Consider the following 72,089-nt stretch of genomic DNA (forward strand, 5'->3'; position numbering starts at 1 on the left):
ACAAGTAACCTGGCACTAAGCAAGAAGCATTTCTTTCTTTTTATGTTGGATTCAGCGTAGTTGGGGCCATATGCATCTCTTGTAATTTAGCTGAATAAAAACAGTATATCCTGGCTTCTTCATGTTCTCATGAACTAAGTTGACTCATCTCTCAACTAAATAACATTTATGCTTTCCACTTTGTCTAATGCTTAGAAACCTCCAGCCAAAATTCTTTTCTAGTAGATCTCTAGCAAATAAAGAAGACTAATATTCACTTCAATTGGAGAGAAGCAGGCTTTGAGTGGAGGGGCAGTGCTCATGCTTAAAAGACAAGAATGGTTATTCTCTCCTTCTCTCCTTTTATCTATCTCTCTTCCAGGAGGAAGCATCGGCCAACCCCTCTCTTTCACGCCTATCTCTGGATAAGAAGGAAAAGTAAACAACGGAAGAGCAGAGGGGAGTGGGTAGGATGGGAAGGCACTCCACATTTACATTTTCACTGCACAATAAACGTTTTAATAAGGTGGACTTCTTGTGAAGTAGATAACAGAATTTTACTTTTGAGGCTTTGAGAATTAATGATTTCCAGGACATCACATACTTTCTAGTAGCAAACAGCCTGAAATCTGAGTAAACCCAGGATCATTCGATCAATGTTAACATCACGCCCTTACACTGGGGAAAATGACAGAGGCCAGCCACCACCCAGGCCCCAAGGAAGATGTCCAAGAATGTGGTGGCTGCCCTTCCAAAGTCAACACCCAGGCCTGCCCTGTTGGGAGTGTATCTCAGGCACCCCAGTTTCCTCCTTCTGCTTCCCTCCAGACTAGACTTCCTCAATTGCCTGCCTCAATCCCTTCAGGGTCTAGAAATGGGGTTCGGAGAGGAGCTCAGGGACTCCCTTGGAGGCGGGGACGGGAGAGGAGGGATGGGTACCTTGCCAGGGTACCCTGTTATCTTCCCTCTTGACGTTCATTTGTTTTGCTTTGTTGCTGGATGGAAGAGAGGAGGGAGAGTCATTTGGGGTGCAGCAGTCAGTCCCCTTTACCGCGTGTCAACTCCCCCACCCCCGGGATGCCGGAAGAGCAAAGTGAAGCTGCTCAGCCATGACCGTGCCCTGGTCTGTCCTTCCTTTCTTTCTAGTCCCACCAGAAAAGTAGAATGAAATTATATCTCCTCAAAAAAAAATTGGGAACATCTTTTTCATCATAGAATGTCAGAGCCAGAAATCACCTCGGGGCCCTGGGGCCAGCAGTTTCAGGCTGTTACACAGTGCCCTCGGGCTCCGTGATGGGGAAGCTAAATAGACTTCTCTGCCCTCTTAAGATTTTGTTGATAAAACTACTACTATTTTTTAAAAGCGTTTACTCCCATCACCTTCTTTTGCAGGCGGCAAAGCGAAGGCCAGGTAAATAAATGGCTTGCCCAGGCACCTCAATGTGCGTTAGAAGCAGGGACAGCACCGAGACCCTTTAACCAACCCTCCTGAGCACTTCTAGGCCTTTCCCTGCTCTAGTCCTGCACGTTATGTAATAGATTAGTCAAGAGGAAGTGGGGAGGGCGGCACTGGCACAAAGGAAGCTGAGGGCATTGGATTCCGCCCTTCCAATGAGTAAGCCACGTTAGAGGCTTTGCCACCTCTGTCATTGCTTCTGCTGGGAGCACGGACTCTGTGCAGCTCCACGTGGGCCATGCTGAGCCACGCCAGCAGCACGGACTCAACCGCAGGCCTGCAGAAGGTGGACGCATGTGCCGACAACATCTTCCGCCAGGCCCGTCAAGAGCCTCAACTCCAAGACGACGCACATATCCCTTAAGATGTTAACGAGTTTATTACTTTAAAAATGTGAGTGGGGAGGATACTCTGCTAAGGCCACACCTGTGCTGTCACTGCAGAGAGCCATTCCCCTGCCTTCCTGACCCTAAGTCGCTCAGATATGACACAAAGCTTTTATCTGTCGTAATCGGCCTAACACTTTTTTATTTTGTTTTGTGGTTCTGCTTAGAACTACGGAATGGAAGGAAGTTTCTTAAAAGATGGGATTAGATTCTGGGAAGTGTATTTCCCAAAGGGGGACCTCTAAATAAGATTATGAACGTAAAGCTTAGACAGGACATTAGTTTCCAAGACGATTCTGGAAAATACCACATTGGAAGCAACTGGCAAATACACAGAGCAGAATGTCATGTTCTTAGTGGGTTCCCAGATGCCCCAGGAAGAAAGAAAATTAGACCCAGGCTATGCAGGCTGCGGGACAAAAAGTATAAATGACCTAGAGGCAGCGTAGGCTGGCCGAGCATAGAAATGGAAAAAAAGTGACAAGCTCGCAGACGACAACCAGGATGAAAGGTAACTACGCACTGAGAGGTCATGAAATGACCTCTCTTCCGATGCCGAACCCAGGCGACCCTGTTGGCACTGTGTGACAGCAAGGCCCAGGGACCCGGGCTGCGGGTTTGGGGAGCAGACAGTACTCCAAGGCAGAGCGGAGCAGGGCCAGGGTGGCCCGGCGTGGACGAGCTGACCGCGGCCTGGCAGAGGGTTTTGCCCCGGAGCAGAGCCTCCGAATGGCCACGTTCAAGCTCGCCATGGCCTGGCCGGAGCGTGGGGTCAGGGAAAGAGCAGTGGCGGCCAGGTCGGGAGTGGCCGGGCGAAGGCTGTCGCCAGAGGCAGGACGGGATGAAGACTGAGGCTTTGGCTTGGGCCCCGTGTTCTCTAAGTGGTCCGAACCACCGGTGGGAACCATGTCTGAAGTTCTGTCACGAGGAAGCTTGTTATTCCCCTGGCCTGGTTGGAGAGGGGAAAGTGGCCCCGAGTTGAAGGCGGCGGGCATCCTTGGCGGGGCAGCGCGCCCGATGGCCTTTTCACCTGCTTCCTTTCAAACTAGAACTAGATAAACGGACAGAGACTTTCCAGTGGAATGGCCAAGAAGCACGGGGCGGTCTGCTTCACGGCTGCGAGACCAGGCGCATGCAAGGGGGAGGCCCAAACCAGAAAACGGGCGAAAACCAATCAGTTTAAAGCTGTCTCTTTAGCTCTGTTTCCTTGCTCCTTGAGAATAATGTTTCACAAAGGCAGTGAGTGGTAAGTGCTGAGCGGTCCACAGAGTGTCTGTTTGCAGAGGACAAAGCGGGCGGAGTGACCAAAGGCAGAGTGACTGGACGCTGGCCTTCCAGGATGGGTAGGAGGAGTCAGACGAAGTAGAAACCGGAGAGAAAGGGGGCTCGCTGGGCAGTGGGGGATGTCAGGTACCCAGGAAGCAGAAAGCGTGAGGACACTGTGATGCCTGTTTGTAACAGATGAGAAAACTCAGAGAGACCAAACGACTTGTCTAAAAACACACAGGTCATACAGCACTATTCTGGGAATTAGGAAAGCTTTAATGCGATGCGATCCCAAAGCCTGCGTTACTGTCCCGCAGAGCCCAAGTCCACCAGGACGAGAGACTTAGTGTAAACGGGTAACTAGGGTATAATGAGTATTTGGGAATTGAAAGCTGTTTCTTTACTTTTCATTTAGTTGTACTTTTCATGACATGTCGAAAAGGAAGTGACCTTGCTTTCTAGAAAATATTTATTTCCTGAACTGACATCACCGCATTAAGTCACATGGGGGAACAGTGGTGACATAATGCGGTACAAAGCATACACTGGCCATTTTCTGAGGGTGACATGATGCCGAGAGAGGGAGAGAGAGAGAGAGAGAGGAAACAGAAGTCTAGCAACAGAGAACAGGCAAACTGCTTAGCTCCCAAATGTTCTGAATTAAGCTCATAATCCTTTTCTGTCTAGAAACACTCCAGATTTTCAGAAGCGAAAGCTTCAGTCAAAAGCAGTTTAATCTATTCGGTCTTTGTAATGAATGTGTTTTTTTTTTCCCACTGTTTCACGTCAAGGCAATTAGCCCACGAAGGACTGCCGTGGACCCTGGCGAGAGCAGGCTCTCGCTCACTCTCGGTTGCCTTCGGTCCTGGTGGCATACAGCGGTAAATCAGCAAACCAAGCCAGCAAATGGTATTCTGTCCGAAGAGATGAATCTTCTCATTTCGTGCTATTACTGCAATGTTCCTGGCTCCTGCCAGCCAAGGCTGACCGGTGACAAACAAGTTATTAATGAACTAACTGCTCAATGATCCAGGAGCTAAGGGGCATGATTGGCTCAATCCCCTGCTTCTGAAGGTCAAAGTCAATAAATAAATAAAAAGGAAAGATACTAGGTAGTTGGCAAGGATACAAGATCTTTGGTTGGCTGAGGTTTTGTGAGGAAAGAAGTAAATAGGAGCCCAAGCAGTGGCTGAAGAACGAATAATTGGCCATTTGACTCTTCCGGTATCTTTGGTGGGGGGGCAGGGCAAAGCCAGGTACAGCTTCTCAAAGAACCCCTAAAGCCCTCTGCTAGTTCCCATCAGAGCCCTCATCACATCATACTGTAACTATCATTGTATGGTGACTGACCTCTGTATCGAGACCTGCTGTTCTCAAAAGCCTGAATGTTCTGAGCCCGTGACATTTTATCCTTATTTGTCACCCCGCTTCCTTGCACGGAGCCGGTGCCCGCTGAACGCTGAGTGGGCGAGTGGGCAGGCGGGTAGGGGATGGAGAAAAGTCATCACTCTCACGATGGTTAAGCCGCTCGAACCTGGTGGCGGGTGGGAATTAACGCTGCAAAGAGTTTATGTCCGTGAGACGGAATGTGATTTGATCGCCGCGTGAGTAAGCTGGTGAAAAGGCGCTTCCCAGTTTTCAGAGACAACTTCTTTTCATTAGTTTCAGGTATATGGCCCAATAGTTGGCAATTATATAATTTATGAACTGATCCCCCGGTTACTCTAGGACCCGCCTGGCATGACACGCAGCCCTTATAATGTTAGTGACTCTATTCCCCAGGCTGTGTGTGCTGGGCAGGTGGGGAGGAAGCGCAGATATGATGAACGCAGGAAAGTGAGTCGTACTCGTTCCCGATACATGAGTGAGGTTCTCAGAGATGTGATTTTGTTAGGAAGGAGCAAATTAAACAATATATTTGGGTACCATTAATAAATGTCCCTGCAGGAAAACGTCTGAAATATTTACACTGTTTGTAATAACAATCAAAAGGGCCAAGTTTTGATCTACCCTCTCCCATAAAGTTATTTCTAGAATTTCCCTTTGAATGACATGAACAAATCAGGTTTTTGTCCCCCCCGAAATCAAAATATATTTTAGGCGCCATGTAAAGAATGACCAAGTCCCTTAGTTGTATGTTGACAGTAGATTAGGTATCGACTATTTTGTTCACTAAGCAAACATGTCACTGTCACTCAGCCCCTGAGTAAATCCAGTTCCTAGAGCTAACAACCACATCTATAATGGGTGAGATTTTAAACTTTCTAGCACAAAATGATTTCTATGAGCAATGTAGAAGGCAGATTTGAGTTCCCGGTCCCTGTAAAACAATGCCACCTGAGATTTTAGTTCTACTACAATCTAATATTAACACTCAGAATGAACTATACTCATGAGAGTACCATTTAAAGTCACACTGAGTGGTTCTGAGTGGTCTCCACTAAATCTTTAAACATGAGTCTCAATAATAAAAAAAAAAAAAGTCAATTCCAGAGGTTGTGTCTCTGCTGGGTCTCCTGTGTGGTCTTCCAAATATTATTTAATAATGATAAAATACTCCTCAACACCAGAAAAATAGATGGTATTACTTAAATCTGTGTTCCCATCAACTGCAATAAAAAGTATCCCCAGTACTAGACTTATGAGGGGGGACCACTTTGTATGTTATGTAAATGTCTAACCAGTATGCTGTATACCTGAAACTAATGTAATATTGGATGTCAGTTGTAATGAGATTTTCTTCTAATTAAAAAAAACCTCCAATGATTTTATATTTTCACAGAACTTGTCATGTAGTCTCTCAGCTATGTCTTCCAAGTGATAAGCAGTATTATGTCTGGTTAGACTTCCGTTTCCAAATGGTCCTTCCTGATTAGTACACATTGTTTCTGCTCATCCGACTCACACACTTTTATAAAACTGTCATCGGCGAACGCTCCCGATTCCAGGAAAGCTTTTCTTACTTAATATATAGCTGCCTTTCACAAAAGCAGCTACATTATAAGAATTTTTTTAATTCTTAAGATAGGCAAACCAAAAGATTGCAACTACAGTTGACAGCTAGAGCTTTCTCTGGCTGACAACTTAGAAAATCATTATTCCAAGTGTCATTTTAATTCCTTTTATAAAAGCAATGGAAGTGACCCACTTTTCTTTTTCAATTCTTAAGATGGGGTAAAAAAAAAAAAAAAGGAAGACACTCTTGCTGCAGCGGAGGCTGTTACTACCCTGTCCTTAAGGCATAAATTAAGTCCTGATGACAAGCTATGTCCTTTCATATCTGACTAAGTTACACCAGGGACCATGTGATGGGCTACTTTTGTGCCTTCTTCAAAATGTGCTCACCCTCTTCTTTCTCAGTTTTTCAGTGGCTTCTCATCACTTTCTCGTTATAAGGCGAGCTTCCTAGCGTGACATGTTGTCCAGCCTCCCAACCGCATCACCTCTGATGTCCGATCTCGTCTCATCCTTCACTCTCGATACCCGTCCAATGTGCATCTCCCTGAACTGCCGTCATTCTATTGATTCCATGGCTTTGCATATACTGTGACTTCCACTTTGCAAGCTCTTCTTTCCTTCCCCCATGTCCATTATCAGGGGTGAGGCGGTGATTAAGGAAAAAAAAATATGAACATACGTACATTTTGCATACAACTGATTCTTGCTGTGGTTTTGTGGAAATGAGCCTAACTGGAAGCTTTGGAAATTCTTACCAGTGCATTGCTACAAATTACCAGCAAAGCAAAGGATTCCAACTGCGGTTAACAGCTAGAGCTTTCTCTGGCTGACAACTTAGAACACCATTTATTCCAAGTGTCATTTTAATTCCTTTTATAAAAGCAATGGAACTGACCCGCTTTTCTTTTTTAATTCTTAAGATGGAGTTAAAAAAAAAAAAAAGGAGGACACGTCTTGCTGCAGTGGACGCTGGTGCTACCCTGTGTAGAACCCCGTCACTGAGTGGGCGCACCCACCCTCCAGCAGCACTGAGCGTCGCCACTCAGAGCACGTGGCTGCCCCTTCTCCAGGGAACCGCCTCTGAGAGAAGCTACCTTCCCTCGTCCCTTCCTCCACTTCTTCAACAAATGGCCTGCGTGTAAATCCGTCTCAGGGTCCACTCCTAGGGATCCTGACCTAAGACACTTATCACCTTAGCCGATCCATCCGGCTCCCACTACGAGGACCGCTCGGGTCCCAGGACTCCGCTGTGGTCTGAAGCACGTGGGATTCCTGGTCCAGCCTGACACTTCTGCATCTGGATCCCGCTCAAGGACACCCGCTGACTTGCATCCTCCATTAGAAATTCATTCCGCTGTGGACTTGCTGTGGACATATCTCAGATCCAGATATGGCAACTCGATTCAAATATATACAGCTATCCCCATCTTCATCAAAAACAGATCTTCCCTCAGGCTCTTAGCAGAAACAACCCACTAAAACATCCAATTCTCCTTTTTGCATCAGATAAGAAAAACAGAGAGAGCAAGTCAGAGGAAAATGTTCCCATGAAAGTAAGGTCAAAATAAGCAGAAGTTCCTATAACCATTAGTAAAAGAAAAGCTGATTCTAAACATTTCTACTTTATCTGAAACACCGGCAATCCCATTTGTAGCCTACGATAAAAACTAGAATTAATAATTCTAGTTAATAATTAATAATTCTAGAATTAATAATTCATCGTTGCCATGCATTATTCTTGCTTACTGAGAGTTAGCCAGGACCGCCACATCGTGCAAAATAGTGCAAGAACTTCTTGGATTAAAATTGCAAAGCAGTGGGCTCCAATGGCGTTGAAATATACTAGGATGTTTCCAAATATGAGAAACGGGAGCAAGCTGCCATAAAGTTTTCACAGTGTTTTAGACAAGTTTATATGGTTTTTAGACAAGATTAATTTAATTTCACATGTGAACGTTCAGGACACTCCAAAATAAAACTAGCGATAACAGGAAACGACGGCACTTTAAAAGTTGTAAATTTCCATCTTGGGAACTAGATTCTGGAAAAAAAAAAAATCACCACCAAATTGCAAAAACGAAGACCCTTGTAGATGTGAAAGACCAACCGAGAGCAGGTGAGATAAGCCGAGAAAGACAAGACAGCGTCTAAGAGGCGGGCCGGATCCTATCCCGGTTGACGGCTTGCTGGTGCCTGCTATTTACTGAGTTCGTCCTCTCCCGAGAAACATCTAGACCTAAATTGAGAACTCTTGGATGCTAATGGACATTCAGAAATCTGAGTTTGGCTCGAATACTGTCGGAATTCCATATATAACCGACTTGGAGATTGTTCAACACGACTTGTCTGAAGCGACGTATATGAGGCGGGCATGTAGGACAGCAGAGAAAGAAACCGTGCTAGAATTTTACAAAATCTCTAATCCTGCCATTTCTCTCACATTTTGCAAATTCTCTAATTTACACCTAACAGAAATCCCATGAATGGAAGCCTGGCGTATGGAGCAGAAAACGGAAGCCAGAACGTCAGTGACCGCGTTGACCATGTCACGGGCCCAGACTAACAATTCGATAAGGAAGTTACGGAATGGGACCACACTGGAAGTCTCGGCCCGACTTCCCCATTCTATCTCTCTGCCCATCGGAGTGAAGAGAATGCCTTTTGCAGGGGATTCAGCTGGGGAACTTTGGCACTACAGTCAGAGAGCCCTTCGACGTAGGTCCAGAAAGCGTCACACCTAGAGATAGGGACAGAGCTGCCAGGGTCAGGTAAACCGAGTTCAGCCATCAGGTCTCCAAATTACTAGCTGTGGAAACTTAGGCCCAAGTTTCCTGAATACGGCTGAGACTCAGTCTCCGGGGATAACTGTGGCGCTTTCTTCAGAGGCAGGTGGGTTAAGATGGAAATAACGCATACGAACTTAAGCCAGCGTCTAACAAACAGTAAATGTGAGTTAACGGTAGGAAAGAGTGAACGTGTCTCTCTCTTCAGCTCTCCAGCGTCATGCTCACTCATCCCCGCTCTGCTCTTGTTTTTCATCTACCTTCATTTTGATTCCTGTTTCCGAAGGTGATAGTTTCTCATTGCTTATGTTTTATTTATTATCGCCCATTATTACCTACAAGGTGACCAGATATTCCTCTTAACACGCAACAGATCCTTACTCTGTGATCCCTACAGACACCCGAACACGCACACGCACACACACCTCCTACTGGTTCTGTTTCTCTAGAGAACTCTACATTCTCAGAACTTAGGTTGATGTATTTTAAATTCTGTTCCTTTTAAGTGAGAATCTCTGGGAAAGAAATTGATCATTTTTTTTCTTCCAAGTTCCCAGCCTTCTATCTGAAAAGAGAATAAAGCACAAAAGGAGGAGATACCGTCTTCCTAACTTGTGTGCATGTGTGTGTGTATCTGTGTCTATGTGTGTATGTGTGCATGTGTGTAGGGGAGCAGCTATAATAGGATTTGTTTTCTAGGGACTAAAGAGAGAAAATAATGAGAACTGTCAAAGCAGAGCCCTGTTATTTCATGATACTCACATATTATCAAGATGCTGCTTTATTTTTTTCAAGAGCCTAGCGGAAAGAAGTGTGACAATGACTCATGATGGATGCTCCCAGGAGAAACGGGCTCTAGCTGAGCGGGGGCGAAGCCTTTTCTTTAGGAAGTGTTCCTCTGGTTATAGGAAATTTAAAAAAAAAAAAAAAAGTTGACATTTCCCTCTAGTGGCAGAAAGGATGTAATATCCACCGAGGAAAATGACGTGAGATTAGAATGAGATTAGAACCTTGGACAAAGAGAAGAGGCCTTCTTGCTTGCTTCTTTTTCAATGTGATCACTGATTGCCAGCCACGAGCTATGCACTGCTATAGATAAGGAACGCCCTGAATCAGAGAATTTGTAACCACGCTGGGAAAGGCGTGGCACCGAATGGGTCCAGGACAACTTTGTGAAGGTGACACGATAATAGGTGATCCTCCGTTTTCCATTACTTCGTCTTTGCCAAGCATGCAATGATAACATAACCTTCTTTCCCTTAAATGCTACCTCTAAAAATATTCTGGTCCTTTCTCTCCTGCTCCTATCCCCTTCCCCTCCATTAAACTTTACCTTTCCACGTTCCACGCCCTCACAGTGCTCTTTCCTTAGGGTTCTTGCTTCTCCGTGGTGATCCACCCCCTTGTACTATCATCAGCTTTGCTTTATTTCAAAAATTCCCTGTTTTTCTGTCTACTCCTCTCCACACCCACTAAATTTTAAACTCCTGCCAGGCATGATCTAAATTTTATTCATCCTTAAATCACGAGTGTCTAGCTCAGGGTCTGGAAGTCACTAAATCTTTGCTGAAATAAAGCATGCATGTGTTAGTGAATAAATACATGGCTAAATTTGAAACTAACTTAATAAATTAACAAGCCCATTGATTAAATATAGTATCTGTATTTGACAGCTGATATTATTAGGGGAATTGTGGGAGGAAATATTCAAACTCAAAAGTAAAGCTCAGATAAAAAGAACAGTAGAAATAACTGAGAGCTTGTTCCTTCTGTGGAGTATTCCAGAATTTAGTCCAGTTAAAACCACATTTGGAGGTGAGCCGGTGGATGGATAGACTCGCTGCTATGCTACTTGGCGTATGGCACTCTCCGCGCATTAAACAGCATCTGGAGAAGTTTGTTGTTAATCGTGATTCTCTCACAGTGGAAAGCATGAAGGAAGACACCTAGGAACTTGAGGAATCTTAAATTCAGCATGATAATGGCATTCAAAGCTTGAAACCAGTGACTGCTCCCCTTTCAAAAACTAACTTTCTTTAGCTTCTTTTTCCTACTGAGAAAAAAAAAAAAATGATCATTTTTTAAATAGCCAAAGGGATATGGACTTTATGCCCCAAGGAACACAAAAAAGAGACATAATTAAATTACTTATCTTTAAATGAGAAAAGGAGGTTTCAGGCATGGCTATCTCACTCAGGAAAAAGTAGTAAAAGAAAAGGTTTGCCTATAAAAAGTTAATGTAGAAGAGACACATTTTTCACATGTCAGATGAGTACACGTGACTTAAATATAGGACATATTTATATTTCAAGTGCAAACTCTCCCAGACCACAGATCACTGCACATGAGGGGCACTGGTACAGCCTCGAAAATGAGCTGAGAACTTATGCTCCTGAGAAGGATATAGTAGGTCAAGGCAGGACGAAACCAACATGGTAACAATTAGGAAACGTTGAGACATTACGAGAAATCATTTAAAAAGCATCAGAGAGATGCGGAAGCAAAGAGGGAAAGCGAAGAGTTATTAAAACTCCGGCTGCCTTTTTGCATAAAGCAACAGGCTGGGCCTAAAATTTATACAAAGATGCAAAGAACCCAGACATATATCTCTACATTTATGGTCGGTTGATTTTCAACAAGTTGCCATGACGATTGAGTGAGGAGAGAATAGTCTTTCCAACAAATGGTGCTGGGGGAGGGGACGGCTAGATATTCGCATGCAAACGAATAAAGTTGGGCCTCTGACTCACACTGTATGTGACAAATTAAGTCAAAGTGGGTCATAAACTCACATCTCAGAGCTCAAACAATAAAACTCTTAGAAGAAAAATAGGAGTAATTCATCATGACTTTAAGTTAGGAAGTACTTTCTTAGATAGGACATCAAAATTACAAGTGACAAAGAAAACAAAGAGAAAAGACACTGGACTACATCAAAAGTGAAAGCCTTTGTGCTGCAAATATTACCATCAAGAAACTGATAAACTGCAATCTACAGAATGAAAGAACGTATTTGCAAATAATACGTAGAAATCTGTATCCAAGAAATATAAAGAACCCTTGTAACTCATCAGTACAGACAAAGAGCCCAATTTAAAAACAGACAAAGGACTTGAATAGACATTTCTCTAAAGAAGATATGCAAATGGCCAACAAGCTCAACATCACTTGCAATTAGAGGAATACAAATCAAAATCACAATTAGCTGCTACTTCACACCAACTAGATCTCTGTAATAAAAAAGACAAACGATGACAAGTGTTGGCAAAGATGAGGGGAAACAGGAATTCTCACGCATTGCTGGTGGAATGTAAGAAGGTGTAGCCACTCCGGAAAACGCTTTCGGTTTCTCAAAAGTTTAAACATGGAGTAACCACATAACACTGAAATGCCACTTCTAGTATACACCCAAGAGAAATGAAAATATACCCACGCAAAAATGTGCACAGATATTCATAGCAGCATTATTCATAATAGCCAAAAAAGAGATACAACCCAAATGTCCATCAACTGGTGAATAAACAAAATGTGGCATAGTCATACGATGGAATATTACTTGGCCATAAAAATGAATGAAGTACTGATACACATTGCAATGTGAATGATCGCTGGAATCACTATGCGGAGTGAAAGAAGTCAGTCCCATAAGGTCCCACGGTGTACAATCCTATTTACCTGACATTTCCACAGCAGGCAAAAAAACCACAGAGACAGAAAGTAGATGAGTGGTTTCCAGGATTGGGGAGAGGAGGGCATGGGTTTTTTTTTAGGGGGTGATAAAAATGTTTTGGAATTAGAATGCTGATAATCATATAACTTTGTGAATCTACTAAACACTATTTCATTGATTTTTATGGTATATAAATCTCAAGATAAAAATCAAGAGTAGTCTAAATCGTCTAGTTTTTCGATGACAGAACAACACAACTGCTATATTGCGGAGACGTGCTGGACACACACCCATGTGACGTGAAGGTCCGTGGCGTGGTGACCCGTGGGCGTCAGAACGCCCGCGCTCTCCAGCCACCTTAACGCTGTTCCCCCGTTGACCTCAGCGTGCTTGTCCCTCTCTTTTCTTCCTAGCCATGCCTTTGTCCTCCTCTGTCTACACTGGTCATTCTCAGTGTAAATCTTAGCTCTTCGTTTTCATATTCTAGACATCACGATTTTCGACACGTTCAATGACTCGGTCATTGTGAATGCGGTCCAAGGCCATGCTTTTCAAAGTATATCAAAATCACTGAGGAAGAGCGTCTTCTAGAAACACTGATTTCAGAACTGCGTACTCGAGCAGAAATCCGTCCTGATAAAGCATCCCAGGAGACTCTTGGGCACACTCAGCTCTGAGAACTCTGCCTCTAGAGACTGGGCAAGGCTTGGCCTGGGTCCTCTGCTTGTTTGCTCAGTGATGATGATGACGGACAGAGTGCCCATTCCTGGACCTCTGAATCTGCCACTGACTCTGTCTCCTTTGTCGCCATGCTTTCCTCCCGCTACTACTGCCCACCTGGATGCTCCTGTCCCTGGGGAAGTGCACGAAGCAGGTGTGCCATGTGGGAGGCCTGGCTCTTTCTTCACACAGGGCAAGGTCTCTGTGTCAAACTCACCCATTAAGGTACAGACTCACTCAAGGACCCTGAGGCCCGCCTTTCCTTCTGCATCTGGAAGAGCAGAACCAGAGCACTCTGACTGGGGGTCAAAGAACACGTCATGTGTGGAGTCATTGCCAACATAAATGGGCCAAATCAGAGGGAACAAAATTCTCAGCTGTGTCCCTCAGAGGCGGACAGGAAATCCTTCTGATGCTTATCTGGCTAAGGTGCCTGAGCACGGCTGTGACTCACTCTCCATTTCCTGCTGAACTCCTAGCAGGCACCCTAACCATAGCCTGAGCCCGCGAGGGCCACAAGGTCTTTAGAATTCCCCTCCATCCCCTTCCCTTCAGGCAGCCTGAGATCTGACGAGGACAGGCTGACAAAATAATAAAAAGGTTCCAAATAGTGGCTGGAAAAAGTGACGACACAGGGGAAACAAGAATCGAACGCAGAGGCCAAGCCTACTGTCTCTATTCTAATAAGGTAAGAATTGACCTGAAAACAAGTCCTCTGAAGGCAACCGGCACTTTTTTTTTTTTAACAACCTACATCAAGACCAAAAATTAATTAATTACTTATAAAGTCATTCTTAGCTGCTATCGTTTTATACCATAATAAGGATGTCTTTGAACATTTAAGGGTGCAAAGTTTTAAAAGAAAAGTGACACCTCCCTCTCTTAATACCTAAAAATATCTTACTTCCTAGAGCCACTGACTAAGTCACTTCCAGTCCAGCTGTCTACTTGCACCTGAGTTTCTCTTCCTGGTTGTTTTTTCCTGTTCTTAGGCTGAGGATGATGAACACCAACAGCAGCCCCAAGAAGTGCACCTTCGCCCCTTCCACTCGGCACTGAGCTCCATTCTGGGAACTGAAAACTTGACCCTAGGGGAAAGCAGAGGCTGGGGCACTGGCTGCACAGCGACCTGGAAAGCACTCAAATATCCTGACGGTCGGGCTACATCTCTGACCATTTAAATCAGAATCTCTGGGCATGGGACCCAAGACTCAGTCTTTAAAAAAATTCCTCAAGTGTTTCCAATGAAAAGCCAAGGTCGAGAGCTATTAGACCACAGAGAAATACACAGGCATCATTTGGAACTCAACGTCACACGCAGTTTGATTCCATGCAATCGTCCTAAAAGCTCCAAGATCCCAGCCCCACCACGGGCTCCCAGCACGTGGAGGAGTCGCCCTTCCCTATATGCCATTCTTTAGGCTGTCATTGCTCATTTTTCCCCATTTAAGATGACTTCAAAGTTCAAATTAACTGGGTTTTATCTTTATATGCCTATTTTTTTTGTTGTCGTAGGTCATTATTACGCTGTTTTGACAGCAAGGTGGATAAGAACTTTCTAATCACAATCTATAACTTTGAGGAAAACGAATAGATAGCCGGCTATCTTAGCTGGTATGTAAGTAGCCAATGATTTTCTATTCATAACTTTTTAAACTGTGGCACTTTAACGCATAATTTGATGAATTAATTTTTTTCTGGCATGATTTGTAACAAAGTTTCTTAAGATGCATCATGGTTGAGTTGCCTAGTTAGAGTCTAGACAGTTATTATGATGCAATAGAAAAAATTGGCAAATAAATAAGGGAAAATCAACAGAAGCATTGATTAGAATAATAGAACAGTTTATAGCAGGCTTCTTTTAAATTTTCATTTTCCAAATTGTATCTTTTGGAAGACTCAAATCACACTAAAATATCAAAGTACTGTAAGTCCGCTTTATTTTATACATCTAAAGAGGAAAGAGTTGCATTTATTTCTCTTAAATCGTTTTCTTAACTATTTCCCCGAAGCCAGACAATTTGTGTCAGTAGCAAAAAAGGGCAAATCAACCATTGCTGGACACATGGTTTTGTCCAATCGATATCTGATTTGAAGACGCCAACTTCTTAATGAACTAAAAATGTGAAATGCATATAACCCAGTCTCTGGACAAAATCATTCCCTTGAAGTTTCTAAGAAAACTCCTATTTCCATTACAGATATTTGCTCTTGTCTTCAGACACTGAGTATGTGGCTAGATCAGTTCTCAGGGTGCAGTTAAATGAACAGGAAGAAGTCAGTTCCTGCTCTAAAGGCATCTAAAAAAACTAAAGCCTAAATGATAACATCTGTGCCAGGTATAGAGAATGGTACCTTCCCGATAAATCATTAACACATTTACAGAACATGCACTGTTCAGACAGGTCTACGAGGCGTGTTTAGGACAAGACAGAGACAAGGCCACACTGCTAACACGAAAACGACGGAAGAGCCACGCATGTGTGTCTGCTACATTACCCATGACAACTCTCCACCCAGTTAACCCTCCTGCCTCCTAGATACAAACGAATAAAGTCATCGGTCATGAAAAAAAACAACAACAAAATCTCCACTTCCTGACAGCCTCCAATCCTTGCCTGCTTCCAGCTTCTTTACATCTTCCTCAGAACCTCCGACACAGGTCCCCCCACTACAGGATGCTCCTCTTGCTCCTTCCTCTGGCCCTGAGATGGCCTCAGCTCCCAGGGGTGTGTTCTTCTGGGGGGAATGGGGGAAAAGGGCAGCAAGTTCAATAACTGGAACTTTGACTCAGCTCTGTTCCCGACACTCTTTCATCAGTGGGCCTCACAGACCGTGGGATTAATGACCCGGCTCTCCCAGGAGGGGATGTGCCCTCCATGATAGAATGAACCTCATAAATATATCCCAGAGGAGACAAAACGATGACAGCTTGAAAGCAGAGAAGTCTGCCTTCCTTCCACAGTTGCAGTGATGGAGGCTATTGTCACTTTAATTCTTCGGGGTGCTTTGCACCAAAGCGCTTCTCAGGCTAAGCAATTTTTTTCCTTGCTATGGGAAAGAAAAAATTCTGCATTGAGGAAGGCTGGGAGGTTCCAACTTCCATTCCATGTTCGCTTCCTGGAGTTTCGTGCATCTTTAGAAAACTCACGGAAAGCAGGTGGTGGGCACTGCAGCGCGCTGTCCAGATGACCCTTTAAGGAAGGGTGTGTGGCTCTAGCTGTTGGGATGCTGTTGGCACCACCTGTCAGCCGTCAGCCCCTCTGGGACTGCCTGAGCCGCAGTGAGTTGTGCCCTTTCCCGAGTGGCCCCCCATCCAATGACTGATCAATGAGAGTTTAAAGTCCTGGCCATCTGGTCCAATTCAGGACAACTGTGAAGGGGCACTTTGCATCCGAGCTGCCCACGAAGTTGTCTGAGGTTGTCACGGGTCAGCGTCATGGCTCAACTTCTTCTGCCATGTTCTGCTTTCTTTCCCTTCCTTCCTCGGGTGTCGAGCCTTGGGGCTTCCCGAAGTAACCTCTCTGCACGCTAAACTCTCAGAGTCTGCTTCTGTGGAGCCCGCCTGAAGACAGAGACAGGTGGGGGCTGTGGGGGAGCGCTTAGCTGGGCCATGGAAGAACAGCACGCTGTGAACGGTCAAGACCATACGTAAGGAGAATGTGTGGCTGTGGTCTGTTAAAGCTGGCTGTGCATTGTCGAGAACGTTCGGATGAGTCTGCGGCTTTGCCAGGCACCATCCATGCCTCCTACACTGCGAGGACGGTACAGGGCAGCTGCACAGGCTGGAAGGGGGCTCAACGGGGCCCCCCACGGTTCACTCAGCTGCCGAGAATCTTTCCGTGTTCTCTTCCTATAAAGCTCAGCAGACCGTTTATTCGCTCTGGGGGTGTCTGTGTGAGCAGGATCATTTCTAACTCAGAGAAGTTCAAGGCCGGAAATAAAGACTTCAAGTTGTCATCGGTGGCAAGCTAGGGGCTCCGTTTGCTCCTTTAAGTGTCCTGTCACTTAGATACACTTCCTTGGCTCCTGGCCTCCCTCTGGAGTGTCCTCAGCAGGATTAATTTGGTATAGGCCTCAACAAGTCACATTGGCTCTGCCCAATTTGGAACCGAGGGTGAAGACAATATATAGGGACCACAACAACAGAAATAGGTAAACTTTACCTCTCTGAAAAAGGCACATATTATTTCCCTAAATCTTTTCTTCATTAAGGTAAAATAGACATATAACATTATATTAGTTCAGGTGTACGATATAATGATTTGATATCTGAATACACTGCTAAATGATCACCACAATAAGTCTAGTTACCATGTGTCACCATAAAAGTCACAATTTGTGTGTGCGTGCGTGTGTGTGTGTGTGTGTGTGTGAGAGAGAGAGATAACTTTGAAGGTCGACTCTCCTGGCAACTTTCGAATGGGTGCTGCAATGCTGTTGACTGTAGTCACCATGCTGTACGTTCCATCTCCAAATCCAATAAGTTCCAAATCAATAACTTATTGATTTCCTAACTGGAAGTTGGTACCTCGTGACCCCTTTACCCCTTCTGCCCATTCTCGACCCCTCTCTTCTCTGGCGACCACCGTTCTGTTCTCCGTATCTCTGAGTTATGTTTTGTTTCGTTTGTTTTGTTTTTGAGATGCCACAGGTAAATGAGATCATGTGGCATTTGTCTTTTTCTGTCTGACTTCTTTCACAGCCTCATAGCCTCGAGGTCCCTCCATGTTGTCGCAAATGGCGAGATTTTAGCCTTTTAGGGCTGAGTAATATTTCATTGTGTATAACTGCGTCTTCTTTCCATCAGTTCATCCGTCAATGGACACTTAGGTTGTTTCCATACCTTGGCCATTGTAAATAATGCTGCAGTGAACATAGGGTACATCTGTCTTTTCATATTTGTGCTTTGGTTTTCTTCAGAGGCAATGCTGGGATAGAACACAGACTGCCTCTGGGGTAAATAACTATAGCCCCAAAGGCAGCCTTGGCAGCAGGGGGCTTGAGGGACCATAACCTTGAGTCTCCTTCTGCTGTGTTTCCCACCAAGCTTCCTGTCCCCTCTGTGTCCGTGGATTTTCTTCCAGTTGGACAGCTCCTCGTTGGGAATGCACACAGCCTACTTGGAACTCCTCTCACAGGGCAGTGACTCTCTCGAGGCTTCCAAATACGACTGTGTACTCGGGAGCCAAATGTAAAGAGCACAGTTCATGGAAAGAACAAGGAGTCTGGCTTCAGTTACAGACACTTAATTCATCGATAAACGTTTATTTGTTCTGCGAGGACAGCACTATGGTAAATCATGTTAACAACTGGCCTAACATGTTGATTAGGGCATTTTACTTTTAGTTTTACGTGTCTATGTCCAGCAACTGCCTGCTAACCTGTCTCCCGGCTCCCCCTTGCTGTTTTCCAATCTACTTGCTACACAGAAGCCAAAAGAGTCTTTTAAAAATAATCCCATTGTATTCCTTTCTTCCCGAAAACTCTCAATGACTTCAAATGCACTTGGAGTAAAATCTAAAATCTACTTTCTTTCTAAAGCCTACGAGAATCTTCACGATCTGGCCCCCACATACGTCCCTGTCTCCTCCTCCCCTGTCTTCCCCGTCCGTGCTCCCCAGCCTATTGTCACCACAGTCTGGCTGGTCCTCAACGACTCAGCCTCCTTCTCAACACAGCACTCGCTGCTCTCATGCCCTGTTTTCACCTGGCTGGCATCGCTTTCAGTCATTCAGGTCTGAAGCCAAACATGACCTTCTGCAGGAAGCATCAGCACCTTCTCTACATTAGCTATTCTTACCTAGTCCGTATAACACTTCTTGTATGCTGCACCTGTGATTAGCTAAACAGATTTATCTATCTACCCACCGTCTCTCTAGTCATTCACTTGTCTGCATGGTGGCTGCGGTACTTCGCTTTTTCTCTGTCTCTTCTCACTTAGAATCTAAGTTGCACAAAAACAGGAGAATTTTCTGTCTTGTTCATGCCTACATTCCCAGATTTAATACGATAGTAAAGGTTTTCTTGATATATAAGTGAACGAATGCATATGCCATACAGAATATTTTGAAGAAGTCGTATATAAGGTTCTTTAAAAAAAAAAACAAAAAACAACTAATCGATCATTTATGACACTATAGAAAAGTAAAATTGAGTCATTACATGGCATCATGTTACAACATCTGAATTAGGGAGAAGTAAGCGTGAAGTCTAGACACACTTTCAATACAGAATACTGGCATGCGAAGCGGCATCATGAGCTTATTTGGTCATGCTCTTCTCTCAAGGAATAAATGCTCTCCAACTTTCCGGCAGAAAAAAAAAAAAACGGCTTTTCTCTTTGAGCAAAGCATCAGCTTCTTCCTTTTGCCCACAGGGAATCTCTGGGATCTGGAATGTGGTAGGAGAGCACAATTCAAACTCAGACTGCCTCCCAAAACGTCATCCCGGGAGCCCATTCTGCAAACCGCATTCATGTCCTCTAATAAACAGACAAATGTGACCCATCGAGCAGGCAAATTTACTTGGCTCACAAGGCGTGGCGGGGGGGGAGGGGGTGTGCCTCTCTTTCAAGTAAAGGAGAAAAACAAGAGGATTTCCAAGTGCCATTTTCATTTGAAAACTCTGTGCCAGAGTTAAGTAATTTGAGGGTAAAAAAATTTTCAGAATTCGAGGGAGAGAACCGTGTAAGTCACCCAGCCCAAATCTGTCCCCAGGGTGAAATTCCCACCTCTTGTCACATCCACAATCACTTCTCTTCTATCGTTTCATATCCGTTAGCTCATAAGACAACTCTTTCCGCAACTGTTAAATCTGAACGAGCGAATTCTTTCCAATGGTGTGTTTAAACCTGCCTCCCTGAAACTCCACTGTCCTCTGCCCCGTAGACCAACGAGTGTGTTCCCTTCTCCAGCTGACAACCCTTCACCCACGGAATCACACCGTTTCTTCCTTTTTCTCTTTCGGGGCCAAGCTTTCTCGCTCTCCTTCCCTGTGTCCTTCGCCACTTGTTTCCAAGTCCCCGATCATCCTGGTTATTTTCCTTTGCACGTGCTCGTTCGACAAGGCCCTTCTTAATGTGGACACTCCGGAGGTAGAAAGACGGCTCCATTGCCTCACGGTGCATCTCTTTATGTTGGTTCAGTGCCCAGACTAAGATGGAGGTAGCATTCTGACAGCTGTCAGAGCTGACTCACGTTTAGAGGTTATGGATTAAGACTCTCTCATATCAGTGACGCCCTAAACCCTCTGCCAGATGTCACACGAGGGTATACCATGACAAGGGGGAAATTATGACGCTCAGTTTAGGACCTCCTAGGCTTTTAATGAGCTACCAATAAAGGCAAGAGTTCTCTCTCACTTGATGCATTTTCCAGGCGGGATGAAAGTTCCTTTAAAACCTTAACTTCATTCTGGTTTTTTAGATTTTGTTTGATGGTTCTGTATCAGCAAGCCCTCTCCCAATGTTCTGGGTCTCAGACAGAGGCTTCCAGGAGCAAATAGCAGCAATCTGAGAGCATTTCTCAAGCCTCTTGTTTCTTTCCAGGGATGATCTCAGAGGCTAACTCATAAGCCTCCCCGCTTTGGGGGCTAATGATCATGCTTCTCCTTTTTTTTCCTTCTAGACAATATTCACTCTTTAATGCAGAGTGAAATATAACGCTGCAAACGCCAGGACTGTAGTTCCAGATGGTCGAACGTATTTTCTGCCAAGACCTCGGGAATTCCCTCCGTCTCTTGTTCTAACAAGTACTGACTTTCTGACCTCCGGGGCATGCACTAAGTTTTGTGTTTTTCAACAGTCATCTCAAAGCATTAGATGATCTAATCTATCTACGTCCTTCCAGCCTTACCTTAAACCTGCTTTTGGCAAGGAGGATGGAAAATCATGTGGAAATAAGCCTGAAACATTCCTGACTCGGGAATGTACTGTGACTATCATACTTTATGATCTAAGGCATTTGTAACCCAGATCACTTCTGCACGTCTCTAGCTACTGTCCATCCACAGAGGGTGCGATCAGTAAGCATGTGTCGGGTGAATGGAGCGGCTGGCATGGCAGGCCTTCTCCCAGATGCACCTAGATACACAGGTCCTCAACCTCTATCACTGACCAAATGGACCAACTCCCCGCTTTGCCCACCAGATTCCTGGAGGGGCCAGGCAGAGAGCTATTATGATAAAAGCTGAGGAATTAATGAACAAACAAACAAACAAACAAATGCATGTCGTCTATACACAAGCTGGGCCCCAACATATCAAAGTATTTTTCTTTAGTTTCTAGTAAAATGCCTTTGGGAAAATCTAGTCTGTGCCAGTCATACCAAAGAAAAAATCAAAATCGATTTTGGCTCCGGAAGTACTTGGATCAGTGTCTTGGGGGAACATTGTACCTTGGAGTACAGGACGAGGTAGTGGCTACAGAATACAGGACACAATCTCAAGGGGCAGACAAAATGGGGGCTGTCAAGGCAGCTCTGCTGAAACCACTACCCCACCTCCGAGGAGGATCTCCTCCTGGAATTCTTCTTTGCTGAAACATTTGGGGTTCTATGCCTTGGCTGCTCCCTCTGAAGATAGCAAGGCATCGATCTGACAAGGTGCGAATGAAACGAACAGGAACCACAGCACAAGTGGAGGGGGCGACTTCACCCCGGCGCACAGGAAATGCACCCATTTCAAAAGGACGGGAGGCAGAGCCCATGGCTGCAGGTGCGGGGAGCTGGGGAGTTCGGTGGGGAAGGATGAGGTGGTTCATCTCTGATTGTTCTTAGTTCTTCAGCGAGCTTTCAAGCAAAGTAATCAGCTGAGAGGGAGGGAGAGTAGGACTGTTGGAGGTTTGGGAGGGGAGGGAGGGGAGACAGGCTGTGCCAGTGAAGAGAGAAGAGGGTGAATAGGAGAAGGTTCCATGGGGTGCAGAGAAGGGTTCTTAGAAGACCTGAGGTGGAAACGTGAGTGGTGAGCAGAGAGTTTTGAGGGAGGTTCAGTTCTTGCAAATTATATTGTCTAGGGCAGTGGTTCCCAGCCTTTGTGGCACCAGGGCCAAGTGCTCCTATGAGAATCTAATGCCTGACGATCTGAGGTGGAGCCGAGGCGGTGATGCTGGCGCTGAGGGGCGGCTGCAGATACAGATGAAGCTTTGCTCAGTCACCCACCACTCGTCCCCTGCTGTGCGGCCCGGTTCCTGACAGGCCACGGACCGGTACCAGTGTGCAGCCCGGGGGTTGGGGACCCCTGCTCTAGGGTATCGCAGTGGGAGTGGACGACTGAGGTGAGGTGGGGTAGAGGTCGAGAGCGTTGGAAATGAGATCAAAGAACTGGGAAACTATAGACAAGATGGATTATCTCAGGGGTTACTGAGGCATCAAAAATTCTAACGAGAGTAGTGAGTGGCGAAAAACAATGAGCTAGAGGCTAAAATTTTCATTGAAAGAACAAGGGGGAGACCTAGAGCTTAGAAGATAATGTGGGTGATATGTAGAGAATCTAATGGCAGGTGTTTTCAGAGAATTTTGAATGGGGAGGTTAACGATATTTGGAAGAAGAAAAGGGGCTCGGACACGCACCTCACCGTGATCCTGACCACAGGACTTCCTTGTGCTTAGTCTGCAGTCAGCTGGCAGGAGAGAGGTAAAGAGGAGTTCTGGAGGCCACAGTGCCTGGGGGACCGGGGAGGGTCTCAGCAGATGAGTGCAACACTCTTTGAGTGTCCCTTCAATCCTGCCAGGGGACATCTGTAGAGGTTCAAAGGAAACTCTGTGGGCTTGCTTTCAATCAAGCAGATGCTAACCAATAATCGGTTTTATTCACTTATAGGTTATATATGGGTGCCTACACATACGGGGTGCTGTTCTAGACTCTGGGTAAACGACCGTGGCCTCTGTTCTCCTGAACATTACAGTTTAGTGGAAGATAGACATTTAAAGAAAATAAATCAACAAAACAAAACAAAACAAAAAAGCCCACGATAGCCAGTTGTGCCAGTTACTACGAAGCCAAAGAACAGGGTACAACAAGGTCATATAACAGGGTACTCTGTGGCATTTGATGTTCCTATACTCTTTTGAGTATACATGTTGCCTGACCCCCAAAGGAGAGCTAAAAAGTAAAACTCTTCAGATCTATGGTCAGGTTTGCTGATTTTCTGAATGAACCTGAATTCAGAGACTGAAGGAGGGGAGACTGTGAAGTAATGACACTGACCCCCAAAAGTCACCCACGAAATGGCTGATTACACCACAATCATACTCTCTTCACACGTCATCTTCTGGCTTGTATATAGTCCTGCTCCTGAGTCAACTCTAAACTGTAATTTACCAGGCACTGTCATTTAACTATGAGAAAAGGTTGTGTGGAAGTCACTTGGGAAGAGAGCTACCAGGTATGAATAAATGGGAAAGGCCCAGGCTCCATTTCATTTTCCTGGGCGGCGGTGGTGGAAAGTTGCCCGTGACAGAATGCGGGAGTGCCTTCTGCCGGAATGTGCCGAGCCCATGAAGTCACACGATGGAGTGTGAAGCCGAGCGCTCGGAACCACGTGCTCGCCTTCACTTCTGTATCTCCCCGCTGCTGCCTTGGGTCTTTATGACTCACGGGCAGAACACGATGGAAAGCATGTAGGGCTCATCAGGCATGACTGCTTGGGGAGAGCATGACTGACAGGAGAGTACTTGCCAGTGAGAAAATACCAGATATTTTTTCACGTAGCTTGGGATTTTTCTTAGGCAGTACGGGATCGAAAGAAATGTTACATGCCAATCTCCAGACAGGAATGTGAGGTTGCTTCCAGTGAACTCACGAGCCAGAGCTAGGAGCCTGAAACATTTCACAAGGCCAGGAATGCCAAGAGCGAGGCTTGGAGAAGCTGTAAAAATTTCCCACCCTATCTGCTAACTGAAAAATAGGACAACTTTCAGTCTCGAGGGCAAGAAAGTAAATGCATTGATGATGCCCCTTTCCCAGATCAGCTTGGGGACTTTACTGTCAATATTCCCCAGGAGTGTCCCTGCTCAGAGGAAATAAAAAAAAGAAAAGACAAAAAGCAATTACTACCACCTCACAGCAAGACTGGAGACCTCTAATGTAACCGTTTTGAGAAAAAGCTAGAAACCACCCAAAAGGTGAAGGGGCAAGGCAGGTTCTGTTCACCCAGAATTCTTCATGCTCCTCTGGAGACCGACGTGTTCATCCATCTATGTGTCCATTTAATTATTTACTTAGCAATCACTGACTGCGCAGTCACCGGGTATCACCTGGGGTTCTCGGGTCAACAAGACGCATTTCCTGTCCCTGAGGAGCTAATTTCTAATATACGAACAAGCCACCAGACACCCATACCAGCAATTTCCATGCTACCTGGTAGTTGTCATGACGGAATTCACACAGGTACTTTGGGGACACGTGACGGGGGACGGGGGGCTTACCTCACCCAGCGTAGGGAGTTGGGTAAGTGTCTTTCAGGAGGTGATCTCCAGGCTGACATGTGAAAGGAGTAGGAGATACGCCAAGGAGAGAGGAGAAGAAAGAATCTTGATAGAAAACAAGGACGTTCTATTTATTCCTGGGTAAATCTATGACTGCTAGACTTGTAACCCAGCTCACGTCCCAGTGGGTTCTGCAGGAGTAAGGGACCCCCTGAGCCTCTAACATCCACTCGGACCCAAAGCAGTGAAGCTGCTGATCTATGGAAGGTGGAGTGATGTACATGTTTTCAGAAGATAAACTGAAAAAAAAAAAAAAGCGAAGCGAAGAGATTGAACCATACGGTAAAATTCTTCCCTTGCAAAGTGGTGACTCAGCCGAGACCTAAAAGATGAGTCAAGTTAGATGGGTGAGAGATGGAGATGAACACTCTAGAGCAAATGTCATGTCCCCAGGCAGAGTGTGCAGTACAGATCACGGGGTGAGCTCGGCAAGATGAGGCGAGCACTTAGGCGAGCACAAAGTAGGTGAATGGTCTAGAGAAGTCTTTTTTAGTCCACAACAAGGTTTAAGTTATGAAGTAAGATAAACATTCTTCGATTATAAACTCTCTGTAGGCTACCTCCCCAAAAAGCTTCCTGATATACTCTCAGAAACAGTATCGTCTTAAAAACACGACCTCTGAAGCCACATTCTTTAACACATAGCACTCAATAAGATGCATGTTGACTTTGTCGAGCTGTTTTTTTTTTAAGGTTCAGCTTGGAGATGTTTGCTCACCTGAGAGCATCCCTTGACAGTAGATATTTGCAAAGATTGCATTAACACTGAAAAGCACGCTGTACACTTTGGAGCTACGAAGTGATTGTCTTTGTGAAGAATGTAACCAGGCCCTTCTCACCCTAAGCAGTGTCCTTATCCTTGCTTAGACCCCGCCTGAGTTCCTTATAAGGGCTAAGTAAAAGTGATGTCCATTTTATATCATTAACAGTTACCAAACCTTCCAGGGGAAGTTCCCTCTTGATTTTGTATAAGAGGTTTGACAAGGAGCAAACTACAGCATAGGAGGGGATGGGGCACGCATCTCAGGCTTCCCAGAAGATCTCTGTTGCCCAGAAAGGGTGAGACAGGGAAAGCATTTACAAAGTCATTCATAGCAAGGAAGTTTGAACTCAGAGGGAGCTGTGAGTTGGCTGTTTGACTGGGGCATGGGCCAGGGCGTGGGGCTTAAACCTCATGGCTGAGTGCTCCAAGTCCTTTGCCTGGATTTCACAGAACCGTGACTTGCTCTGTTCTGTCTTGTTTGTCTGTAGGAGACTTAATACATTTGCGGCTGTCTCTTCTTCCAAACATAGAACTGAAACCGATGAATAAGAATCAAGGAGAGGTAGATTTGCAATTAGTACACGGAAGAATTTTGTAATAATTAAAATTGCTTGCAGGTTGCTCAAATGATCTGAAGAGCAGCTATGCAGGCAGCAAGCCTCCACCTAGCGTGGGTGAACCACTGGTCAAAGGAGGTCTGTTCTCTGACCACTCGGGGAATTGGTATCTCCTCTTGCCCTCTCCCACGACAACTGTCTCCTCCCTGTTCTTCGGGTCAGTGAGAGGAACGCTTTATTTTATCAGCCTGGAGTATAATTCTGGTTGGGAACCACTGTTTTAGATGCCATTTGCAGGTTTCTTCTTGTGTCAAGATTTTCCGTTTTCCGATTGATTCATTAACTCTCGTGCCATGCTACTGAGGTAGAAAGAACCCAGGTCTGCACAGAATGCACTCGACCCAGCCAGGAAGCAGCGTCTTGACCTGGACAGCACTGGCCTCTGAACTAGACCGTGGGACGGCTGTGCCGCGGCCTCTGGGCAAATAGGATGTACTTGGTGAAGCGTGAAGGAAGGGCCACGGTGAAAGAGGGGAATGTCTGAAAACAAACCTTGGAAGTCCTCTCAATTCCTTTGATTCTATTTTTAAACCCTGCTAATATAAGAACAGCAATATTTAGAGTAAAACTTGATTCTCACTTCCTTGATGGAGCCACAGAAATAGAAGCTCCCCGTCCGAGGGATAAACAAAATGTCTGGGAGGAGAGCCAAGTGCGCTCTCAGACGTCCCCTGCTCTGCTTTGTAATACCTCAGTTTTCGTTTTGCAGTAATAAACCATTTCTTGTCATTGCTTTGACTGATAACCCCGACATGACGTAATGAAAAGTCTTTTTATAATGAAGTCACTCTCTTTGGGGAAGGGGCGAGTGTGATATTTATGTAGAAAGCCTGTTCCTTAGAAACCAAACTCCAATAAACAAGGGCAAGGAAGAGCTGAGCTCTAATCAAGTAAACTGACCTTCTCCAGTCCAGCTCCTCATTAACCCGTATTTTTTCCAGCTTCCTTAGCTTTTCTGTTTCATAGTAGACAATCCTCACCTAACAAAGGGTTGGGGGGAAAACATTCTTGTTTTTCTGTTCCCGCTTTGATATGACAGGGTACCCCCGCAAACCCACGTCGGTTCTCTTCTGTAACTTCCTTTATCTTCAATTATGAATTCCTCATAGGAAAATAGGTCAGTTACTTAAGTGCCGAAGGGTTCAAGTGATCTCGCAAACTACATCTTGGATTTAAAATTCAGAGGACTCCACTAGGAATGTCCATATAGGCTATGCATAAATGTGAGCACACTCGTATATTGATTCGCATAAAAGTAGCATTGATTTGCGAGGGATTCATCAATCAGTTGGAAAAAATCAATAAATAGGGTGCTATGTTCTAACGCTGGATCTTTGCCTCAGTTGGAAGCCTACGGAAGTGATGCTTTTGTGCGATCAGGAGAATTTCTACACAGATGATCCACCAACGCGTCACTTCTGAAAGCTCCGAGGTGCTGCCGGGAGGAAGGGAGTATGAGAAGGTGTTCGTGCGAATTTCCTCTGTCCTCTGATGATTCACGGTGTTCCTTCCTCTCGGATAACTCCCGCCTGAGAGGTGGGAATGCAGCGGCTTCATCGGTAAGCCCCAGAAGTGGGGTGCAATAGCATTATTTTAAAGCGATGAAAGTCTTTATTTGTAAGAATTATGGCGGGAACTGCCCTTCTTGAAGAACCCAGTCTTTTCCAAGGGTGGTGGAAGGTTCTTGAAACCTTTCCTGAGACAGGCTTCTCAAAAGGGGGCGATGAAGGGGCTACCGGCTCAGACAGGCGAGGAGAGGATTTGGAGAGAAGGAGCTACTGTTAATATCCACCATGAGGCAATTCGAGGATGGACAGACAAGAGCAAAGCTCTTTTAGGGAGTCCGCTGTATGATGTCCTGCCTAGCTGCTCTCTGCTTCTGCTTCCGGACCTCTGCAAAGCTCTATGAGATTTTCAGGGTCTTGAGAACTGGATGATAATTCTTTATAAGTGATACCTATGGTGGTTTGGTTTGAGGCCAGAGCCAGCTGATCTGTTTTCGCACTTAGGAAATGATCATTCACACCAAGTTGATTTTTGATATCAGATCAAGAAGGGTAAAGCACACATCTGAAACACCTCTGGTCAAGGCTGGTCTTAGTGATAGGGGAGTCAAATCTGAGCCGCGCCTCCTGGGGAAGTCTCTCTACCAGGATATTTTAAACTGGCAAGCTTATGAAATGGCACATCTTTTACCGTGACTTGTAATTCTTAATAGTATTGTTACTTTAAGAGCACGCGCGTGTGCGTGTGTGTGTCTGTGTGTACACAGAGGTTCTCCTCCCCACCTAATTGAGATGAAAGTGAGGAAAGGAAAAGATGTATTAGGCTCCTTAGCCAACACCCCAGAATGGGATTAGTGGCAATCACGTAATTTACTTTCTGACAATTTAATCTAAAATAGAATTTAAAGAGGACAAGATGGTCTACACCATCTGCTATATTTATAGTCAAAGAGAACGATAATTAAATCAACTCTATGGTAACAAAATTCAAAATAAAAATTGAGGAATTAGTTCTTCGTATAGGAAAAAAAAAAAAAGTTTTATGGCTCAGAACAATAATCCCTACCCCGCCCGGTGAGGTACTAAAAGTGTTTCCACGGTAACCAGAAACTGGATAAAAATAACTATTATCAGCTTCATTACTCAGGATTATTTTAGAATTACTAACTCATGGGATTAGGCAAGAGAAAGAAAAGAAAAATCATAACAGAAGAAGTAAAATTATGATTTTTTTCAAATAATAAATATGTATACCTGGAAAACATTAGGATTGATTAAAAAGCTTTTACTAACAACCAGAGAATAAGCATAGCAACTGGTTAAATAATTAATTCGCAACTATCAATAGTTTTTCAAGATTAAAATAAATGAGAAAATATAATGGGAAAAAGATACCATCCATGATAAAAACAAAAGAGATAAATACCTAGAAATGAACTTAATATGCAGGACCTATCTAATCAAAGCTTTAATTTCTTTACAGGAGCAGAGAAGAAATCTTGAATCAATAGAAAAATAATAGTTTTTTTTGTTTGGATAGGAACATGTTAATATTTAAATGAGACTAATTCTCCCTAAATTGAGGTAGAACTTTAAAGCAACCCAACAAATATACTAGAAGGATTTTCTTTAACATAGCAAGCTGATTCTAAAATTCATGTGAAAATAAACAAACAAAAAGTGATCCACAGAAGAATTCTGATGCACAAAAGTAAGGAGGGATAAATAGTGTACTAGTGAGTAAAATAACCACTGCTGTATTCCAAACACACAGACGAATGGCGGTTACACAGCATGCTTTCATGAAAACGTTGGATAAAGGCATAAAAGAATGAATTTGAGCCAGAACGACAACTATTTGGTGCTGGTAGAGATGTGATGATCTGTGGAGTAGCAAAGAGAATCTAGAGACATACTCAGATCCGAGTGAGAAATTAGCATGAGATACAGATGGCTCCTGGGTTAGTAGGGAAAGACAAATTATCCGATAAATGATATTGGATGGGGATAATTAGCCATTTAGAGAAACAAACGAACAAAAACGAAATAAAGCCGATCACTACCTCACTCCTTGTATCAAAGTAAATTCTAGATGCAAAAAAAAATAAAAAGTTAATTTTATCATGTGGGCAGTCCTTTCTAAACAAAATCCAAAGTCTAGAAACTTAAAGAAAAAGACTCAAAAGTTTACATAAAATTAAGAATTTAAAACATTGAGTAAAACCAAACCAATTAACCAATAAAAAAAAAATCATAAACTAAGTAGACAGGCATGACAAGCCTGGAAGACAAATTGGATCTAGATTAATTTTTAACAGAAACTGAGGGAGGCGACATTCCGAGAAGAGCCAAGAAGGCCACAAACTATGCCAGGAAAATGAATAAAATGACTGAGTTACAAGGGCGTGTGTGAAGAGCAAGGGCGTGCCTCAGGAGACAAGTGGGAAGAATACGTCGGTTTGGTTCATTTTTGTCTGGGCTGAGCGTCTGGGCACCACAGCTGTGCCTGCACAGCGTGACAGCGTGGGAGTCCTCGTCTTTGGATGAAGTTAGCCGTGAGGCAGGCCCACGCCCACGCCAGAATGGCCAACACGCGACCTCCAGTAGGTAGGTGATCTGGTCAGACTTCACACCAAAGTAATAAAAAGAACAATAGATGCGCCTCGTGAGTGTTTTCAGTGGCGACAGGCTTCTCCAAGCTGGAGATAGCCTGGGGTGACAAGGAAAACGCCAAGGACCCCTTGCTAGCTCCCTGGGCTGTGTGAAAGACACATCTCTTGGTGTTTGCCACTGAATGCTACAGCTGCACCCCGGCCAGCAGGTTGGCTGCGCTGCCTGTGCACAGACGTGGGTGGGATATTCCGGAGCCATCCTACACCCCAGGCACCTCTGGTGTTGAATGAGACCCTAGTTACCGAGGAAGACGCGAAAAGAGTGAGGACAGGAAAAGGTTTTGTCCTTTGCCCTCTTAAAGTATTCTTTTTTTCCTGACATAAGGACATGAGTGCAAGGACCAAGTTGAATGAGAGGGCGTATTTTCGGAGGGCCAGGCTGGGAAGTGCTGCGTTTGAGGCTCTGGCATAAATATACCTCAGCCTTGCCCGTGGCTACGGCAACTGCTTGCAGTTGCAGGTCTCTGAATATCCTTCGAGGCTCCTGGGGCAAAGGCAAGGTTATTTCCTGTCACCTCAATTGGCCTGAAGGGCACATGCTCACTTTTATCTCACACTTATTCTTTTCTTATAATATATGTATGAAAATGATCAAGTCTGGACTTCTGAGGCTTGACCCTTCCAACCCCACGAGATCATATCAGAACACATTTATTTTTACGAGGTGCCCCCACCCCGTGGTCTGAACTGACGGTTTTGCCCATCCTCAGTGCAGTATAGCTTTAAGACTTTTGTTGTCCACATTTCCCTCCCCCAGCCCCGCCCCCGATCCCATTTTTTTTTTTTGGTATCATGGGTAATAAAACCCGTTGAATTCACGTTCCACTCGCGGTGCTGAGCCGAGAGCAGCAGTCCGGATCCCTTTCTATTCTCCCTACTCCCTCGGCCCGGCAAGGCACCCTCACCATTTCTCCATGGCCCAGCTCTACGTGCGTTTTGTAATGTGGATTTTAGGTAAAAGCCCCAGTCCTGTAGGAATCAATTTTCACCAGATAAAAACCAGAACAGAAAATCTACAAGAATATCCTGGAGGTCTCTTGAGCGACGACACACATTTTTGTCAGTATGTAAAGGGAAGTAATGACGGCAATTATAAAAATCTGCAGTGGCATAAGATGCTTCGTTCAATTCTACGAGAGCATCTGTATCTCTCAAGGATGAAAGTACAGTCACAAAGAATCTGAAGCCTTACCATAAGGGCAAGCAATGTACCTAGTTCCTTGGCTTTCCATCGAAAGACACGGCCAACTTCTTTTAGTTTTTCTAAAAAAAAAAAAAGTCAAGGTGGTAACACTGGAGGCAGGTTCTCAGCAAGCCTTCGGGTCCATGTCTGAGAGCAGGATGTTTGGTGAATACACGAAGGAAGCAATAGTTTAAAAAGCGATTATTAGTCCCTGAAGGTAGAAAAGGAAAAGATGGCTTCTGAATGCTGACAACAGCTAAAGGAACCTTGGCCCCAGCAGAAAGTAGGTCACCAGAAGGCAGAAGAGTCAGCGTTGCCTCTTTTCCCCCGGGCAGGCACTGGTGGCGTTGGGCTCTGAGAAGATCGGCAGGCACTCAAGAGCAAAGATGGAGGGAACTCAGCACACTCGGTAGGTGCACCTGCGCCTGGCACCGAAGGGGAGAAGCTAGCGTGCCCGCTGGAGCCCTGAGGGCCAGAGCATGCTGGACCTTGTGTAACTGATTTTTCCACTGCCGCGGTACCGAGTTCATGTGAATGGAATGCTGTCCCACAGGATGTCCCCCTCCATAGCCATCTCCCTAACTATGTGCCTCGACCTGTCTTGACACTCGGCAAAAACAGGCCCTTGTAAAAATGTCATTGAAACAATCCTCTATTTAGTTTTAGCAGTGGACTTCTAATTTATGTCTTAGTCAAAGTAAATTTATAAAACGCAATTTCATTTGATGGTCATTAAGATGCCTGAGCCAAGATAAATATTATCAGGGTTTTGGGTTCCTTTGCTTGCACCTGTCCCATCCACTCCCACCACTTTTTCTAATCTGTTGCCATTCTAGAAAGCTTCGGCCTACCTGCATGCTGGCACTGGACATTTTCCTGCAAGACCCTCCTCTAAGGTCCCTGTTTCCCAGGCTTTGGAACTGTTTTGTATTGCTGGTCAAATGCCATAACTATGTCTGTGTGCTTTTCTCTTTGCCAAATATGAAATTCTAATGGGATTATCCAGTTAATCAGGTATATGCCTGTGAATTACTCTTGAATTTCAAGACCCAAACAACTTTTCCTCTGAGGCCAAATTGCATGATAGCTTTTCAGCATCTCCTGAAGCAGACAGGGTGAGGCAAGGGGCATGGTCAGGTCATTTAATTTAGTTTGTTGTTTTTGACACTAGATATTTTTCTGACTTTTCTTTCTTCTTCCTTATTTCTCCCTTTCAGTGATCACGTGCTAGGTACCTCCAGCTTATATTTAAAGAGCTGTGTTGGAATCAGTGACGATCGGGGATGGACAAGTAGATTCGCATGTCTTTAGCAAACAGATGACAGTTGAATCCAAAATCATACAATACACAACCGAGCACAGAGCTGGTCATCTACCTTGCCAGAGAGTAGGTCTGAGGTAGAGCTTCTGTAGTGGACACTGCTGGAACTCTTCTCAGATCCCCTACCATCGTTTCTCACGTTTCTGTGCATCCTCCCCAGCTTCTGTGTGTTTTTCTTTTACTGACCACATATGACACCCCCCTCTGATACTTCTCTAGCTACTAGGACAGTTTTTCCTGCAAAGAGAGAAAGCTAAAAAGTCCTGGGAAGTTGACTCCCCCCACCACCATTAGCCAATGACTGACCAGGGCAGGAGTGTGACAGTCCAGCTCTCTCTGTACCCACACCCCGGAGTTCTATGGGATCAGAACGAAGATGCTCCCTAGGGGACACTGCCTGAATCTGCACCCTCGCTTGACTCCCACCCTTCCCTGTATCCTATTTTCCTCAATCCCTTAATGAGATCTGAGAGATCCAACCTAAGATAGTCTCTAACATGCGTAGTTGTCTGGGCAACCAGAAATGGAGAAATCAAGCACAGACAGTTTTGCCATAGAGGGCAACGTCCAAAAGGATGTTGATGGTAGTTCGCTATGTGCAAAGCTATACTGGGGTTCAAAGGTTTGAAGTGGTATTTAAGCTATACACAGTTTGGCAGTGAGTAGGTCACCGGAAACACTTGAAGTGTGGTTTTCATGGATTAGGACAAACGTATCCTGGAATATAGAAAGATCTGGAGTAAATTAGCCATTAGAAATTCATAGCTTACAATTAAGAAAGCACAGACTAATTTCTGGGGGAATGTATTCCATTCCTACATTAGGTCTTATATTTTAGTCAAAAATATGCATTGAATATCTGCAGTATATAAAAGGACTTGACTAGGAACTAGCAACTGTTTGTAGTTAGCGAATCAGACAGTGCTTAGAGTTTAGCGGGAGAGACACATTAAAACCTAATCACATGTACGAAAATGTGTAAGTTTCGCTTGTGGTATGTGTCTTAAATGCTTGCAAAAATCTAGGAGAGCATAGAACAAGAATCCAGACTCATGCCGAGGGGTTGTGGGTTAGCATCCCTGATGTAGGAGAAAATAAGCTGAATCTTAAGTGTCAGAAAAGTGAATTGGACAATGGGGGTGAAAGACAGCATTTTAAACATCACATGCAAAGCCCCTGAGGCAGTAGGAAAACATTCTCCAATTTTAGAAAGATAACTAGTTTTTACTAACCATCAGGAAAATATCCCCAAAGGACTCAACTCTTAGTGCTCTTTAAGAATTCCGAATTCTTTGATTAGAAACTTTCCTAAAATACACAACAAAAAAAACCCCAATCAGTTTATCTTGGGTAATTCAGACATTAGGCTTGTGCAGTTCAGCCATTTAGGCAAATAACCACGAACACATGTTCTTTCATTTCAGCTCGAACTAATTTTGCACTGCGGTTAGTGACTCCATTCAAGGGAGCAGAAAGCCACCTCACCTTGAGCCACTGAGAAAAGTGATCTCAGAGACTCTCTGAAGTTCTAGGTTGGCCTTTCAGCTCTGAGACCTGAGGGGCTGGAAGAACACCACTCTTAGCGTGGGGCACAGTGAGGATGTGAAGAAAGAAGATGATTCCTTCTGGTTAATGAAGATCGAATGGTACTTCACTGTCTCAGTTGTGGTCTGCTCGCCATTTCAGAGGGAAAAGGATAAATATGTGTTGAGGTAACTGAGAAGATACGGAGCCAGTAGTTCCTTTAGAAAGACTAAAATGAGAGTGGCATTTAAGAAGCAGAAAGCCCAGACTGCCAACGCCGAAGAAAGACACGTTCCTGGACTGGGTAAAAACTTCTAAAGAGCAGTGATGAAATCCCCATGAGTTAAAAGAGCTATGACTTGACTAGCCTAAAAATTAATGGCAAATTTCCCTCTAGATTTTTCTCCACTGAAAGACTCGTTTGTTGTAATGAAATTTCTTATTCCCCATTTCAGTTTTAATAAATAAACTTTCCCTCACTGGATATTGAGGTGTTTATATTTAAGGGATTGGCAAAGGAAGATAATGGCCCTCAAAAGTCCTTATGAAAACCACGAAAGTGAGCTTAAAGCACTTGGTGCAAGGAAACAATATGTTTGTTTAACAACAGCCACGAGAGAACACACTTGCTTACAGGGTTGTATACTTTGACCTATCCTTAACTCCCACTTCTTAGGAGTATATGGAGAGATCATCAAAAGTTTAATTAAAAGTCTTAAAAACTCACTAAAATAATTATGTCAGTCCATAAAAATATTACCTCGTTATACATTCTCTGGTTCAGGCTACTTGCTAGGGTCAGCATAATGTCACAGTTGGGCCAAAAGGCTGTCACCTCCCCACCTTCAAGGGGAACATATTACAATGTGTTTATGCAACATATTACATTTAAAAACCTAAAAATCAAGTTTTCAATTCCATTCCAAATATTTCGGCACCAACCAGCAATGCTGAGTTTGGGTTAACTTCATTTAAGTTCTGAGCCAGTGAACTTGTGTTGACTTCCAAATTTATATATTGTTTTGACCCTCAGAAGACTTGAGTATGAAGTCTCTTCAGACATTTCTGTCTTCAATGATTCACATGAAAATTTTCTTATGTAATCTAGTCTTTCTATAAAGTGGCTGTCATCTCATTTGTAATGAAATACAATCCATTAAAAAAAAAAAAAACCAATTTCCCATTATCTAAAAAAAGAAAAAAAGCAAGCTTATCCAATTAGAAAATAAGATGGCATTTGCACTATTAATGCTGAATAATTAGGAGAATCATAAAAAATACTAAATTATGATAAAGGTTTGTGTTACATGCGGATATTGCCACATTTGATTATACAAAAATTATACAGTTCCTCTACGTATTTCTTCATCGACACACCCAAAGACTCAATGTCTAACAATGTCACTGGCAGACATAAATTAACAACACTGTGAGTCAGTGGATCTTAAAACTGGCTACTGTACATTCTGAAACCTGTTTGCAACAGGACAGGTTTGTTTCATTTTACCACAAAGATAGTATTCTCAAGTCTTTTGTAAGGTCAATGCTATACCACATTCTCATCATGACATTTAATTTTAATAGAAGAGAAACTAAATGACCTGATTTCGAGCTAAACATACTGGTAGTAATTCATGAAGTGCTGGACATGACTTTTTTCTAAGCTGAAGAATGTCAAACATACATTTTGAAGAAGACATCAGTTATCTACACTATATCCTACAGGACCAGTTCAAAATTCAAAGAATTGTAAAAAATACTTATTTTGGAATTATTTTAAATCCCTTTCACATTCACTAATATGAGATATACCTACAGTATAAGACACACATGCGTGCACGTGCGCGCGTGCACACGCACACACACTAATGACAACAACCAAGTTGACGGAATCAGTTCCAGGTCTAGATGTTAAATCTCCTCATTCAGAATAAAGCTCTCCTTTCACTAAATTCTTTGGCCCAATATTATTGTAATCTAAGGTGATGCGATAGTACAGGATGCTACTAAGTAACTCGATAGAGAACTCAAAGTCAAAACACTGATTTTTATTCTGATTCCATAATTAATTCATACATTGTTTAACATTCAGGGTTTTTTTTTTTGACATGGTAAATAAACTCTAAGAAAAATTCAGGACCACTATGACTCTAGTGCTTTGCTCTATTTATGTAGACTATGTCTCAAAGCCAAAGTCAGAATCACAACTATCAACTCTCAATTGCTGACATTAATAATGAATGAAACTATTCTATTTGTTCTACACTTTTCTTTCTAAGGTTTGCATGATCAAGGACACAGTTCTAAAAGTCTCCAAAGAAAGATTCTGAAAGCTTTCCCAAAGAACAACTCAGAAGAGTTCGCCCTTGATCATTATGGTGGGCATAATTCTCTTGTTTTTCTGATGGAAGACAAGACTGATGAATAGTCACAATAAGAATCAAAGATGATTTCAGAGTTTCCTTCACTCATACTAAAGTTTCCTATTTTACAGCTTATAGACATTAAAGTGTCCTTGATGAATCCTCTACTAACTCCAGAGGTCAAAAAATATTCTAAAAGGTGATGATTCCAATAAAAGCAAGTGTCACCTGTACGCTAGCAACTCATTTATTATTGGAGGGGAATAACTCTTCAGTGAAAAATTCCTTCCAGCACATAGTAATTGAGCGTCATTGGGGTCAGACTGTTAAAAAGTACAACTTGAGAGTAGGAGTAAGAGCGCTCTAGAGCGAAGGGAGCCAGGACCCACGGACACCACCCGTGAGTCTGTGAAAGAGCCAGCGATGCCTCGATGAGGAGGGTCAGAGGGGACATGGAGAAAATAAAAAGATGCTTTAGAGATAGAATTGAGAGGACTCGACCAATGGATTCAATGGGGTGAAGGAGGAGTCAGAGTCAGGGTGATTCCAGAGTTTTCCACTGAGATCATGGATAAAATGAGGGGATCAGTAATAGGGAAAGGGAATGCAGGAAGAGGAACAGGGATTTTCAGTTTCCACTGAGGTGATGAGAAGCAAAGGAGAAATAACAAGTCCTAAATTAGACCTCAGGTATATCTTTAGGCGCGAGACAGTGGGAAGAGATTTCTAGGCAGCAGCTAGAAGTGTGGATCTAAAGCTCAAGAGAAGTCTAGGGGAGGGTCAAAGACATGTTTTAGGGTCTATAAGTGAGAGCTGGAGAGCGAACCATTGGAAATGCTCCGAGAAAGAGTGAAGGGCAAGAAGAGAACAGAATTCGGAATTCTGATGAACGACGACTAAGAGACAGACAGAGGAAGAGGAGAGAAAGGGGGTGAATAAAGGAGACAGGAAGAAAAGAAACAGAATATCTCGAAGCTGAAAAAGAGACTTTCAAGAAAGAGGAAGTGGCCACTATTGTTAAATACCATACCCAGATTCAAAGAATGAGGACAGCATAGAAGCCATTGGATTTGGGAAATAGGATTTTTTTTTCCCCAGTGACCTTTGAAAATGTCAGGTCAGAAGGGATCAAGGTCAAATTGTAGTCGGTAATAAAGTATGAAAGATAAAGTAGCAGAGGTGAAAAATAAGAGTTATTTCAATAAGCTGGGTAGGAAAGACAGTAAATGGCGGCGAAGAGAAAGGTGGGTGGTGCAGGCTTTTTTCAGAAAGGGGAAATAATAAACATGTCCGTGGGCTGCGTGTGTGCAACTTACGCGGAGAAAGGGTAAAAAGTGGAGATGGAAAGAATGAAGCTGTACAATGAAACGAAATTCCCAAGGATGCAGGAGGAAATGGGACCAAAAATATAGGCAGAAGCATTAACCTAGTGATGCAGAAGAAATATGTCTGCCACTTCGATAGAGGAAAAACAGTGGGTGAAGATATAGGTACGATATAAGAACATTTTTACTTGAAAGTGTTTTTTTTCTCAATGACATAAGGACATGGATCATCCGCTGAGGCTTTGAGCAGAGTAGGGACGCTTGGTGTGTTCCCTATGGGACAGGAGTGGCAGGGAAAAATAAAGAAACTGTTGAGCAAGATCGAGTGAGATCAGGGATAATAAATTTGTAATAAAATGAATCGATGGCATCATCTATTTTCTCTCTAAGAGGGTGTAGCAGACCTAATCAGAAACAGAATCGTCAGCACAGTAAGTCATACGTTGATAGTTTTCATTTAGTAGAATGATGGAGAGATGAGAACGCTTGAGGGATACGGACATGGTGTACTTGGAGGTTAAAAAAAAAATGTAGGCAACAGGGACTTGGGAAGATAAATCTACTAAATCAGATCGAGGGAGCTAGAATTCAAAATTATTTCAACAATGAGGTTTAGTGGGAGTGAGGGAGGAAGAAATAGAGAAGGAATAAAAGGTTGTAGTCAAAATGGAAATTTTGGAGTTTTAGACTTCAGAGGCCAAGGCACATCCATACAAGTGTGTTGCTGAAGTAGAGAGGTAGCCTCGACTGCAGAAGGGAGATAAAGAAACCCCGAGAGTGTTAGATAAACCATCAGGATAAAGAATAGAATGGAATGTTGAGGACCAACTGTGGACCAGCTATTAGATTTGCGTGACAGTTCTGGGGAGTAACCTTCAGTTGGACAAATGACAGCAGAGGGGGTGAGAAAAGGGGAAAATTCAACTGCAACTAATAAATTACGAAAATCACACAGGGTAAGGAACTGCCGCTGCATGAATCTGATGAGGGAAGAATCCGATGAGGGTAGGTGGATGACGTGACCCGCAGCGCGATACAGGCTGCTGAGCTGAGGGCTCGGGGAGAATTTGTGGGTGAGCAGAGAGCAGACTCAGCCTGCCAGGCTGTCATAGAACCAGTGCTTCTAATGAAGGGGGTTTCTCAGGAAGCAGTGCTACTGATAAAAAGCGGTGGATAAAGAATCCAGATAAAAGGTGGAAAAGGGAAACTTTAAGTGTAGGTGTTATTGAAGAGATAAGAATAGAGACCTTCTGAGAGTTTGGTGCTTGCACTTGATATTAAAGCATAATATAAAAATAGATTTCCTACATAATTTAAGCAGAAGACTAGAAGCTAAAAACAAAACACATTGTCTGCTTTTTTATCATGATGTCTTCAAAGTTTAGGGTATTACAGGTACTCCAAAAGTATTTCATAAATGGATGAATAGATAAATAATTGAAATATTCTGTCCACCTACGAAGGACGTGAGGTTTTGGGTCATTTGACTACTACTGGTTTGTACTGAGTCAACTGTACCCTCTGGTTCCATCATCCTTGGCTCAAGTTTTATTCACAAAAGCCTGAATTTAAGGACGCAGCCATGACTATATATATCAATAAAGCTAATTGGATATAAAGGCCTCGTGTGCATGCCTTAGGCCTTTTCTTGAGCCATTCCAGCTTTATAAAATAGATCCAAGTGTTTATTTCTAAAAAGATGTTCTAGAAGAGGTGGATTTGTTTGGAGGTACTCTAGGGATAGCATAGGGGCCAAGATCAGACTAAGGGGATGCAAGTCTATGCTCCAGACCCTACTGTCTACTTTCAGCCAGAGGACTGTTGCTTCTAACTCTTTTATATTTGGTACTTTTCACATTAAGATTTTCTTTTGTTGAAGTTGGTGTCATGGAGAATGTTATTTCTCTAGAAAGAGCATAGATTTTCAAATTTAACTAATGGTCCAGGGCTCATCAAGGGAATATGCCTGTAAACTCTCCGATTTGGAGAAGCACCCTGGGAGTAAGTGGAAGGCAGAGACAGACCCATTCCTCCAGGGTCCAATCAGACCAATGCCTGATATTGCACTTCACTGGAGCCAAGTTGCAAATTCTCCAGGGGCCTGACAGGAGCAAATCTCTCTGGAGAATTATCACATGATTCTAGGCCTCAAATACTGTTTACATGGAATTTGTCAAACACAAAGTCTAGCAGATAATTAGAATTAATCATACATAGGGGGAGACAAGGCCACAGTATCTGTGGCTATCAGATATAATAATTCTGCTTGTTATGTTCAAGGGAATAAAAAATAATATTGAGAATTTCAGTAGAGACTAGGAATTTTTTCTAAGTAGTAAATTTTGAAAAAGAGCCATGTAAACCCTAGAACACTGAGGACAATCAGAAACCTATACTTCTCCCTCTCCCCAAAACTAAATCTCCTGGATGGGATCAAAGAGCTAACAAGGTGGGGAAGAATTACAGGGCTAAGAAACACATGTATGGACACTTGATGTACGACAAGGTGGGGGAAAACACTGTTTTTAATAAATGGTGTCGAAGCAATTAAATATACAAAAAATGTAAAACTTGATCCCCTGCCTCACAACGTATAGAAAAAAAATCAATTCCACATGTATTTATGACTTTGGGGTAAAGAAAGAATTATTAATGAGGTTTCTAATAGCATGAACCATAAAGGAGAAAAACACTAGTAGAAAACAACATGTAGATAAAGAGAAAAGAAAAGCTGAAGAGAAAGGAATGGAGTAGGATGGAGAACTCAGGCAGAAAAGCTGACTACACAAAGAGAAGCAGGTATTTCACTGGACTCCAAAGGAAGAAGGCAAAGACACATGCAGATGCAGGTGAGTTTGCAGGTGGGGTTACAGGCGGGGTTGCATGAAGATGAGTTCCTATGTATTTCTACTTTTTGACATAGTAGAAGGTGAGAGAGGTAATTTGTTGAAACTGTGGGGGAATGTGTTCAGGTAAGAAGGTTGAAGAGAGTGCATAAGCTCCTAAACAGTCACTATTAGAAATGGGAGCTAGAACTGATGAAATATGTGACTGTTTAGCTGCAATGAAGGCCCAGTTAAGGTTGAAGACCATGTTTAAATCATACCAACTTAGTTCTGTAGCCTAGACATAAAAATGGAAAGAGAGAAACAGTTGGACTGAAACAATATATATTATAAATAGTTTGGATCTTATCAAGTTGGTGTAGTGGAAGGTAAATAGGTAAGGATGTTGATCAAATTAGTGGGAGAATATTAAAGGTAATGAGTTATGTAGTTTAAGCTGCATAGAAAAGGAAGAGGACAGAGAGCAGCTGAATACATGGGGACTAGAAGAAATCAAGAGACTGGTGGTCTTGATGCGGTATGAAAATAGGATCTAGTAAAAGTGATCAAATGATGGAGTTGGAGGACCAGAGTCTATGATCAGAGATTAGTATGTTTTAATTCAAGATTTCAAAGGAGAACATGTGTGGGTGATGTAAAGGTCCCACGTGAGATCACTGGAGTGTGTGGCTTATGTGGAACACACATAAAGGTCACTGCAATGGAGATGATCAAGAACTAAAGAGGCCACGTACACAGTGAATGCACCAAAGATGACAGCAAGATGGCATATTGAAGAAGACCACGAGCCAGCATGACAGGAGGCCAACAGATAAAAGCAGCAAACAATTCTATATTAAATTGAACTATATAAAACATTTCTTATAAAACAAATGTGTATCTCTATGTCTCTATGTATGTATGTATGTATGTATGTATGTATGTATGCATGTATGTATCTATATATCTACCTACTTATCAATCATATTATCTGTCTCTAATACTACAGGTCCCTAAGTGTTTATACATGTATAATATTCAGTCATGCTAAAGGTGATTTGCAATGAAGTAACTGGCTTGTGAGTGTCATTACTGATGAGTTGATGCTATCGTAATTTTTCATACTTCTTGAAAAATGACTTGATCAGTTCTAATACTTCAATATACTATAACTGTATATAGTTTTAGCTATGAATCATGTTGTTTTTTTCCTTCCATGCCACTTATGAGAAAAATTATTTTGACTACACACATTAGCAATCAGTATCCTGATTCTATTCATAAGAATATTACTATAATTCTTTCTACTCTTTTATTACCTCTGTTGATAAAATGGAAAAAGATTCCATCTCTAATTACATATAACTAAACCCTGGGATGAGAAACAGTAGTGTTTGACCTGAAGAGTTGTTAAAGACAGTCTGGCTGAGGGAGAAGATGTGACTGAACTTCCAACAAATCGGCTATTTCTGGCCTAAAATTCCACCATTATCACGTCATGCTTTTAGAATAAGCTCTGATTAGCCTTTTTCTAGGTTTCTTTGAAAGGGCAAATACCCACATCAAAAGGACAACTCAATAAATTCCTGTCATGTTACTGTAAATCAGTTTATTAGATCGTTCTCCTACAGGATAGGAAGACCAAGTCAACGTGGGAACATCAGGTATTTTCGTGGAGAAAATCAGCTGAAATGGGAGTGGACAACAGAAAGGTGAGAGGTGGCAGCTGTAAGATCTTTGTCTTTTCAGCTGTATTTAAGAGGTTTTCAAGAAAAGGGGTCATGTGTTCTCATACGCTTGCCCTCTTAAAAATGAAGCATGTATTTACACATGCGTAGGTAGAAAATTAAGGATCTATTGCATATAAATCCTAAGGTCACACGACACTTGATAAAAGTGTTGAATATAAAAGGATTTATATTAAACCAAAGACTTCAGAAATCCTTTCTTTATGTACTACTTTCGTTTCCTAATTTGGAGGGGCTCTGTGCATAACTACGGATGTGATAAAATTCACATGCTCAGATAAGCCCCAATGGCAAGTGCTCTTCCTCACGTTTGCTACTCCAATGTCACCTTTGTCAAGTCCCAACAACCAAAGGAGCTCACTGCTGCCAAACCCGGATCCGAAGGTGCAGAGATGGACTCTACTTGACGGGTGGAGCCACAAAGTCACACCACAAAAAGGAATGCATACAGGGATGAGAAGGATGTCTTGCCATTTCTGCAAAGCACGGACATGAGGAAGGTGTGGAAGGACACTCCATAAACGGACAATACTGTCACTTCAGGGGAGGTTTGGTGAAGGAAACAGTATTTTACTCACTTGTATTTGTTTGACCACTATGCCAAGCATTCGTTAACCTCGTAAGTTTTTAAGTAGAAAAATTTAGTAAATATAAAAGCTATAATGATTACATTCTTATTGACAAAAGCTTTATTTAATGAAAACCTTAATTCATCGGCATGCAAAAGAATAACGGAAAATAGAAAGAAAACATCCAAATAGAGCAATCTTGTCAATATCATAGCACTGCTGAAGAAGGAGACCAGATCAAGAAATGACTTTACTGGATGATTTACAAAACGGTTTTGCAACTTCACAGCTCACAGATTGTTTTTCACTACATACATCTAGGCTTCTGCTGCTAAGTTTCACTTTCAAATGTCAAAGCCATCCTTCAGGAAATACACATGCTCAGCCCTTTACTTAAAAAATATCTACTGCCTTGTCACCACTGATGGATGAAAGGACATTCTCGGATCTTTTCACCAAGGACCAGTCATATTAAACCTCCTCCGGGCTCTAACTTAGTAATATGAAATGTACAGTACTAGTCACAAGTTCTTTTTTATGACTAAGAATTTGCAAAGAATTTGACCAAGTGTCCTTTCCTAGTTTGGGTGTTATCGAGGCTAGGGGAACTAATATCACAATGACCTATAAAAACATCTCAGGGCTCGTTCCTCCCCTCTCCTCTCTTCTCCTCTCCTTCCCTCCCTCCCCTTTAAGGTAAGTATTTTTGTACTTCTGTCCTCACCAAGGGAATCTGAAATACAAATCATATGCTAGTATTTATGACACACCCGGTCTGTCCTATGGCTTTTGCAGACTCTACTGTTCGCTAGAGTGCTTAGTTATCACTTACCTGACTGCACCCCGCAGACTACAACACCGAAATCGTTTGTACTAAAGCATGTCAGAGGGAGGCCCTTTGTCTGGGCGGTCCCAGCCTACAGGAAGTCATGTCGAAGACCTTCCCTTGGAGAGACATCTCTCCACCACATGGGTGCCCATCAGGCCCTCTCTGCCCAACAGTCAAGTACCAGAGCCTGGATACAGGTCATGCTGCCCGACAACACAGGAACATCCAAAGGCATGGCACACCAGAGTAGTCAGTCATTATCCCCAAGGTCTTTAGTTCTAGATGTCACTAAGTCATGATTTTAGAAATCATGCATGTGAAAGCCATTTGATCTTGTATCAATATCTGGTAAAATGAATGACTACCCTGTATAGATTTTTTGACTAAAATTTCTCCAAAATGAAATTACTCTAAAATGAATTGGTTAAAATCAGAAATTGTCTGAAAATAAAAATCTTTGCAGTCATTGCTTTTGAAAAAAAAAAAAGTACTTTTTTGTGTATTCTGAGACTGTTTAGCAACTTTTTATGCTACTATTCATTTTAAGTCTTTTCTTCATAAACTATTTGGTTTGGGGACCGTGTCTGTTGTACTTGTTCGCAAATGTTAATTTATATTTCAGTATTTTAATTTACTTTTTAAATCTTATAAAATGATTTTAAATTCCTTGGTTCACATTTTCAAGAATTATAAAATAATATTTCTCTATCAAATTAACTTTACTCAAAATTAATTTATTAATATTTAAAGTGTCTAACCACTTGGTCATATATATTCATTTTTAAGCAACCTACAATAATTTTCGACTTTTAAGAAGACATCTTACTTTATCCACTTTCCATGACATTTAACTACGTATTCCTAACTTTTTGCAACATAAGAAATTGTGGCAAATCATTCTCTATAAAGAAAAGTAGAACTTCCGAAGCAGTGTGAAGAAGGGGTGAGAACTCCCCCTGGACCCACCGAAGTCCACGCACTGGGGAGTCCCCGTGACGCCCCCACGCCACTGCCGTCATGCCCAAGAGAGAGGCTGAAGGGGACGCTAAAGGAGGCAACGGAGGAACCGCACAGAAGATCCACAAGGTGATCTGCCACACCGGCTCCTCCAAAGCCAGAGCCCAGCCCTGAAAAGGCCCCTGCAGAGAAGGGCGAGAAGGGAGAAAGGAGAAAGCTGACGGAAAGAACCTCGCAGAAAATGGGGACGCTCCGCCAGGCCAGGCACAGGAAGCTGAAGGCACCGGAGAGGTCGAGTGACGAGTGTGCATTTTTAACAACTTTGTATTTCTGGTGGCTGTACAGTTTGAAATATTATTTTTTATCAAGTTTTATAAAAATGCAGAATTTTGTTTTACCTTTTTTTTTTTTTAAGCAATGTTGTTAGCACACAACACACTTCATTATTTTGGGGGGAAGAAAATACATTGCTAAGAGAATGCCTCCAAAGCTGGATTGATGTGGGGGAAAAGCACCTTTCCCTCCAGTTCTGAGAGACTTTCTCTCGCTTCCTGGGAGGAGGGCGCCATTGATGTTGGCACACATTAGCCACCTGGGCACAAACACCTTGTGGTGTAGAAAAGCTAAAATTTGCTTTCGTGTCTTTTCTCTCTCTCCACCTTAAGCATAGACTTGACTCCTTTAAACTCAGAGACCAGTTGGGACCTGATCCTCCAAAACTGGTTACCAGTATGGCAGGCAATCCAAACTTTCTAATGTCACCATTGAAATGGCATGCCTCAAAAGAGCAGCACTTCCTTTTTAGATTGTGGACCTACAGATTGATAATTCTGCCATTTCATTCCATTTCCTGAAAGTCAGGGTTGGCTAGTGAATAGTTGTTAAATATGCTTAATGTGAGAGCATCGGATGAAGCCTTCATCGGGTTTCACTGTGGCTTTCTGATTTTGTTGGTCCGTTGAACAAGGGAGTTTGGAAGTTGGATACTGTTAATGATTACCTGCCCATGTCCTGCCTGAAACCATGATTGTTAATGACAAGGATCTTTAGTAAAGCTGGATACAGTTTGGCTTGGAAAAAAAAAAAAGTAAAACTTCCAAAAGGAACAAATAAATGCCTGATTTTTTTTTCCCTTTGTCAAAAATTTTTTTAAAAACATTATGGTTTAGAATGCTATTTTAACATTGGAATGAGAATTAAAGAGATTAGAGATACTCTCTAGGTCATTTGTATTAATTTAGTTTTCCAATAATCACAGGTATCATTGTACCATCCACCCTAAATATTTGATACATGATTAGCGTTATTCTCTTTTATGAACAAATGATTTTATAATGAAGTGGTAAACATCCCTTGAAAGGTTACAGAGATTGGAAATATTCATTTTTGACCACTATCAATTGTTTTCAACCAATAGATTTTGAGAAAATCACCTAGCTTTGATTTGCCCATATTTAACTTTGCCCATTTTATATTTCAAATGCACAAATTAATTTCCAAACTCGAAGTGTTAGAAAATGAATTCTCACATCATTTGTGTAGTCCAGGTATTTACTGTATGCAAAGGGATTCATTGTCATCCAGCCTCAAAGGTGATATTAGTGATAGTCTCATCAGAAAGTCTAGGCTTAATCACCTCTGACACCTGAATGTCTCTTTCCCTGGAATGTTAGGAAGTCCTTCTTCAAAAAATTTAATTTATTGGGGTGACATTGGTTAATAACATGATATAAGTCTCAAGTGTACAATTCTGTAATGTGTCATCTGTATATTGCAATGTGTGCTCACCATCATCATTAGTTTCATTCTCCTGGTGCTCTAGGCTTTTAAAAGATATTTTCATGGGAGTCTGCTCAAGATTTCCCTTCCTCCTGTCCTCCTTGCGCACAGAAGTCCCTCTGGGATTCTGTCTTGTAGCATGAAGAAGGTCTAACTAGAAGGTGGATGCATGCACGAAACTGGAGACACCAGACAAGGAGCCAAAGACCAGCCTTGCACTGTTCAAGGCAGCACTCTCCCCGTGCAAGGGCGGGAGTTTGCTTTTGCTGGCAGAGCTCATGCAGTCTCAGAGAAAAGCCTCTTCCTGGTCCAGGCCTGTCTCCATGGTTCCAGAAAACGCACTGTCCTCTCGACAAGCAGGCAAGCACTCTGGGCTGCCTCCACCACCACCACCACCACCACAAGTAATTCTGAAAATGACAGTTATTGGTGTCTGTTTTGGGAATACCCTTGTTCCCAGAATCACAGTGCTTGTAGCACTGGTGGCTTCCTCCTCCTCGTTCTATCAAGAAGCCAGAGATGTTATCGGCCTTGGGCAGGAAAGGTCAGCCCAGGAGCTGGGCCATTCAGGATTTTCCCAGTAGACATTATCATGAGACTTCTGAGATTTTGTCGCTTGCTCCTGCGTGGAGTGTAAAGAACTGATAAGAGAGGAGGATGACATAAGTAAGAGAGCTGGCCCGGCAGCCAGCAGACTGCCAGTCCCAAAGAGTTGGGTGGATAAATACCCGTTCCGTATGGCTTCCCAGAGTTTCCTCTCGGGATTGATCTCTATGCCCCTCGGGGACAGCACACCCTTCATTCACAGCCTTCCCTTCCCCGTCTCACTCCTCCACTCCCCGTTCGACCTTTCAGATAAACGACTCACACGTATTATTCATCTGCTGAGGGATCCCACACTAAGATGCGGTGGGATCGCACATGATGGAAACAGGTCCTGGAAGATGAGAGCAAAATGGGAATAAAGGCATAGACCGAGGGGCGAGTCCAGCGGGAGGAAAAAGGCATCTTTCAGGGTCGGGGACCGTATACGCCAAACTCTTTCAGCCGTTGCTTTGGGCTTCCCTGGGGCTCATGGGCCTTTCGGCCCTCCTGGCCTATAAAGCGCATGGGTGGAACATCTTTCTGAGGCCACGAGATACAGATCCTGGGCCCATGGCAGGTGCTTGTAAGGTCGATGTCTGCCTCTCCGCCCACACTTTCTGTTCGATAGAGGAAGAGAGAGAAGGAGGAGGACGGGGAGGAAAGAAAGTTTACCCAAAAAATAGAAGGAGAGAGAGGGAGAAGAAAATTCGATTTCACTATTTTCAGCACTTACTGTATATGAGGCACCTCACTGACTTTTCGCAGCAACAGTATGTGATAGGCATTTTATTACTCCCATTGTAGAGATAAACATACTAAATTTAAAGAGGTTAAATAAAATTCTCCTAAATCACGCAACTGCCAGTTTAAGGAGCTGGGATCCAGATTCGGGTCTTCCTTCTCCACTCAAAATCCTTTAGCAGTGTCCCATTATTTAGATGTAAGGTCTCTCCGTGGTCTGTTCACACAGTCTAGTGGAATATGAAAACTCCCGGCCCGGGAGTGAGAAAAACAGATCTCTAGTTCTGGATCTGCCAGTCACAACCCCACTGGGATTACGCTCCAGTCACCTCCTCTCTCCGGGCTCAATTTCTTTGTCAGTAAATTAAGGAGCTAGACTAAACGACAGAAAAGCATCTGCCAGTTTAGAATCCCTTCCACTTTCACCTTCCGTCACCTTGGTCTGGAGGGACACATTCCCAGACCCCCGGTGGATGCCTAAAACTGCGGCTAGTACTGAACCCGATATAAACCAGGCTTTTTCCTATACATGCAGACCTATAATAAAGTTTGATTGATAAATTAGGCACAGTACGAGGTTAAAAGCAATAACTGATTATAAAATAAAACAATTTTAACGATATACTGTAATAACAGTCATATGAACGGCTCTGGGGCCATTATGAAGTCAAATAAGGGTTACCTGAACACAAGCACTGTGATACTGTGGCTACAGATGTGATATGATCATCCGTATCATATCACATCCAAGCAGCTAAGAGGCGGGTACCATCCGCAGTGTGGCTATGCTGGACAGAGGGTGATTCACATCCCTGGGAGGATGGAGCAGGACAGCAGGGGAGTCCTCATGCTATAGAATGGCATGCAATCTAAAATTTGTGAATCGTTTATTTCTGGAATTTTCTGTTTAATATTTCTGGACTGTGGTTGACTATAGATAACTGAAACCACAGAGAGCGAAACGACAGATGGGACGGGTAGGACCACTGCACATTCCAACAAAACCGGAAAAACCTTCCTTCTCCTAACGTCTTGCCCTTGCCCACCCCAACTACTCTGCCCCGAAGGCCGCCCCTGCTTAAATCCTTCGCGCCTAAGTCCTCCGTATCCTCCAAACGCTCTCTTCCAGAAAAGCATATTTTATCCCTCAAGCTCCGGCATCCCTTGTTTTGTTTTGTTTTTTTTGTTTTCCTTCTACAGAAGTTCTACAGCAGGAACTGTCTTATTTACCTTTTTTGTATTATAATATGTTTATGTTAAGGTCCCTTTGTGGGGTTCGTCATTTTCTATCAGAACACAGAACACATATTAGAAGCTTAGGTGTGTCATTTGTTGAACGAATAAACATAGAAAATATGGATGAGTCATATATACCTTATTCCTATAGACACTGGTACTTCTCCCTCTACCATACTACCAAGCATGAGATCCTAAAATTAAAACCCCTCTCAATTGTATTTTCTATCTTCAACTCTAGTCAAGAGTAAACTTTCTTAGGTGTTCATTCACAATGAAACTAAATCTCCATTAATTTTTTCCTGTAAAACTTTCAAGTGCCTACCTGACAGGATGTGTTCTTCTGTGGGCAGAAACTTGGAAGGTCTGAGACACTGGAAAAAACCTTGAGTGATATCTTTGAAACAGTCTAGAATATCAATTAATGATTCTTTAAATCAACGTGAATTAGTTTCTTTATAGATAAGATAAACATAACTTTTCTAGGTATTGGTGATACCTTCCCATCACTGGGGAATGGTTTTCAAATTTCCCTTTATTGTTTTTTAGCCAGTTTGATTGATTAGATCTACAATGCTGGCTAAACAGAATGTCTTGGTCAGAATGAAGGGAGTGAGATGAGTTTGTAAGAAAGTCAACAAGTTCAGCTAATGTCTCGTTTTCTTTCACACCCATGACTTTGAAGACATTGATAAGGCATGTATTGATTACCATGGACAATTGTAATCATAATATTATTAATAAACTATAATATCCTTGAAGATAAAGTATCTTATTCATCTCTAAATTTCCTAATTCCTAACGCAGATGGAGTAGATGCTGTTGGTTGTCTACCCAAGTCCCTTCTTGCTTTCTCTTTTGCCTATAGAAACCCAGCTGTGCTGAGGTATTAGAATCCCATCTGCTTTCTGGGACATTGCCTCTCTCCAGCCCTGGGGGACAGAGGCAAATCTTTATAATCTCTTTAAACCAAGGGTGGCAATCTCAACCTCTTTGTCAATGATACTTTAGAAATGGGCACGTGACACAATTCTGCTTTATGAGAACCAAGGGGAAGCCACCTGGGTACTTTTTGGGGGAGTCATCTTTGATCTTAAAAGGAACCAAAGACAGACATTCTCTTTTAAGCCCATGAACGTTGAAATCTGCGTGGGATGTCTTGGAACTATAGCTGCCATCTTGAGCCTTGAAAAGATTTAACCTGGGACAACAAGAAAAACTCTGAAGATGACAGAACTGAAAGGCTGAATAAATATGGCTCCCCAGTGACACTTTTGAGCCATTAACCAACCCTAAAACTCCCCACTCTCTAGACTTTTTGTAAGAAAGAAACTTTTGAGCCGATCTCTCCGTTACTTGCAGCCAAAGCATCCTAGTTGATAGAGTTGGGGTATTTGTATAACTTACTACCTAAGTAATTTCTTATTATTCTTAATGTTAGTCTTCATAATATCTAATAATATAAATAGTAATAATTCGTAACCTTTACGCTGTGAAAAACAATGTACTAGGTACTTGTATAAACTATTTCATTCAATACCAATAATTGAGATAGGTGTGATTACTCTCATTTTACAATAAGGAAAATGAGGCCCATAAAGCATCAGGAACTTGACATAATGTTCACAGTGAGTAACAGCACCCAGGATTTGAGGCTAAGTCAATCTGCTTGGATTCCACCATCTTTCAACAATCCTATGTAAACTTCTCGATTAGTTTGTCTTGAAAATTACATTCTGAGCAGCTCAGGATTATCATCCCCACTTGAATGAAAAAGATCTCAAATGTTTCTACTAATACTTTACTATACCTATAATAGGAGATTGAATTCCTTATTTTATAACTTCTCACAAAAAAAGCCCAAGAGTATGTAGCTTCACTGGTGAATTCTACCAAATGTTTAAGGAAGAATTTATACCAATTTTTTAAAAAATTTTCAAAAAATATATAATTAGAGGGAATAATTCACAACTTACTCTATGAGACCAATATTACCAGATACCTGAACCAGACAAAGAGAGCACAAAACAAACAAACGAACAAACAAAACCCATTAAAAAAACTACAGAACAATATCTTTATAAATAAAAATACAAAAATCCTCAAAAAATACAGGCAAGTTTAATCCAGCAACATTTTAAAAGGATTACATTTCATAACCGTGAGAAAACTATCTTCCTGGAATAATTCCCAAATGCGAGGTGGCTTTAATGCAGAGACCCCATCAGTGTAATACACCAGGCATATCTGTAGTGACTTAGATTAGCGGTTGCCTTGGCGTCAGATGAGGAGTGTGGGGAGTGACTACTAATACGCTTGGGAGTTTTTTTCGGCGTAATAAAAATGCTCTAAATCTAGACTATGGTGATGATTGCACAATTCTGCAAACCTACCTAAAACTATTGAATTGTATACTTTAAAGGGGTGGATGTTTTGATATATGGATTGTATCTTTATAAAGATGTCAAAAAATAAAACAACAAAATATAAATCATTAATTTGATCTTAGATATTAGTTAATGAAAACTAATGAGGCTTTCATGCATTTTAAATATCTCTGCAAAATTTATTCTACACGTTTTATTTTCACCGCCATCCGTGAGGTCCAAAGGATTGAAGTGAGTTCTCAGAGACCTACAAATGATTAGTTTCTGGTCGGTTCTTTCAAATTTGAATTTATGTAAATTCACCGAATATATCCTGAGCATGTGGTATGTACTAGATATTCTGGTAGGTACTGCAATGGGTAGACACAAAAATGTTTAAAATTTTTGATTTAGAACATGATCATCAGAGCATCTGTTCTCAAGACCCAATTATTTATTTATGATTTAAAATGCAAGTCTCATTCAGGATTAAATGTTCTTAGGAGAACACCTTGACGTTTTCAGTTAGCTAAACTAAACATTGTCATTTATTAATTATCTATAGTGAAAATCAATTATTTGTGGAAATTTAATACTGTTATATACTTTTTAAAAAACTATTTGAGTTAATAGCATATGCTTGATATTTAACTGGGCACAGTAAGAAAATGTGAGCTTCTTAGCTACTCAAAAGTTCCAGGCGATTCTGTACTCCATCACTATTTCTACCTTAGGAATTATTCAGCTTTTACTTGATTCTAGTTGTTAAGGTGTGTAGGGATAACAAATTCTGCCCATTTAATAGTTAGGAAGACTGTGTTTAGAGTAGTAATTAGTTATTCAACATAGCTGGGAAGTGATCTGGACCTGATTCGTCTAACTCCATCGGCCTTTTAAATTAAATATCTTCAGTACCAGAAAGCTGCCCTTACACCAGGCTCAGAGAAAGGCAGGTGGAATTAAGTGTCCGAACTCATTTCCGGGTTACTCAACCCTGGGAAGGTGTGCCAGAGGAGAGCTCGCCGTGGGGTGAAGGTGCCAGTGTCAAACAGGAAGGAAAGGCAAGCAGAGATGTAGTGATTTACTCAGTATGGAGCCCGGGCCCGAGTCAGGGAGCCAGATTCTCGTGTGGGGTCTGTCATAAAGCCTCAGCGTCATTTGAGTAAGTCATTGGAGCGCCCCAGACCCCCGTTTCCTCATCAGTAAAATGAGGAGGTTGGGTTAAACACCTCTGTGGTCTTTTCCAGCCTTCTCCTTCTGTGGTCCCTTGCTAGCACAGGTCCAAACGAGCAATCCCATTTTCCTCCGTCTAGACCATCTTCGATTCGCTGCTCTACGTGTCATCGTTTTAACACACCAATCGCTATGATTTTTTTATCGCCTCGTTTCTTTTCTAACCAACCCTTACTTTTAAAACGGCATTCTCTTGCGTGTTTGAACATTCTCTTTCCTACCTGTATGAAACACTGGTGCATTTAAAAAACTTTCCTCTCTACCTTTAAATATTTGGAGTTTTATCAGTGACCATTTGAATTTTTATATTTTTCATGGACATCTTCAAAAAGTGTTGGCACTGTGGTCAGTTTAAGCACGATTTGTAGGCTGCGACCTGGGTGAAAGGTCCACTCACGTTCTCAGAAATGGTTACGTGCCAGGTACCGGTTTCTGCACAGGATCTCAGGGTAGCCTGAAATCCGTATTTGATGCCCTGGGAAAATAGTCATCCTCTAGGTCAAGAGAAAGGCATCCAATGCCACTGACCTTGCCATATTTCTATTGCCTGAAATACAGCAGGAAAAAATGGGAGGAAATGGGATGGTGAATACTTTTTACCAACACAAATATAAGACAGAGAGGACTGAGAGGCTGGCCTGTTAACTTCAGAGAACGGACAGTGCAGGACCGAGGAGGCTGGGCCGGCACAGCCCGCTCCGAAGAAGGTGAGAACCCAGGGGATCTAACTGGGCCTCTGGACGAGGCGCCGCGCTGGAAACATACTGGGAAAGATCTGCACTTGACCTAGCACCTAGCTTCTCTAGCATGAGGGCCATTTGCTCATTAATTTCATTTAAAGCTCCGAAAGGTCGAATATCTTTTAGGTTTCTTCATCGATGATGTGTCATATATGTTTATTACCTAAATAAATACAATCAAAATGTCACTTGGGCATAGGTGTACTACCAGTAGGAAAGGCACAGTATTGCTGCTGACAAGTACTGAACTCAAAACCCTGAAACAAGTCATAACGGTCTCAGCACCTCTACTCAGATGTGTTCCTTGGTCTTCATTAGAGGTGTTTCTTAGGTAAACTTAGGGTGTGAGAGTCAAACTCACTATCACCCAGTGGTCTTAGACATCACTCTCTATATATTTTAAAACTTGTCCAGGGAGATCAAGACTGGAGGGCACTTGACACATAAAAGTGAATGGGCAGGAGATTAAGCAGGCTCTTTGTCTCACTAGAGGGGACTTTAAAAACAGGTACAATTCGGAAATGGGTAGATTTCGTCTTCTGGCAGCTTCTCTAAGATTTTTTGTCCCCATCCAAGGACCCCTTCTCCTCGGGCTAAGTGGGGTCTATTTAGCTCTGTGAGTCATCTGCCCTTTATCTTCTCGTCCCTCAGAGCCCATTACACACACACACACACACACACACACACACACACACACACACACACACACGTATTCCACTGACATCTTGTAAATTGGTGTCCCCCTCCAGCGATTTTTACGTACCTATTAAGCGTCATTTCTAATTATGAATAAAAATTTCTATCTGCCACCCAAACCTCAGTCCTGAGGCAGTCTGAGGGGCAGGTGAGGAGTTGGGGGCATCTCATTACGGTCCTTCCCACACGCTGAATGTCCTGCACGTGGTTCTGGAACTGGAGGAAATGGCTACACAATGTTATGCTCCAACACTCCCCACCGTCGGTCACAAAACCGGTTTGGGATGTGCACAACAGTTCCATAAGGACACTCGGAAAGTCAGTGTGAGGGCAGGAGGGAGTTCGACTGTTAGAAGGGCAGAGACTGTTCTAATGCCAGCCCAGCCCAAATTAGTTTAAGACGCAGGTGGAATCCCTTCCCTCTCGAACACTGCCTTGGGTCGTAAGGACCATGGACAGCTCATGTCTCGTGGCCAGCTCCGACCGCCCCTCCCGGGAACAGTGTGAACCCGATCAGGAAAATGCCTTTCCCCAGGAACGTGTGCTGCATCTCCTCCCTTGGCACCCGCAGACTTTCTGCAAAGACGGAAGGAAGCTAATGATTTGGTGAGTATGAGTCCAAGCCCACACCCTTGCCACCCAGGTTGTATTTATCTCCTCTGTGTTGGAATCTCATTTTTTTCCCCTCTTGTACTTTTTCCTTCGATGTTCTTAGATTTACAGTATAAGCACCGACCAAAGCCAATCCACCCTCTATCAGCATAAAATTGGTCAGTGGTGAGACAACATAACAGAACTGAAACTCAAACTGTGGACAGACTCACTTTTCTGGAGATGAGTCTGCCTCCTTGGGGTGACAGCGTGTTGTCACTATTCTATAACTGGCAGGATCTATTTCCTTCCCGGTATTTTGTCCCTTGGCCCCTGGGGGAGGGATGAGCCACTTGCAAACACATACAGGCATATGCATTCTGGTGAGGAAAAGGGCTAGGTGCTTCAAGGAGGAAGCGAACGCAGGAGGGGCGTCACATGCTGCTTGCGGAGCATCGCTAAGGGCCGGGGACTCATTCCGGTGACTGGACCTCCCCGCCAATGGAGTGTGAGGGAGCAGGGTGCGAGGTACCTGCTTTTGCGAGCTGGGGAGTAGAGACATCTTCCCCAGAAGGTGGCCCATTCTTACTGCACACTCCTTCCGCCTAATGACCCTATTCTGTCCCCACAAGTCACGCATCCAGGCATTTGGCCATGGTACACTCGCCGTCCCCTAGAACTTCACATAGCATGGCTCCTTCAAGTCATTGCTGTCTCAGTCCCAATGCCACCCTGCAGTAGAGTTCTCCCTGACCGCCCCGCTGACGTTCATCTCCCACCCCGGCCTGCGTCACTCTATCCCGTTACCCTGTCCTATCGCCTCATAGCACCTATCTGTCAAAAACCGACCTCGTTTCTTTGTTTCTGTGGATACGTTTCGTGTCTCACTTTCCTCACCAAAGCGTGGAGTGGGGGAACCTGCATCTTTCAGAGCTACTGCTTCGCCCCCGGCGCCTGGGACGGTACTTGGTATACGGGGGTGCGCAAAATATTTGTGGAATGAAAGACTTTATGAATATATGGGATGCACTGCAGGTAAGAAAATATCGATCACATTTAGAACCAGGAGCCCCCCCCTGATCATTCACTTCGCTCTTTTATGTGTCCTGCCTTCACCTTTCCATAAGCGGAGCAGGTGCATGCATGGAACGATTCTCAGGTCAGGCTGTGAAGTCTGGGGGACTAGCTAAAAAGTAAGGGACCTCATAACATAGACTCATTTCTCTGAAACCCAGCCTATCCAGGCAGGTAAGCGCTCACACCTTAAAGGGCACTGCTGGGGGCAGAGCCCAGCCATGCAGCCGGCTTAGGAGTGAGGCCCCGAGCGAGTTATTCTGTGCTGCAGTAACCTTGCCTGTGAAATGAAAATAGTCGGATTGCTTTCCTAATTGGGTTGTGAAAATTAAATGAGTTCATGTAAGTGGTATGTTTAGAACAGTGTGTAGCATGTCATAGCACCACAAACAGTTTCTATTATTACTATTATAATTCTCATTTCTTACACTACACCTCTGAGTCAAGAGAATTTGAACCTTTTAGTGCCATAGATTCCTACGGTCTGCTGAAGCCTGAGGACCATTTCTCACGTTAATGCCTCTAAACACAGGAGCTACATAACGTTACAAAGGAAGCAAATATATTGAAATATATTTATCAGATTTTTAAAAATCTGATACAGAAATATATCTTCTTTCTCAACACATTAAATAATAAGATACACTGGCAGGACTCCCAACTATCAGTTTTAAAGTAGTGGAAAGCATAAATGATATTTCAAGATGCTGGCAACAGAATCACATCTTCTGCTAATACTATGGTGGTTTGTTGTCATCACTAATAATTGAAGGGAAAGCTAAATTTCATTAGAAGTTATAGAAGATGAAATGCACGTGTACACACACACACACAAAATGCTTATTACAATCCGTCTGCAACGGTGAGGGTCTGGAAACTGCCCACATGTCCATCAACAGGAATTTGTTCAAATGATTTGATTTACCTGTACACTGTGAAATATAAGTTTTGTCACCGTTGGTTTATTAGGGGAGAGGATAAAGGCTGAAAACTGTTTATACTGACTCAAAAGACATTCAACTGAAATCACAAAGTCACAAAACATACATGGCATTATGCCATTTTTGTAAAAACACAGTTAATTATATAGATATATTAACGGTAGTTATGGGGGTGGTTGATTATGGGAAACTTTTGCTTTCTACACATTTCGGTAATGAAACATTTTTTTCCCCTGATAAGCCTGCATCTTCAATGATCAAAAATACGATAATGATTATTTTTGAAAAACCAAACCCAGCTCTCCCAGGTTTCCTGGCATCCAGAAGCTTATATTTTAGTGTATGGGTAGAAAACCAAACATGTATTATTATTTGCATGCCTGCAGGCAGTCTCAGAGAAATAACCTCTGGGCCATTTCCCAGAATTCCTACTTAAGAATGATACTGTGGTTCGCAAGCCACAATCTACCCGTTTTGGGTTACTCAGACATGAACTAGCATTTAATCTCAAAAGCTTTGAAATGTTTTTGGTCCACACGGTCTCGTCTGCCAATACTTCCTGTTTCTGGATCCTTCTCTCTACCCACTCATCAGTACTGCTGCTCTTTGGTGTGACTCAGCCGGGGAAACAGCATCCAGCTGCCTGTCTGGTGTTCTTCATTCTGCCTGCAGCCAAACGTCGCTGTCACTGCCCTCCCCGAGTACTCGGTCCACGCCTGCGGCACGCTGTCCTCGCCGGGCTACGCTGCACTCGAAGCTGAGACAGGAGACCAAACTTCAGGTGAGGGAGGCTCTTCTGGGCCCTGCAACTATACAGCTATCGTCCGGTACGCATGTTTAAACATCTCCCTGCAACGCCAAGTCAATAGCAACGGTTTGTTCTAGGAATCCATGTTGCTTTGAAAAGGAAATCGCCACCTCCTCTTCCTTTCATTTATATATCTCATCGCTTCTCGACTCAGAGCAAGCAATCCAGTCCCCGTCTCCAGCGCGGACCTCTCTGAAGTCCCGCAGGCTCTGCACGTGCTGCTGCTCCTTCTTGCTTGTCCTCATGATGTCTGACGCTGTCGCCCGCCGACTTGCCCGTGCAGCTCCGTCCTTCTCCACTTCTGGGACACCGTGCTGCCGTCTTCCTTCCTCTCTTGCATAGATCCTTCTTTTCCGCTCTTGAATGTCAGGGTTCTTCGGGGCTCCATTTGTGGCTACAGAACTGGGGCCCGTAGGCACCAATAAACCCAACACGTCCAATCTTAAATTTAGTATTTTTCTCCTCGAACCCTCTCTTGTTCTCCATTGTCTACCCGAAGGCAGGATACCCTGATTTTCTAGTTGCTTGAGGCCAAACATTAAGCATCCTGCTAGAATCCTCCTCCTCGGCCTCACATACCTAATCTCTCTTTTGATTCTGTAGCTTTTGCCTCCTTCATTCTCTTCAGTCCACGCATGTCACCCATGACTGCCTTATCCAGCAGCCGGGCAACCACCACCCTCTCCCAGAGGGTCTCTTGCTCCTAGTTTGGTTAGCCTCTATTTGCAAACGCTTATGTGGTCTTTTAAAAATCCAAATGTGATTATGCCGTTTTCTTAGTTAGATTTCATAGACCCCCCCCCACACTGTTTTTAGCATAAAAGTACAAAGTCCTTCGCCTGCCAACCGAGGCCTTCCGTGATGCGTTTCTAGAAGTCTCCTTCTTTAGGCTCGTTCCCCACCACACTCACCACAGATGGGTCAGTTCGGCCACGTGACGTGATCTGCCACTTGCTCCCTCTGAACATACGTCAAACGCCCATGCACTTACACATGGGGGTCTCTCCATCTGAAGGACCCCATTTCCACACACGCCTCCCCGCCGTCATCACATAGGCCCATTGATACGTCTGGTAGAAGTCTAGCTCGTCTGACCCATTTTATAAAACTCAAGGTCACTGTGCGTCTGGCTTCCCCGTTTCCTCACCTCTCCCCACGCTGGGCTACCCCTCACGGCACTGATTAGACGGCACGGTTCCTCCACTAGGCCAGAAGCGTCTCAATCGCAGAAGCCATGTCCTATTAGATTCGGTGTCGCCAGCACCTACTGGGTACTCAGCAGACATTCATGGAGTAAATAAATAGGCAATTTACTTTATGACACAAAACACTACTCTCCCCGCCGTCCAGTCTCCGCCTGCTAAGCAGCTCACGTCACTCACTTCCTCACGAGTCTGCTTCACCCCATGGTGGGGAAAAAGTCTAGAGTCCTCGATCTCGAACCCAAGACTTCACGATCTCATCCCAAGCCGCCTTTCTGGAATGATCCCCTACCACGCCCACCCCACCCGCGGCTCGGTCGCTACGGCCTCACGGACTAATCGCCCTTCTCCCAAGGTCTATTCGAAGAACTCATGGGTCGGTTTTATTTGGTAAACTTTGCTCAGAAGTAATTCATTTCGGGGGAATTGATTCGTTCCTAATACAAAATGCCCCTATGTGGTGTTAATTAAATTTTGCTAGTTTTAATGTTTCAGTCATGCAAGGTGGACAAACCCTAGAGTTCCACTGCACGTAGTGCCGCCTATAGTTAACGGCACTATATCGTATACTTAAAAACCTGCTAAGGGTGTAGATCTTATGTTGTGTCCTTATAACAAATGATAAAAATAAAACAGGGTGAGAGGAAGCTTGTAGAAGTGAGGGGTATGTTTATGGCATTGATTGAATGGTTTCGGGAGTGTATACTTATCTCCAAACTTACCAATTGTATATATTAAATATGTACAGTTTCTTCTATGTCAGTCATACCTCCATAAAGTGATTTAAAGAAAAACCCTGGAAAATACAAGTGTCATTTATTCAGTGACAGAAAAAAAATTCCGAACTATCGTAATAACGTTATTGCCAAACAAAAAACCAGGTCCAGCTTAATGGATGTAATATTTGAAAGCAATAATAATAATAACAATAATAATAATAATAATAATATTCTCTTAAGAAGGTGATGCTTTCTGCAAAAGCAGCATCTGTTACAGTCGAATAAAGAAGCATTTCTCTGACTGATTTTAGAAAGAACAAGATTTAACGAGGTATACAAGGAGTTACACCACCATGACGATTCAAAGGTATTTCCAACGAAGCCAAACTGTCAGTGAGGCCAAGGGAGCCTGTTTGGGGCGACCACAGAGAATGAAATAAGAATCCCTTCGTTTATCCAGAACTTGAAGGGGAAAACGAAGCGAGCGACCCCACCTTGAGTCGGTGCCCTAACAAGCCTCCTCTCTCCTCTCAGCCTGTCTTCACCTCCTTTCATTCCTCTCACAAGCCCAGGGACATTCCCACGTTCTCCCGTGTCACTGACCAGAGATGAGCACATCGGCGGTGGTAGAAGTCACCGCTTCCCTGGGGACTGTGCCAGAAACCCGTGTATTTCTCCACGTATTACTCAGCATGCAATACCTTGAGCAGATCATGGTGCTGCCTCCTCTGCACCTCAGACAATAACAACACGGGCGAATCTAGGCGAAGGCGGAGGCTGGGGCAGGGGTGAGGTCAGGGTGGTAAAGGGGAAAGAGAAAAAGAGCAGCAGGGAGGGAAAGCCCCTTCCCTGCTCTGGGCACCGCTTTCTTTTCTCTCTGAAGTATCAGTTTGCATCAAACCCAGCTTAATGAGCTCCACCCTCTGCCGGACCCTGTGGGGAGGTTCCGAAAAATTTTTTCACTAATTTGTGGCTCGCTCTGTTATTACACATGGAAAACGACTGGAAAATGACATAGGGCATTTTATCAACAAAGGTCAGTTAGAATCAAATGATTCAGAATTCTTGCTTTCAGTAGTCAGGACGAACAGCTAGAGGAGCCAGAATTTATAAAGAAGTTTTTTTTTTCTGGAGAACACGGAGCCTGAACTTCTTTGAGAAATGCAAACTACTTGAGCAGACATCACTATCATAAGGAGCTTGGAGGAAGAAGTAGAGGTTACCCTTTCTTACAAAATCTTGGAAACTTAAAATCGCTAAAGGATTTTTCAAAGGTCATCTTATTTTAGGCTTTAACTCAATTCTGCTTTACTTCTCCATTATTTAAAAACTTTAATAATACATGGACTTTGATTTTGTGCTCAGTTGTCTGTGTAGAGATTCTAAAATAGAAGGAACAGTAAAAATAACATCTCCTCTTCCTCTTGACCCTTCCCTGCCCCTCCTGAACAGTGTAGTTCAAAGGCATTCGGTAGGGTTGAGGCAGACGGGCAGGGGCATATGGGGGTGGAGAGGGGACATCTCCGTCTAAGGCACTGGAGCCTGTGAAGGGTGAGGGGTGAGGACGGCGTCCATGGAGAAGGGCCACCTGGCTGGGACATGGAGGTACGAGGCAGGGGTTCCTCAGGCTTCCGTAATGGACGGTGATCCCACATGGCACAGTGAGGGTGTAAACGACACGTCCTTGCAGGGAGCTGGGGGGACGTTCACAATGTGTCCGAGCCCCAGAAACATACAGAGGGTGTCGGCATAGAGGAAGCGGAGGGCGGGGTGTTGGAGCCCCAGTGGCGGGTGAGGGGGACATCCATATGGGAGGACAGCCTGCTGTGGGTGTCAGAGTCTAAGTAGGTCGATAGGGCATCCGCACATGTGGGGACCCCTGCACGGGGTGTCTGTGTCCAAGTGGGATGACGGGGGCCAGCCCAGTGTCAAATGTAGCCTGAGCAAGGTGAGAAGGGAGCCCTGTTGGGAGCACTCAGGCCCAGGAAGCGCCAAAGAGCTTCAGCATGAGGATGCAGTCAAGCTCAAGATATTTGAGCTCGAGCGGGGCTGGGCAGGACTCCCTTTAGGGATTAGGGGATACCAACAGGACCTTAGTTACAAACAGGGAAGCTGATCGGATGGAAATCATTTTCAGGATAATAGAAGCCTGCTTTCTCCTCACTGGGAAAGAGAGTTACAGATACAGAAAGGAAGCAAACTGGAATGAACCATGTGGATTAGAACCGGAGGTACTGTCCTGGAAATAACAGATTTTAGTATATGTAGACAAAGAACTATAGATGAAAATGCGTGTTGGTATACAAACACAGACACACAAATACACGTACCCTCTGTCCATTAAGAGGGCTTGGGAGCAGTGACAACCCAAGAACAATAAGACATCTGGCTTCGAGATGGTGGTTTCTGAATACCATTCTCTGCTAAAAGAGACCAGAACTTCTTAGAGAAGTGACTGATTCCATAGCTGGGGTAGGAAAAGTACATCAGGCTATGCCATAAAGTAAGAAAGTAAGAAAGTGCTCAAAGACTGGTCAGGTTGTATCAAAAAAAAAAAAAAAAGCCAAACTACAGATAATTTGAACATCTAAATAAATAATGGTAGTAATGCATTTTAACCTACTTAATCTATTATAGGAATCCATACATATTAACATATATTAACCTACGTTAATATAATTAAGTAAAAAAAAACAAAGTTTGATGAGAAACGGGCTATTTACTTAGTCTCAAAGCAGTTCCCCCCAAATAATATATGAATTATAAAGAGATAAATAGTAACTTTACAGTGGACCAGTCTGAGTGAGAACTCCTTAATGACATGAGCGTCATTCCACTATCCGTATTGTGACAAATCAAAATTGTATGCCACCTGGCACAGTGCAGTGAGAACACAGCATCACCCTGTGCTATGCCTGCCAAAGAATAACCTGAATCTCATCACGGTGACACATCAGAGGAAATCAAAGTGAAGTGCACTGTACGGAATAAGAAATCTTTAATCTTCCAAAGTGCCAAGGTCACGAAAGGCAAGGAGATAAGACTACACGACGACGGAGGCGGACTGAAAAGAAACCACTAAATGTGATAAGTGAATGAACTGGATCTTTATTTTTTTTAATACAGGACATCCTAGGGACAGTGGCTGAAACTTCAATGGGAGGCTAGGAGAGGATGGTAGAAATATATCGATGTCAGCGTCCTGATTTTGACAATCGTTTTGTGGTTCTACAGGGACACGTCCTTGTCAAGAAGACATGCTAAGCTTTTCAGGTCTAAGAGACGTTCCGTCGACAGCGTACCCTCAAACGTCTCGGAAAAACAGCTGAGTGTTGCAACTTTTATGTAGGTTTGAGATAGTTTCAAAATTTCGAAAGATATAAATGGTTGTGGACATGGGTTGGATTGGTTACGGTCTGACAGGCAAAGGCCTTAAGTGGGGTCTCTCCTGAATGACTCAGTGTGGGGGACACAGAACCTCAGTGCAGCATGGCACAGAGAGTCCTGTCTCAGCAGACCCTCCCCTACCCAGAGACCAAGGCAATGACGTGTCTTCACAGGAGAGATGTTCTCGAGCACTTTCTAGTTCTGAGTCACCAGGTAAAGTGCGTGTCTTCTGATCTTTTCAGTGTAAATGACAGAAAAGGCCGTTTGCTCTGGAACCCATTCCCACAGAGGTGAGCGTCTGGTGGTTGGGAGGGAGAGGGCGACAGCCCTGGGTTTGGAGAGTTAAAACCTGGTTTGACCTTGGCCTGAGACTCCTCCGTTCCTACCTCTGTGGTTACTGGGCATCCAATGAGATAAGTGAAAACTCTTTGGGAAAAGCTACGGCAACGCCAGCTTCACGGCGGAGGCCCCGCCGACAGCTCACACGTGGCGAAGCTAAGGCGTCGGGGAGGTGGTTTTCGGTTCCTCTCCTCTAGTCTCCTGTCCTCACTTCTTGTAACCTTCTGACCCTGTGTTCTCAGCAGCCCAGGTACCGCCCTGCCTGAAAGCATCCCTCCCTTCTCTCTATCAAAACCCGGCCCGCAGAGGACAATGTGTGCTCAGCCTGCAGGAACAATACCGAATGTGTCAGGCAAAACCTCTGCCTTTGAAAAGCCTTCTTCTCTTTGTTCGGATTTCTCCAGGTGTTCTGCGCCCCCTCCCCCCGCACTGATCTCTTTTCCCTACTCTTGAACCTGTTTAGCTGTTAATCTCCTCTAATCTGTAATAGTTTCTCTGTAAAACTTTCCTCGTTTTTCCATGACTTTGACACCTTTGTGGTGTATTGCTCACGTATTTCGTAGACTGTCCCTCCACTTGGATTCTTCTGAGGCTTTCTCGTGATTATACTGAGGTTATTCATTTCTAAGGAAGACTCACGCAGCGGTGGAGTGTCCTTTTCATCACGGCATTATCAGCACATGTTATTGACATGATTTTTTATCAGTGCATTAACGTTCATCTCTTGGTAAGGTGGCATTTGCCAAGTTTCTCTACTGTAAAGTCACTAAATTTCTCTGTCCATACTCTATTCATGAGAAGCAACCCTTACTCCAGGGGTGGGAATTCATGTCTACGTCCTGGAGAAAAGGACATCAAAAATGTGTGGACATGTGTTAAAAGCACCTTGGCAATTCATATTCAGGGGAGTTACTTTGAAACTGTGGATATTCTGCTTCTCCTTAAAGTTCTGACCACTAATTTTAGTATTCACCAGTGGACCTCGCCTGCAGCAATTATTACTCTGGTGTTATAATGGTGATTTTGTATTTCCCTCATTATTTCTACATTTATTATTTGGAATTCTTCTGTAAGGAAGATTTATCCATTCTTCCTAATTGATTTATTTATTTCATCTTTTATATCAGAGTATATAAATTTGGTATATATAAAATCTGTCTATATAAACTATATACTAAAGACTCATATTTACTAATTTATTTAAAATTTTTATCGAGAAATAATTTTAGATTTACAGAAAAATTCCAGAGTTTCATATATCACTCAATCAGTTTTAGTTTCCTCTTAGGCTATCAGCTTACATCACTAGGGTAAATTTGCCAAAACTTAGAAGCTAACGTTGGTGCGTCACTATTCGCTAAATTCCAGACTCTATTTGGATATTACTAGTTTTCCTATTAATGTCTCTTGTTGTCCCAGCAGCCAATTCAGACACTGCCGTGTTGTATTTCACTGTTACTTCTCCTCTCTGGTCTGTGATGGTTCCTTTCTTCCCCATCCCCTTGAGAAAGGTTATGTCATGCACTTGTAATAGACTCTGATTCATCTGACAGTTGCATCCCATCTCAGAATCTCTCCAACTTCCTAGTTGAGTTTTTAAAATTTGCATACAGTGAAGTTCACTCTTTGTGACGTATACTTGTTTAGGTTTTATCAGATGCATAGAGGGATGCATCTGCTACCACAGCAGCATACAAACCAGTTTCATCACCCCCCAAATTCCCTTGTGCAGCCCAGTATCCTCTTACTTCCTCAAATCCTTGGTGGCAAATGATCTGTTTTCTGTCTCTGTAATTTTACTTTTTCTACAATGTCATAGAAATGGAATCACACAGTATGTAGCCTTCAGGGTTTGGCTTCTATTGCTTAGAAAAATGCGTATAAGAATTACCCATGTCGTTGCATGAATCATCACCGAATGGAATTTTTAATTATGATAAAGTTTAATTTATTAATTTTTACTTTTATTGATTGTGGTTTTGGTGTCATATATAAAACTGAGAGCCAAATGCAATGTCTTACAAATATTTTTTGTTTCTTTTTTAGAGTTTGAGCTCTTCCATTTAGATTTATAATCCATTTGAGTTCATTTTTGTATATTGTGTGATCTAAAGGTCAAGATTCCTTTTTTCTTTTTTTTCTTTTTCCTTTTTTTTTTGCATGGGGATAACTAGTTGTCCTAGGACTGCTTGTTAAAAAGATTATCCATTCCTTATTGAATTGCTTTGGCATCATTTGTTGGAAGTCAATTGACTCTATAATGACGGGTATATTTCTGAGCTCTCTTGTGTGTTCCATCAATCTATATGTGTCTCACTTTAGCTCACTACTTCACTGTCTCCATTACCGTAGCTTTATGGTTATAGCTTTATAGCTTTCTTAAAACCAGGGGGTGCGAAGACTCCAACTGGGTCCTTCTTTTTGCAAACTGTCTTGGTTATTCTAGGTCTTTTGCATTTACATGCAAATTTTACAATCAGCTTATCAGTTTCTACAGGAGAACTTCCTAAGATTTCAACTGAGATTACACTGAATCTATATATCAATTTTAGATCATTGATATCTTAGAAATATTGGTTTTTCTGATTCTTAAACATGATATGTCTGTCTGCTTATTTAGGTATGTTTAATTCCTCTGAGAATAAAGTGTTTCTTGAAGACGAAATAGTAAAAAATGACGGTTAAGTTTCACACAGCAAAGACACAGGATTTAGGACTATCCAAGGCAGTTTAATATGGTGACAAAATGACGAGTAGCTTTATACATTTCGAAATCCTCTCATGTAAATGAAATTTAGTACTTGATATCATAATGATAAGCCAAATTCTTTGAGGGTATTACTGAATAAGGCAAATGGTATCTATTTTTTTTTAGAAATCGGTTAATAGTGGTAAAAATAAAATTAAGTTTGATGCTTAAAAGAATAAGTTTCAGTGAAATGGAAAATTCACTATAAAGGATTACTTCATTTCTAATGATCCCAAAAGACTGTGGGACCTCTACAAATGATATCCTTCACCTAGAGAGTTACAGGAGTAAATCATGCAGGCCAGGCTCCTCCCTCTGTCTGGGGAAGTCCCTGAGACAGACAGTAGAAGTGTTTCTTTCACTATATTCAAGGCTTTGCAGGATGTTGTTTGATCTTGTTTGTGACTTCAGAAAGTGGCTGACGAGGTGCAGGTGCCTCTAAGAACTTCCCACAAGAAACGCAATCTGTTTTCTTTCAGATTAAAAAAAAAAGGAAGCCCTGGTTTTCTTGTAGATGCTCTTTGGTTTCATGAAGCAGAGATGAAAGCTGCCAGCTCTGTTCTTCTTCTTCCAACACTAGGTAAATGTCCTTCGACCTCCTGGCCTTGGCAATTGGAGACCCAGCCAACAAGATTAAAAAAGAACAGTAAAGGAATTTCAATCATTTCGGACAATTTGCGTTATAAGCCACACCTTTTTCTAGGCGAAAAGAAGGAGCTGAAAAATCTGAGGTCTTTTTAGATGAGAGAATAGATTCCCGTAAGGACGGTCAAGACGCTGAGATTAGATGTGTGACGAATTAGGTGTGCGAGAGGATATTCATAAAGGTTGAGGCTGTGTCCTTTACGATCTCAGAGGTGAAGCTGTTCCCAACGGTGACAAAGGTCAGCATGTGTCATTTGCCAAACCAGGGTGTGGGTCAAGGTTGTTGAGTAGATAATGTCAAAGACCTTTGAGGCTAAGGCATTGGGTGCTTTGTTCTCTAAACACTGAAGTCCCCCAAGATAAGTATGACTTGGGAGTTGAGATGCAACCCTTGTGGGTCAGTGACTGTGAAAATGGTAGATGACACTGTCCAGAGAGGGAGAGGACGGTGTCACAAAACGGGATGACTTCTCGATGGGAATAAACGAGGGCAGAAGGGTAACGCTCTAAAGCTTGGTTCCCGAACTTCACTGTGTTGAGAACCGCCTAGAGGGCTGTTAAAACACACACTGCTGGGCCCCACTCCCAGAGTTTCTGTTTCGGTAGGTCTGGGGTGGGGACAAGAAATCTATGTTTCTCACAAGTTCTCAGGTTGGGGGATCACTTTTTCAGAACCACCATTCTGGAGTATATGAGACTCTGACAGAGCTGAACTTGTTGGATGTGGGAGAAAAAGCAGCCTCCATAAGATAGGATGGGGGAGAAGGAAGCAGAGGTATCAGAGGAGAATTGCATTTCTGGTTTCATCTCAGGAAATAAGTGGAAAAATCATTCATCAGAGCGATTGAGGAGGGAAGGAACTCTATTCTCGTGGGTAGGAGTTTCCTGAGGATGTGGTGAAGTAGCTTGGAGGAAGGTCAGCGAGGGGTGGGTTGAGGCTCTAGGGAAAACATGCAGGCCGTATGAAGAATAAAGGTCCCATGGGCTGAAATGGAAGGGAACGGCTGACGACATCTAGGTTGCAAAGCAAAGGCTAAGATGCAAAGGGTCCCAGGTAGACCTGGAGCTGAGTCACCACCTGTAAACTCTGCTACTCTTGAAATGGAGCTTAAAGCCCTTATGTTCCTGTGGTGAAACTATGGGTGCTCTGAGTTACGGGGACTGTCCCGAGCTCTCTGCCTATGTGTCGGTCAGCCCACAATCCCTTGACTTAACATTGGGAAAGTGGAAGATGGAAAGTCCTGGGGGATTTTTCTCCTGATTCAATAATGTTCAAGGGTGCTAGCCTTTGGTGACATAATCCTATGTGTAATATCAAGATTTGGGGTGATGTCTAGAGATGGCCAGCTCGTTTGGAGAGTACCTGGAATTTAGATTTTAAGTAACTTATCCAAAAATATAGGTCCTTTAAAAATGTTTTTAAAACGTTGAATCCTGATAGCTTTCCAGGGAGGCCTTTGAAGAATATTAATAGAAAACATTTCAAGCTTTGTCACTTGTAACATTATAAACCATACTTTAATAATAAAAGCTCATTTTAACAGCTCTTTCAAATTTTGGTGAGCCCTACTTAGGCAGATGCATTTACATGCCTTTTACACAAGGTTACCTCTTCAGATTTACCTGAAAGTTTCTTTTTGAATAAAAAATTATTTTCCTATGGATCTACAAAAATTCACATGGTAGTGGTGGTTACCTGAATTGGGGAGACAGTATTTCCTGCCTTTTCCAGCTCGTAGAGGTTGCCTGCATTCTTTGGCTCACAACTCCCTCCTTCGTCTTTAAAGCAACGGGACATGATCTTCGAATCCCTCTCACTTTGACACTTCTCTCTTACAAAGACACTTGTGTTTACATTGAGACTACTGGGATACTCTCATTTCAATGCCCTTAACTAATCACATCTGCAAAGTCGCTTTTGCTACCTAAGTATAGAATTGGTGGGCATTATTTTGCCCATCACAAGATGGGAGCTTTGATGATTTATTTTAGACTTTTCTTCTTTTACAATGTATCCATGTAGTCTTATAATTTTTGATATCTTGTATTTTTGTTTTCACTCACTTTGGCGCATTTTTAAATTTCCCTTGAGGTTTCCTTTTCGCCCCCCGGATTATTTAGAAATGTGATGTTTGCTTAGCAAGTGTTTGAAGACTTTCCAATTATCTTTGTGTTACTGATTTCTGGTTTGCTTGCGCTGCGATTAGAGAACAAATTTTGTATAGTTTCAATACTTTCAAATTTGTTGAGATTTATTTTCTGACCCAGGATTAGGGTCTGTCTCGGTAGATGATTCTTGGGCTTGTGATCAATTCTGCCATGTTGAGTAAATTGCCCTATAAATGTCCAATATAGTCTGTTGGTTAATGGTGTTGAGTTCTACACTTCCGTTCATTTTCTGCTTAATTGATACAGACGAATTTCGAGGGATGGGTGTTGCCATTTCCAACTTAAAATTTTAAGTGGATTTATCTATTTCTCCTTCAGCTGTCAGGTTCTGCTACACATATTCTGCAGTTCTATTGTATGGTGCATATGTATTCAGAGTCGTTATGTCTTATTGGTGGATCCATTATTATATCCTCTCTCTGGTAATTTTCTTTGCTTGGAAGTCTAATTTATCTCGTATTAATATAGCCATTCCTGCTTTCTTCTGATTAACATGTGCAAGATATTTTTTCCATTCTTTACTTTTCAACATGCCCACATCCTTATATTTGAATTCTTGTGTTTGAGTTTCTTGTAGACGGCATATAGTTGGGTTATGGCTTTTAATATACTCTGGCAATCTTGGACTTTTAATTGGTCTATTTAGACCACTTACATTTAAAATGATTATTTATGTTAAGGCTTAAGTCTGTCATTTTAATTTTTGTTTTCTGTTTTCCTCTCTGTTTTTCATTTACCAGGTTTCCTTGTTTTCCCATGGGTTGCTTAGGAATTTTTACATTTCCATTTTGATTGTCTATAGAGTCTTTTCATTGTATCTTTTTGTATAGCTTTTCAGTAGCTGCTCTAAGTATCACACCATACCTAATTTATCACCATCTACTTGTGTAGTTACTTTACCAGTTCAAATGAATGGCAGGATCCTTGTATTAGCCAGAGTTCTCCAGAGAAACAGAAACGATAGGATATAAAGATATAGACATAAGTAGACAAGAGGAAATTTATTGTAGGAATTGGCTTATGCAGTTATGGAGGCCAAAAAGTTCCACAATCTGTCTGTCGTCTGCAGGCTGGAGAAGCAGGAAAGCTGGTGGTATGATTCTGTTTGAGTCTGAAGGCCCGAGAAACGAGGGGGCCACCGGTATCACTCCCAGAGTCCAAAAGCCCATGAACCAGAAGATCTGATGTCCAAGGGCAGGGAAAGATGGAAGTCCCAGCTTAAAAAGAAAGAAAGAATTTGCTTTTCCTTTGTCTTTTTATGCCATCTGAGCCCTCAGCATACTGGGTGATGCCTGCCCACACTGGAGAGGGTGGCTCTCTTTACTCAGACTGATGAATCAAATACTAATCTCTTCCAGAAATGCCCCAAAATGATGCTTTACCAGCTGTCCGGGCATAGTCTACCCCATCGAAATGACACATGGAATTAACCATCACAGTCCTTATCTCCCTTTTTCTTCCTTTATTCTCCCTTGTTTATGGTATAATTGTCTTATTTCCTCTGCATACATTGAGAATCAATTAGGAAAACTCATATTTATGTTTCGATCACCAAATGTAATTTATAAAGCTTAAGTGGAGACTGAATGTCTAATGTATTCCCTCATCTTTTTGTTTACGGTGCTCTTCCTTCCTTCTTGATGTTCCGAGATTCTCTTCTGTATTGTTTCCTTTGTGTTTAGAGAACTTCATTTAAGCTTTCTTGTTTCTTTGACGTTTACAAAAAATGTTTAATTTTTTTTTTTTTTGCCGGCTTCATTGAGGTATAACTGACTCAACTGTCATGTATTTAAAGTGTACAATATGACGATTTTATTCTGCATATATATCATAAAATGATTTCCTAGCTTTCATATACAGTAGATCTGGAAAAAAATTCTCCTAGTTTTCCTTCATCTGAGAATGTCTTAGCTCTTCATTCCTGAAGAATGTTTTCACTGATGTAGGATACTGAGTTGATAGCTCTTTTGCATCACCACTTGAAAAATGTACCACTTCCTCTGGGCCAACCTCGTCTCTGATGAGAAATCACTGCCATTCAAATAGTTTTTCCTTTAAAGCCAAGGTGGTGTTTTTCTCTTCCTGCTTTTAAGAATTTTTCTTTGACTTTAGTTTTCAAAAGTTTGACTATGATGTGCCTTGATGTGGATTTTGGGGGAGTCGATCTTGTCTGGGGAGGGATCCCTTAATTTATTGAATTTTCTTGAATCTTGGAGTACTCTTTCTTCTCTTCTTCTGGGACTCCGATGACATGAATGTTAAATATTTTGTTGTAGTCCTACAGGTATCTAAGGTTTGGTTCATTTTCTTCAGTCTTTTCTTTTTTTTCACGTTCTATCTTTAAAATTCACTGATTCTTCCTCTGTTCCTTACATCATGCTCTCGAACCCATTGAGTTTTAAATTTTTGGTGACTGTATTTTTAAGTTCTAAAATTTCCATTTGGTTCTTCTTTTTATCTTCTAATTCTTCACTGAGGTTTACTAATCTTTCGCCGAAGCTCTCAATTTTTTCATTTGTTTCCAGCACTTTTATAATTGCTTATTGAAACATTTTCATGATGACTGTTTTAAAATGTTTGTTGGGTAATTCTACTGTCTCTGTCGTCTTAGTATCTGCACATATCGATTGTGTGTTTTTGTTCTGCCATTCAGTTTGCGATCTTTCTGGTTCTTGATGCGATGAGTACTTTTCGATAAACACGGACATTTTGGCTATTATAAGAGAATAAATCTTGTTTAAATTTGATATCGTTAGCTTCCACCGACACTAGTCTAACAGGGGAAGAAGGCGATGCTACCTCATTATTGCCGGGCGGAGACAGATGTCCAGGCTGCTCAGATGGCCTCTGCTGGCACCCAAGTAAGGAACTCCTAAATACTGACGGGAGGTCTAGGGGTCCAGCTCCTCAGCGCATTCCACTGATATTCCCCTCTCTGGAAGTAGTAAAAACACCTTATTACGGCTTTTTGTAGCCTCCAGTGACACCACAAGGGAGGATGTGGCCTTACTGTTGCCTGGCAAAGATGAAAGTCTTGGGGATGAGAAGTACTTTTGTGACATCAGTCATTAGAGTTTGAAGGATTCTTCAGAATGCTCTACATTTACTTACTGTACAGATGACAAACCTGAGGCCCAGAGACATAAAATGATTCCCATAAGTGACAGTCAGGACATTTGAAGCC

General features: G+C 42.8%; 2 long non-coding RNA genes and 1 pseudogene across 2 annotated transcripts in view; all 3 read left to right on the forward strand.

Annotated features, from left to right (window-relative positions):
• LOC120617667 (uncharacterized) overlaps positions 1–507 on the forward strand; it is a 3,217-nt gene extending 2,710 nt beyond the window's left edge. Inside the window, exon 2 of the long non-coding RNA XR_005656996.1 lies at positions 362–507. This is a non-coding gene — a long non-coding RNA (uncharacterized LOC120617667). The remainder of the gene's footprint in view (positions 1–361) is intronic.
• A 13,055-nt stretch (positions 508–13,562) lies between these two features.
• On the forward strand, positions 13,563–19,560 carry LOC120617665 (uncharacterized). The gene is made up of 3 exons (XR_005656994.1): positions 13,563–13,906; positions 14,211–17,373; positions 18,306–19,560. It is a non-coding gene; the product is annotated as an uncharacterized LOC120617665 (long non-coding RNA).
• A 4,374-nt stretch (positions 19,561–23,934) lies between these two features.
• Positions 23,935–45,292, forward strand: LOC120617664 (non-histone chromosomal protein HMG-17-like; annotated as a pseudogene).
• The last annotated feature ends 26,797 nt before the right edge of the window (positions 45,293–72,089 follow it).

Source organism: Pteropus medius, unplaced genomic scaffold, assembly GCF_902729225.1.
Source record: "Pteropus medius unplaced genomic scaffold, Ma_sr-lr_union100, whole genome shotgun sequence".
Lineage (NCBI taxonomy): Eukaryota > Metazoa > Chordata > Mammalia > Chiroptera > Pteropodidae > Pteropus > Pteropus medius.